Here is a 72089-nt window from a genome sequence, read left to right as displayed (position 1 = left end):
TGATAGATGCTTTTTAAGTAAAGATTGTGATCCATGGTTATGGCATAAGAGAATTGCTCATATTAACATGGATAATCTAAATAGGTTAATTTCAAAAGATCTAGTTATTGGATTGCCTAAATTAAAATTTGAAAAAGATAAGTTATGTGATGCATGCCAAAAAGGTAAACAAACAAGAGTATCCTTTAAATCTAAAAATATTGTTTCCACCACTCAACCATTGCAATTATTACACATGGATTTGTTTTGACCATCTAGGGTCATGAGCTTTGGTGGAAGTTACTATGCATTAGTAATTGTTGATGATTATTCTAGATATACTTGGACTTTATTTCTTACTCATAAAAATGATGCATTTCATGCATTTAGAAAACTTTCCAAAGTAATTCAAAACAAAAAGAATCTCAAAATTATCTCCATCAGAAGTGATCATGGAGGTGAATTTGAAAACAATGATTTTGAAATGTTTTGTGATGAGTATGGAATAGAACACAATTTTTCTGCACCTAGGACACCCCAACAAAATGGAGTAGTAGAAAGGAAAAATAGAGCCCTAGAAGAAATTGCTAGAACTCTTTTAAATGACACACCTCTTCCAAAATACTTTTGGGCAGAAGCGGTTAACACCGCATGTTATATTATGAATAGAGCCTTAATCAGACGCATTCTTAAGAAAACCCCATATGAACTTTTCAACAATAGAAAACCAAACATTGCACATTTACATGTTTTTGGATGTAAATGTTTTGTTCTAAACAATGGTAAAGAAAGCCTAGGAAAGTTTGATGCCAAGGAAGATGAGGGTATCTTCCTTGGATATTCCTTACATAGTAAAGCATTTAGAATATACAACAAGAGAACCATGACAATTGAGGAATCAATACATGTTACTTTTGATGAAACTAATATTACCTCCCCAAGAAAGGAGTTAGTTGATGATATTGCAGATGCTTTTGAAGACACTCAAAATGAAGAAAGAAATCTGAAAAGAAAGAGAGATGATGAAGACAAGGATGATCAAGATGACACAGCACAAGAAAATGATAATCTTCCCAAAGAATGGAAAACTTCAAGAAATCATCCTCTTGACAACATCATCGGTGATATCTCAAAAGGGGTAACAACTAGACACTCTCTTAAAGATTTATGCAATAATATGACATTTGTTTCATTAATAGAACCTAAAAAATTTAAAGAAGCTATTATAGATGATCATTGGATAATAGTTATGCAAGAAGAATTAAATCAATTTGAAAGAAATGATGTATGGGAATTAGTAGAAAAACCTTCAGATTATCCAATCATAGGAACTAAATGGGTGTTTAGAAATAAATTAGATGAAAATGGTATAGTAATTAGGAATAAATCTAGACTTGTAGCGAAAGGATATAACCAAGAAGAAGGTATAGACTATGAAGAAACTTTTGCACCTGTAGCTAGATTAGAAGTCATTAGGATGTTATTAGCATATGCATCTATTATGAATTTTAAACTATATAAAATGGATGTCAAAAGTGCTTTCTTAAATGGTCTAATTCAGGAGGAGGTATATGTGGAACAACCTCCTGGGTTTGAAGATTCACAAAAACTAGACCATGTCTATAGATTAAAGAAAGCACTTTATGGCCTAAAACAAGCACCTAGGGCTTGGTATGAAAGATTAAGTAAATTTCTATTAGAAAAAAAATTTACTAGAGGGAAAGTAGATACCACCTTATTTATAAAAAGAAAGGATAATGATAATTTGTTAGTACAAATTTATGTTGATGATATAATTTTTGGATCTACTAATGAATCTTTGTGCAAGGAGTTTTCTATTGATATGCAAAGTGAGTTTGAGATGTCCATGATGGGTGAGTTAAATTACTTTCTTGGACTACAAATCAAACAAACAAATGATGGGATCTTTGTCAATCAAGCAAAGTATTGCAAAGAACTCATTAAGAGATTTGGAATGGAAAACTCAAAACACTTGGCTACTCCTATGAATACAAATTGTTATCTTGACAAAGATGAATCTGGACAACCTGTTGATCCGAAGCAATACAGAGGTATGATTGGATCTCTACAAGTAGGCCAAATATTATGTTTAGTGTATGCATGTGTGCCAGATTTCAATCAAATCCAAAGTTTTCACATTTATTGGCAGTAAAAAGAATCATAAGATGTATATTAGGAACAGTTAGTTTAGGATTATGGTATCCTAAGAATTCTTTATGTAACCTAGTAGGATACTCAGATTCAGACTTTGCTGGATCAAAAACAGATAGGAAAAGTACTAGTGGTACATGTCAATTCATAGGGTCTGCACTTGTTTCTTGGAATAGCAAGAAACAAAATAGTGTAGCTTTATCCACAGCAAAAGTAGAATATATTTCTGCTGGTAGTTGTTGTGCACAAATTTTGTGGATGAAACAACAACTATCTGACTATGGCATAGTATTAGATCACATTCCCATAAAATGTGACAACACAAGTGCCATAAACATATCTAAGAATCCAGTTCTTCATTCTAGAACCAAGCATATAGAAATTAGGCATCATTTTATTAGAGATCATGTTTTAAAAGGTGATGTTGTTTTAGAATTTGTAGATACTAAAAAAGCAACTTGCAGACATCTTTACAAAACCACTAAGTAAAGATACCTTCTATAACATTAGAAGAGAATTAGGACTAATAGATGTTAGTGACTTATCAAAATAAATCTCTATATTATTATATTTGAACAATTTATTATTTCCTTATTTGCATGGTTTGGTTGAACAAGTATGTTATTTGACTATGTGGATTTTATAAGTTAATCTGTTTATGATTGTTGCTTCATGGTTTTTACTTCATGATGTGGTTAATATTTTTTATGAATGTTGTATGAATGTTTAAGATATATTTGCATACTTTAAGTTTGATACGCACTTTGGCTTTTTGTTGATGCCAAAGGGGGAGAGAAATAGGGATAAATCAAGAACTCACATGAGTAATCAATTTAATTTTAAGATAAGCATAAATTCAAAAACAAAGGGGGAGCATTTATAAGAGTGATCGACTAGGAAAAAGTGTGTGTATGTTTCTTGATTTCAGAAGTTGTCATCATAAAAAAGGGGGAGATTGTGGAAGCACAGCTTCATGATGAATAAAAAATGATTCAAAGGTGTTTTGATGATAACAATGATGACAACAAAAGATGATGACAAAGGTGATGAACAAAAAGCTCAAAGATCAAAGAACATCTCAAGTTAATCAAGCACAAGTCAAGAGTTCAAGAATCAAGAAGAATTCAAGACTCAAGAAGAAAGCCTACAATCAAGATTCAAGATCTCAAGAATCAAGATCAAGATTCAAGACTCAAAATTCAAGAATGAAGAAAAGACTCAATCAAGATAAGTATTAAAAAGTTTTTTCAAAACTTTGAATAGCACATGAGTTTTTGACAAAACCTTTACCAAAGAGTTTTTACTCTGGTAATCGATTACCATATTGTTGTAATCAATTATCAGTAGCAAAATGAGTTTGAAAAAGTTTTCAAACTAAATTTACAACGTTCCAAATATTTTCAAAAGGCTGTAATCGATTACAATGTTTTGGTAATCGATTACCAGTGTCCTTGAACGTTGAAATTCAAATTTAAATGTGAAGAGTCACATTGTTTCACTCAAAAGCTTTGTGTAATCGATTACACTTTTTTGGTAATCGATTACCAGTGTTTGTTTCTGAAAAATCTAAAGATGTAACTCTTCAAAAAGGTTTTGACTTTTTCAAATGGGTTTTAAGTTTTTCTAAAAGTTATAACTATTCTGAATGGCCTTCTTTACCAGACATGAAGAGTCTATAAAAGCAAGGCTTTGTTTTGCATTTTAAATCAATCTTTCCAACAACAATCTTGAACAATTATCCATACAATCCTTTATAAGCCTTGAATCTCTTTGAACTTCTTCTTCTTTGTACCAAAAGCTTTCTGAAGTTTTCTGGTTTTCTAAACCTTGAAAACTTGTGCTATTCATCTTTTCATTCTCTTCTCCCTTTGCCAAAAAGAATTCGCCAAGGACTAACCGCCTGAATTCTTTTTGTGTCTCTCTTCTCCCTTTTCCAAAAGAACAAAGGACTAACCGCTTGAATTCTTTTGTGTCTCCCTTCTCCCTTGTCAAAGAATTCAACACGACACAGTCTGAGAATTCTTTTGATTCTTCCCATTCCCTAATACAAAAGCGTTCAAAGGTTTAACCGCCTGAGAATTCTTTTGTATCCCCATTCACAAAGTATCAAAGGTTTAACAGCCTGAGATCTTTGTCTTAACACATTGGAGGGTACATCCTTTGTGGTACAAGTAAAGGGTACATCTACTTGGGTTTGACTGAGAACAAGAGAGGGTACATCTCTTGTGGATCAGTTTTGGTGGAGGGTACATCCACTAAGGTTTCAAAGAGAACAAGGGAGGGTACATCCCTTGTGGATCTTTGCTTGTAAAAAGATTTTTACAAGGTTGAAAGAAATCTCAAGGACCGCAGGTCGCTTGGGGACTAGAGGTAGGCACGGGTTGTTGCCGAACCAGTATAAAAACTCTTGTGTGTTTGTTTCCTTCTTTCCTACTCTTTTACTTTCCACTATGCATTTAATTTCCGTTTTTACTTTTTGTTAAGTTTCTCTTCTACTCCTCATTCTCTTAACAATTTAGTAAAAGCCATAAAAGAGTAATTTTTTAATTAGTAAAGGTTTAGGAATAATTAATTCAACCCCCCCTTCTTAATTATTCTGAGGCCACTCAATCCAACCCAACATACATAGGAAGGTTGAAAGTAAGCATAAGGCAATCAATATACCTTGCTTAAAAAATTCGAAGTCTTAAATTGCTGGTGCTGGTAGCTTGAACATACGAACTTGTGAAAATTACTGGGAATCGGTCACTACAATATTTAAGCTGAAATTTTTACTGAATTTTCTAGACATCTGGAAAAAATTAGGAAAAAAGAACCAAGTGATTTGGATAAAATGAAAAAATAATAAAAATCACACAAGTTGGCAGGAAAATCAATGTACAGGAAAAAAAGTGAAAGGGAAGTGTGCTTGTTGTTTTGGCTCAAAATTTGTTCTATAATTGGTGCATATTTGATGCCAATCTTAGTTCTTAAATTTCAATTGAAAAGTAGTGTGAAAAAAGTGCCAAAACTAGAGGTTTCTTTATGCTTTTTTTTTTTGTGTTTTTACTTTACTCTAGAGTCATTCTAGGTTTCTCTTTGAGTCCTAGCTTGCTTTTATATGCCTTTCATTGCTTTAATTGTTGAATAATCCTTGAAAATTTGTCTTGTTAAAACTCTATTGGTTTAGTTTTCATTTAATTTTTTGGTCTTTGGTTATTTCTTGTCTCTTTGTTTCCTTGTTTGTGAGTTGCCATATAGGGAATTGGAAAGGAGGATTGGTGTCGTCCCTTGAAGAATTTGAGTCAAGAAGCAATGGTCCAACCTCCTTAAGAGCTATTGGACTAAGAAACACTCCAAATTGAGTGAAACACCAAAGAGAGAATAACCACCAAAATTGAGGACTTTTTTTTTGTAATTTTGTAATTGACAATATGCTTTGCTATCAAATTTGGTAACAAAAAGGCCTTTCATTGGAAGTAAGTTGGGAGCCTCCAATAGGTCACCCTACTTCCATTTGTGTAATAATTTTAGGCAATTTTCCCTTAGGATAGTGAGTGTTTTGTTGGGAACCTTAAATAAGGTCATCCAAACACTCTTAGGATCCGCCTAGTTTACATTTCTTGTACTTTAATTTCTTGCTTACTTTCATAGTTATCTTCTTTACTAGTCACGACTAGTTTATCTTGTTATTGCATAATACTTTCTTCTTGCTTATCATGCTTATCTTGAGTTCTTTTGAATCCTAGATTTTACCTTTTTGCAAACCCCCAATAAGAAAGAACCACAACTTAGGAACCAACAAGAGTCATCATTCATGTAGTGTTAATGGTGAGGGTATTAGTCATAAGGACCATCTATCTAGAATCTTAGATGAGTTGAGTTCTCTCAAGTTATGGAAAGAAAAACTAGAAAGAAAAGAAAGAGGAAAAGAGAGGGTTGAAATAAATCAAGATGAGAGGGAACAAAAAAGGGAAGAAGAAAGAAGGAAAATACTAAAAGAGTTAAGAAAAGAAAAACATTCCTCCTATAGTAGTCATAACTCTTGCAAGAGCCTAAGTGATGAACTTCGTGACTATTATGAAGGAAGGCATAGGTCACATCTTAGACCTCACTCCCATAGGAGAGAAAAGGAAAGAAATCCTCAAGAGGCTAACATTAACCTCCCATACTTCCATGGGAAGGACAATGTAGAGGCTTACTTAAATTGGGAAATAAGGGTAGAGCAACAACTTAAAAAGAAAGTCTACTTCAAAATCTTATGGCTCTCACTCTTACCCAAAGAAAGATCAAGGTCAAGGAATCTTAAAGGCGGCATCTTCTAAGCCCAAAGATGATAAGGGGAAGACAATAGAAAAGCAACCCCATAAGGCTAGTATGCAAGAGAAGACTAGCTCTATAAACTCGCTTAGCGCACAAGGCACGCTTAGCGAGTTCTCTGATTAGCACCTATGTTCAGGGAAGTACTCGCTTAGCGTGGTAGGCGCGCTCAGCGAGTTCTTCAGGAAAATGCTTATATTTAACAAATATTGATGAACTCGCTTAGTGCGCTAAGCGAATTCATTGCATTTTCCAGAAAAAAATGCAGAAACAGTGGCGCGTTTTCTTCCATATTTTGGGCCTCTACCTGGTGGATTAAACATGCACAACCCTCAATATAGTTTTCAGACACAAAATGAACCTAGCGTTTTCAACTTTAAACTATTCTTAAAATAGCAAAACCCTAAAAGTTTAAACCTACTCTAGAGTTGTCTATCCTAAGGTTTGATAAAATAACAGAGAAAAAGATCAAGGAACTTATTAGTGCTGCGAATGATCGATGAGAACAAAAGGATGCAAAGCCAAAGAAACAAAACACACATAGAGCAGTTTGAGGGAGAGAGGGAGCAGAAAGGGCGCAAATTTTTGGAAAGTGGATGTAACTGACATTACACCTACTAAGAACATTTCATTCTTTTCGCTTAGTGGTGATGTTCGCTAAGCGAGAAGGCGAGACGTTTGGTTTCTCAAGTTTTTCCGCTCAGCGGCCCGCGCTTAGCCAAATTCAAAATTCATTTTTTTTTTTGCACAGAATTTGACTTAGCGTGAGGGTGTTGTCACTTAGTGAGATCTGCAGATCAGAAAACTTGCAACTTCCGCTAAGCCAAGCTCTAGTCCGCTTAGCTGAAATTATGCATTTTAAGTGCAGGGGAGCTGTCGCTGAGCGGTTAATAGCATCGCTTAGCGCGCATACTGCCGCAAGAGTTGAGCTCAGTGACCATGAATGGCACTAAGCTACATCAAATGCAGTTTAATCTGCAAGATAGTCCGCTTAGCCAGCAATTTACGTGCTTAGCCCCATGGCCCTCAATTCTAGCCGCAATGAATTGTTCTTGGTGACACTGGGTCTCGCTTAGCCAAGGTGAAGCCATCGCTCAACGATCAGCATGTCACTTAGTTGAATCCAACTCGAATTGATTTTGGCTTAGCTTAACCTTGGCTAGCTTAGCAGAAATAATCAGCCTCAGATGCCAGGGTTGTGCGCTAAGCACTTGAAACTCGTGGCTTAGCTCATGAACGATTATACATTTAGCGAGAAGCAGGCGCTTAGCGAAAGGATTGATTTTCAAAATAATTTTCTGAGTTTTAAACTTAGTCCTTTCCCAAGAAATTGAAACCCTTAATTTTACCATTCAAAGGGAGGCTGATATGCTCCAATGTTCAGATTATACAACAAGTTCCCAATGATCCAATGCATGAAAAAAACAAAAATAACACAAGTTGAAACTGGGTTGGCAGGGAGCGCTTCTTTAACGTCATTAGCTTGACGCTTTTACCTCATAAGGCGATCTTATGTTTTGGTTCTCACCTTTAGAACCTCTTGACCTTCTCCCATTACTTGCAAGCAAACATTGTATTCTGGAGCAGGCTTGTCTTCAACAAACAAGTCAAAATCAATTTTATGGTCTTCAAAACCTAACTCCAGCTTCCTCTTCCCCATGTCAACTATGCAGCTTGTTGTCAACATGAATGGCCTCCCCAAGATTACAGGGATGCCAGTATCTTCAGAGATATCCATGACCACAAAGTCTGCTAGGAAGATAAAATGCTTGACCCTGACCAATACATCTTCAATTACTCCGTAGGACCTGGTAATGGAGCGGTCAGCTAATTGTAGAGTCATTCGAGTGGGCATAATCTCCAACTCTCCAAATCTTCTGCACATGGAGAGTGGCATCAAATTAATGTTGGCTCCCAGATCAATAAGAGCCTTTCCCATATTGACTTCTCCTATTGAACAAGGAATGGTTACACTCCCAGGATCTTTATGCTTAGGTGGAAGAATCTTTTGGATCACAACACTACAATTTCCTTCCACTATGATGTTTTCCTGATGAATGTACTTGTGCCTCCTTGTCAACATATCTTTCAAAAATTTAGAGTAGAGTGGCATTTTGACATCCTGGAAATTTCTACCCGGAATTTTGTAAACGATGCATTTTGAATATATATATATATATATATATACTCCTGGTAGGAGTAGGTATATTGGGGAAAAGATACGCGGGTTAGGCTAATTAACGAAGAGAAATCCATAACTGGACAATTATAGATTAATTCTCAATTAATTAGTCTAAAAAAATAATCGTTTTGCGTGCAACTTAAAATTTAACAAAACCAACCTCTAAACCACGCTCGGGGTTTCATTCTAAGCGTTTTGATATATATATTGCTTACTTTCGAAAACGGGCTCCGACGGGTGCAGAGAAACGCGAGGGACTGGAACCATAGAAACGGCACACGAACCGAGGCAGGATTTTAGCATTTCAAAAGGTCAGATTTTTCTCTTCTTGTGGCTGAGTATGAGTCACATCAAGAGAAAAAGTGGGCCCCTTTTTGCTCCACTCAAAAGGATACATGTGGTACAGCTTTTAAAAATAGAGCCTTTTTAAAACACAAAGCCACGTTCTCTCTCTCTTCACTCACTCAGCCAAAAAGTTCAGAAGCTTTTCCCTCACTCTCACGTTGCTTTTTCCTCCCTTTCTCCTCCACCATTAAAGCCTCCATCAAAGCTCCAAACTTTACTCACCATTTCTACTCCAAATCGCAAAAGGAAGCCATTTTCGGAGTCGTGAAGCGCATCTCAACGTTGTGGGACTTCAAATTTCAGGTTTGGGTAGACTTCTTCTCACATGATTTTCGTGGGTATTGGGTGTTTGGGAGATATGATGGGTAGTTTTACTAGGTTTATGCCTTATGGTAGTTATTTGTGAAGGAATTTGTTGAAAGCATGCTAAAATTATCATGTTTGATGTGAGTCAAATTTACCCATTCTGTTTTAGGGTTTTATGATTATGCTTTGTGATGGTTGTGTGCTGAAATTGATGATAGAAAACTGATAGAGATGAAGGGTAGAGCTAACCGAGGGTTAAAAAGTGAGAATGGTAGTGATAGGAGTGGAAAAGTGTGAGGCTTTGAGGGTTTGAAAAGCTAAATCTGGATTTAGTGGTAATTGGAGGCTAAAGTGAGTTAATCCTAGTTTAAAATGTCATTTAGGACTTGTGGGAAAGCTTGGGCTGAGCAAATGAGGAAAATGAGTGACCAAAGTGAAAGCAAGAGCCATTTCTAGGGTAAATTGGGTGTTGAGGGGTCAAATTTTGATTCGGTGGAGTTTTCATCGTAAAACCAGTTTGAGCAAGTTTAGATTAATGTTATAGACTTGTTTGAGATGAGAGTTTGCTCCAAAATTACCCCATTCTCATTTTCACTTCTCAAACCTTGAAAATCCACTAAATTGAGGGGTTTTAGATACCTAGATTTTGAATTGCCTTGGTCTGAAGCTTGTTTTTGGTTTAGATATGATTTATATATGAATTAGGACTTGTAGGATCCAATTTGAGCAAAATTCGATGAAGGCAAGAGGGATTTCGAAAATCTGCACTATTATGCAGAAAATTGCTGTTGAAATGTGCAGCAGAATTTTGTGCTTGTGCAGAAAATGCTTATGCATTGCTGGTTATGGGAAAGGTAGTATATATTGGGTTCTGGACGTTTTCTAGCAGATCCCAACAGTCAAAATGTAGACTTATGTACTAGGGACCTCCAGTAAAATTTTGCGAGTCAATCCAACGGTTAACGAATCGGAACGAAGAGAATGTTACTGGGGTATTTGAGTAAGGAAAGCTGTGGTATTGGAATGTGTTTTTGGGCAGAGTTTTCTGCCCCTGCCCTGTTTTCTTGGTTTAGGGTAGTTCATGATGTTTGGATATTGAATTTCTTGGATATTGAGGAAGCTTGGAGGGGTTGATGGGGACCCGGTGCTAAGAGGAACGAGGATAAGGGCTACATGGGAGCATGTAAGCTCAGTTGAAGGTGGGCAACTGGGGATGGTGGGTTCATGTGTGATTTGTGGATGTGGGAGAGTTGATTTGCACCATCGCCCGATCTCCACCTAGTACCACATATGACGGGTACCATATAATCCTACAAGCTTGAAGTGAGAAAGTGTGGAAGAGTCAGTCTTCCTACTTTTATTTGTTGACCACAAAGTGGTACCTGGAGATATGTCGCGGGGGTCAGGAGACCTTGGGGACGTCAGGTGGGGTGCTATTTCCCAAAACCAAGCTTGACCAATCCCGACCCAACCCGGGCATAGTCAGTCAGTGAGAACCTGTGACGTACCTAAATAGGCGAGCTCCTGGCAGTCAACCAATAAAAGAACAAAGACCACATGTGGATGCCAGTCCTAGTGATAGAGGTGTCGTCATCTAAAGAAGACCCTGAGGAGGACCCAGAGGAGTTACCTCCCGAGCCTGTTGTGGATGCTCTTGACTTTCCAGAGGGTGATGAGGACCCACTCCCTGATGTGGATTCTCCAGAGGACGTCATGTCAGCATCTGAGGCAGACTCTACAGAGGAGAGCGGCCCTGGAGGGATAGCGACTAGTGGAAACTCTTCATCATAGTAGACAGCTCCTTAGACTAGGTTTACATACTTTTTGGGGGTGGGTGTATCTAGTACAGACTATTAGGTTTACTCTTTTGGTTTTTGGATGGGTAGACCTATTGTATAGGAATTTGATGATTGTATATATGTGGCTGAAGCCACCACAGTGGATACCTTTGCTCTGGATGTCACTATGTATTTTGCAAACTCCCATATTTTGGACAGTTTTAGATGATGAATGTACTTATGTTTAATCTTGTTATTTGAAAAGAAAGCGTTAACAAACTTTATTTGAAAGAGAGTTCACCGACCGCATTTTATTTTATTATTTTTCACATGACGACCTAAAGTAATGGCTGGCATACTTTTCTTTTTGAAAGAGCAAAATAGTTTAGAGGTTATGAGTGATCAGAAAGAAATGACTCCGAATAGAGTTGTGAACTGGCCATTCAGGACTCTATGGTGATAATTTTCCTTCTGAACTTAATTACTGTGAAAAAGAGAGAGAAATGAAAAAGAAAAAGAAAAAAAAATCCCATGGTTTTTGCTATTTAAATCATTACTATTAAACCAGTCATTATTTAGGGACGCCACAACATCTGCTGCAGAGCTTCGCCAAAGGGCATAGTTATTTCCAATTTCCTGAAAATATCAAAAAATCTTGCCAAATGACAATCTTTTTCTTTCTTGGAAGGTACCACAGGATATGGTACTTCCACACCTTTGTCCACAACCTTTCCACTTCCACTCTTCTTTGAAATATTTTTTTTTCTTCTTTTTCATTTTTCTCATTTTCTATTTCTTTTTCTCCTTCTTTTTCTTTTTCTTGGTTCTCCATCTCTTTATTCTGGACCATTATTTTCTTCCCCTTTTCCTGATTCTTTTTACCATTCACATCATTTTCCTTCACCTCAGCACCTGTCTTTTCACCCATTTTCTCCTTGTACCCCACACTCTCTTCATCCTCAGCTTCCACAAACTTTTTACTCCTAGTCATCACAGCCTTGCATTCCTCCTTAGGATTATTTTCCGTGTTTGCTCCAAAACTGTTGGATGACTTGTCAGCTATCTGCTTGGCCAGTTGTCCCACCTGGACCTCAAGGTTCTTTAGTGCTGACTCAATACTCTTATGATTTGACATCGTTACCTACATAAACTGAGTAAAGGTCTCTTCCAACTTAGTCGTCCTCTGAAAGATGTTAGGCCCTTGTTGAATTGGCATGTTTGAGGATCCATCCTGGTCTTTATTGAACTAGTTGTCAGGGTGTGTCCTCCACTGTCCTTGCTGATTATAAGGACCTTGCTGGAAGCCTGAAAATCCTCCTTGAGTATACCCTTGCCTCTGCTGATTCCCCATGAAATGAATTTCTTGAGTGTTTTATTCAGTGGAGATGCATTGGCCTGTCTCATGAGCTTCACCGCAAATGGTACAACCCGTGACCTGCAAAATAGAAGAATGTGTAGGTTGTCCAATCGACAATTTAGTTGGCAGCTTACCAAGTGTTTCCGTTAGGATCTCAAGTTTCTTAGATAGCAACTTGTTCTATGCCAACAAAGCATCATATGATGTTAGCTCCAACAGGCTCTTCTTTGTGGGTTGATGGGTTCTGCCCTTAGAATGGCATGATCACTGGCTAACATGTTCTCTATGAGCTCAGTTGCTTCTTCTGGGGTTTTCAACTTTATTTTCCCCCCAACAGAAGCATGTAGTAATTGCTTGGTTTGTGGTCTCAGCCCATCTATGAACATATTCAATTGGATTGGCTCGGAGAATCCATGGGTGAGAGTTCTTCTTAGTAAGTCTCTGAATCTCTCCAACGCCTCACTCAAGGATTCATCAGGGAATTGATTCAGCAGTCTTAGTTTCTGGGAAATACTTCTTTAGGAATTTTTCCACAACTTCTTCCCAGGTTTTAAGACTGTTACCTTTGAATGAGTGGAGCCACCTCTTGGCTTTTCCTGCCAGTGAAAATGAGAAAAGACTGAGTCTGATAGCTTCATCTGGTACACCGACAATCTTAACAGTGTTGCAAATCTCAATAAATGTTGCCAAGTGTGCATAGGGATCTTCATTAGGTAATCCTTGAAATAAATTCCCTTGTATCAGATGGATCAAAGAATATGGGTTGGTGATGTTGTGCGCTTGCACTTCAGGACATGCAATGCTAGTGAAAAATTGTGGTACCGAGCTACTTGAATAGTCTTCAATGGTAGTCCTCTGATCGTGCTCATCTACCATGGTAGCAGTTTTAGACAATTGATTAGTGGATTCCCTTGATGATGGTGAATTAGGTGATGATGAATCAGAAAAATGGGTCTCTTCCTCAAGAATGGATGCAACTGTTCTGCCTTGCAACAATTTCCTTCTCCTCTCAGCCCTGTTCCTTGTCAGTGTAGGTTCAATTTCTAAGTCCAAAGGAACTAAAGTGCATGTGGGAGATCTATGCTTAAACAGTACAAGCAGAACAATAGTTATCCAGTTCAATACGAAAATACAAATATAAATTAAAGAACAAATATTCATAGAAACAATCAAAGAATAAAAAATAAAGAATAGACACCTAAGAACGAGCTAACTTCCCAAATAAAAAGAAGTTCCCCGGCAACGACGCCAAAAACATGTTCGCGGCCGACAAGTGTACCGGATCGCAGAAGTAGTATAAAATGGTAAGAACCGAGTATCGAACTCTCGGGGAACTTGTGTTATCTGGCAAGCTATTTCGGTAAATAGGTGTCTGGTATGAAAAGATGATTGTGGTTATGAACAAGTATGTAAACTATCTATGCAAAAAGAAAGAAAATCACGCAAGAGAAATGTTGTGTAAAAAACAAGTAGAGAACGCGTTGGTCTTCCTAATAGGTTCTTGATGTTAAAATGGATGTTCTCTATCTAACAATGCTCATGTATTCCTATGTTGTCTCCTGGACTGCTAGACCCCGAGTCCTCTTGATAGCCTAGCCTAATCCTGATCAAGCCTCGTCCGCAGATTCCTCTTGTAATACTAAACTTAACCAGGACCACATTAAGACACACATACACAACTAAGTTCTTGTACCCCGATTCCTCGTGATAGTACAACAACTTAGCCCCGTACTATCAAGGACTTTAGAATCAAACCAGTTTCCACTATTGAATGACCCTAACAAAGCATGCATCTACGTGATCAAGGTAAAGGCATACTGGAATGAAAAGCATATAGCACAGAGAACACACTAAACATCATTACATAGATAGAAATATATTTATATCAGCTACCTATAGGGAAGATCCAACAGAGGATTTAGCTTTCCATAGTCCGGAAACCTCCTTTACAATAAAGAGAAGAACAAGATGAAAGATTGCAAAAATACAAGTGGTGAGGATGTCTCCTTCACCTCTAGGATCTCACAATCACTTATAAACTCATCTCAAGCTCTTAGAACAGCTTCCGCTTCGAGCTCTCGTCTCTGCAGATCTTTACACAGTAAAATCTCTCAGAACTCTTTGGAACTTGGACCTTTCTCTCTCTAGAACTTCCTACACATGCAAAAGCTTCAAGCCAACGCCAGACTCTCGTGCATGCAGAGGCTTCTCAAGAAAAAATGTCAAACTCCCCCCAAAAATCTGATTTCAAGCTTAAATAGGTGGGTTGGTTTGTGCTCGCACGCTTAGCACAAATCTAAATCGCTTAGTGCGCATAAGTGAATTTTGGCTTAGCGCGCTTCTCTCATTTAGCTCATCTTCTTCTGGATTCTTCCTTGCGCTTAGCCATTGAGTGTCACGCTTAGCAAATGCTCGCTAAGCCAGAAGATTGGCTTAGCAAGAAGGTGAAAACAACATTTTTGCCAATTTGCCTAATTAACCTGAAATTGAGAGAAATTGATTATTAAACACACAAAAAAGTATAAATTATCTATTACCTATATTCAACATAAAGTACTTATAATATTACAAAACAACTATAAATTGGAGAAGTTTGATACAAAATACACAAGTTTTATACACAAAAGTTAGTCGTATTCATCAACTAACACCAGTCCCCAAGCAACCATCGGTTCTTGAGATTTCCAATAACCTTGTAAAATCCTTTACAAACAAAGATCCACAAGGGATGTACGCTCCACTTGAACTGATCCACAAGGGATGTACGCTCCACTTAAATTGATCCACAAGGGATGTACCCTCTCTTGTTCTCAGTATTACAACCCAAGTAGATGTACGCTCTACTTGTACCACAAAGGATGTATGCTCTAATGTGTTAAGACAAAGAATTCTTAGGCGGTTAGTCCCTTGAATCTTTGTAATGGGAAACAAAAGATATCTCAGGCGGTTAGTCCTTTGAAATCTTTTGTTCAGAGGAAAGAGGAAGAATCAAAAGAATTCTCAGGCGGTTAGTCCTTTGAATCTTTTGGCAAGAGGGAGAAGGAAGAATCAAAAGAATTTTCAGGCGGTTAGTCCTTTGAATTCTTTTGGCAAGAGAGAGAAGGAAGAAAAGATAGCACACTTTTGTTTTCTATAAAATTTCCACTTGCAGAAAAACAAAGTTTTGAAACCGAAGTTTAGAAATCTTTTTGGCAAGAGTTTTTGCAAAGAAAGACAATGGGCAATGGTCAAAAAAGATTTGAAAGAGATATGTGTTTTTGATGCTTGTAAAATGTGTGCCAAGGTCTTGCTTTTATAGACTCTTCATGTCTGGTCAAAAACCATTGGAAGAGTTATGACTTTTGAGAAAATCATGTTAAGAGTTATAACTCTTAACTTTTTCTTCAAAACTATTCATTGGTAATCGATTACCACAATGGTGTAATCGATTACACAATGTATTTTATGAAAAGTTTTGACTCTTCACAATTGGATTTGAATTCCAACATTCAGATTCACTTATAATCAATTACTAATATAGTGTAATCGATTACACTATTTGAAAATCATTTTGGAACGTTACAAATCATTTGAAAATATTTTGAAAACCAATCTGGTCACTGGTAATCGATTACTGCTAACTGGTAATCGATTACCAGTGAGTAATCACTCTGATAACTTAGAAAATTTGAGAAAATTCTTTTGCAAAACAAAACTGTGCTATTTGGTTTTTGAAAAATTCTTTTAATACTTATCCTATATGAAGTCTTGACTTGTTGCTTCTTGATTTCTTTTCTTGAATCTTGAATCTTGCATTGGATTCTTGATGCTTGATCTTGAAGTCTTGAATCAATCACTTGGGCTTTTGGCATCATCAAAATTGCTTGGTTCATCATCATGATGCTTGCTTCTACAAAGGTTTGTCCCATATTTTTCTATACTTGTAGCACCACTCATTGAGTTGGTGTGGAACCATGTTCCTTCATGGGAAGATGCCCAGGAAAGGGGTTTTTAGACCTTACACTATTCTAACATACCCAACACGACTAATATATATGTTTTTGTTTTTATTACAGGTGTTGAGGGAAGAAGCCCAGAGTATCAAGAACCTCTGGGTTTGAGGTCAAATCCTTTCCAAGGGGGAAGGGATGATGCAATCCTACCCCCCCAAGGGTATTGGATAGAAGACACCAAGAGGATTGGGCTAGAGCGGCTAAAGAAGGCCGTAGGGTTCTCATGAACCTCAGGGTAGATTTATGAGCCCATGGGCCAAGGTTGGGTCCACTTTTCTTTGTAAATATTAGAATAGGTTTTCCTTTTTTTGGGCCTTTTATTTTGGCCATTCTAGTAGTATAGGGTTTTAGCCTTGTATTTCAAGGCATTTTGAGTAGTCTTTGTAGTAGGGACTTTTTTGTATTTTCATGTATTTTGGCCTAGGGTGAGCTTAGCTATTAGAGGGGGGTGTGTAGCTAAGTTCTAGCTTCTCAAGGAAGCTTCTCAAGGAAGCTTATGAAGAAAGCCTCTTAAGGAAGCTTCTCAAGGAGGTGAGCTTAGCTATTAGAGGGGGTGTGTATAGTTAAGCTCTAGCTTCTCAAGGAAGCTTTCATTTAATTAGTGACCTAGGCTATAAATAGAAACATGTGTAACACTTGTCATAACTTTGATGAATGAGAGTCTCGTGAGACATACTTCAAAGTTCAACTTCTCTCCCTCTTTTTCTCCTTCAATTTCGTGCCCCCCCTTCTCTCTCTCTCTCATTTTTTTCCTCCACTGAAGCTTCCTCTCTAAGCTTCTTATCCAAGGCACTCTCTTGGTGGTGAAGTTCCTCCTCCCATGGCTTATTCCCTAGTGGATAGCGCCTCCTCTCACCACTTCTCCTTTATCTTCCGCTGCATCTCCATGGTTGAAAATCACCATTGAAGGACCTCATTGAAGCTCAAAGATCCAGCCTCCATAGAAGCTTCTCAAGCAAGCTTCCATCAATTTGTATTGAATGCTTTTAGACTAGGCATGTGTGTGATATAGTCTAAGTCTTTTTCATGCTTAGTAGGGATCAAATGTGAAGTTTTCCTAAGTAAAAGCAATAGAACTTACTTCTACTTGAAAATTTATTGGAACCATCGAATTAGTTGATTGCCTAGCTTGGTAATCGAGTGTCAAAGCCAGTTTCAGAAGATGGAAGGATCTACAACTTAAGGATAATGGATTACCTTCCTTGATAATTAATTACCATGCTGTTGGAAACAATGAGAAACTCTATGTGTGATTCTATAATCGATTACCACAAGTGATGATCGATTACCCTAGAAAACAGAGAAACATTAGAAGTATTCAAACTAAAACAAATTAATTGATTACCCTTTATAATAATCAGTTATTTGGTTTTTGGAAATGTAGAACAAAGAAGATTTTGATGTGTTAATCGATCTCCTACGTTCATAATCTATTAGATTTGTTTTAACTATTAAAGTTTATAAACGCCATGTGTTCTCTTTATTAGAGTCTCCTAAAAGGATTGCACTACATTTACTCTGAAGACTGAAGTTGATCAAAGAATCATTCATTCATCCATCATGATTTGATTATCTTATGAAAAGAGCTTGAAGTTATTAAAGATCTACACTTTCATATGTATTCAATCCTTTTCTTAAATTTTTTTAGTTTGTGATTCTTGGTTAGGGTTACCAAGATGTTCAGAGAATTGATAGGGTTTTATTTCTAGATTTGGGTCTCTCTCTTGTAGGTTTCAAGGGAAAGATTAGAGTTTCTTTTAGGCAATTGTGTGTGCATAGTGTTTGTACTTAATTCTCTAATAGTGGAAGTTCTAAGAGGTTTTTGAACATCTGGATGTAAGTCCTCTATGGACTAAACCAGTATAAACTCTAGTATGATTCTCTTTCTCTTAAACTCTTAGTCTTGTGATTCATATTGGTATTGGAATTGATTTTCAAGGGCCATAAAAACCCTAATTTTCACATAATCTAGTTATAATAGTTTTATGGATTGTGATAATCTTTTTGAAACAATATTTTGAGAAAACTTTAGTTAATGCAAAAGAGGTCGCTTTAGTTGGATTAAAGAACGAATTGGTAAAGATTTCGAAAGAATCTATAAAACCCCAACCCCCTTCTAGATTCCCAACTAACCCAACAAACAAAACTAGTATAAAACCCCTATCTTGATTCTCTCTTTTATCTTGTTATTAAGTTCTTCTTGATATTGTGTTGTGTTGGTATTTGATCTTGTAATTGGATGTGCCATTAAAACTTTGTTTTTAGAACAAAAAGCGATTGTTTTCTCTAGCAATATTATCCTTGTATTAGAATATTTTGAGGAAAACCTTAATTGTTCAAAAGGGTATTCATATTTGAATTGATTTCATCAAGAAATTTTCAAAAGTTGTGGAATTTATTCACCCCCTCTTTTCTTGATTCCCGATCAAACTAACAAAACCTTGATTAAGGGACTTAAAAGTGTAAAACCCATTGTGCCAATGACTTTTAGTAGTAGCTTAAAGTTTATGATTGCACCTTAGGTATTACCTATTAAGTAAAATCCTCGATTTACTAGTTTTATAGTATTTTTATCTTTTTTAATTATATTTGAAAATAAAATTTAGAGAAAAATTAAGGCAAGAAGAATGACTATTTTTTTTATAATATTTCCTTTTTTTCGTGGGTTGACAATTACAACTCAATTTATTGTGTGCTTGTGTTATACTATTGTGTAACAATATTTTAAATAAGGATAATATTTGTGTGATTAAAAATGTGTTAGTCATGATAAAAATAATTAGTTTGAACTAAATTTAAGCATAAATTATGCTTAGTCAATTGTAGTCAAAGATTAGTCAACTAGTTAAACCTTTCTAAAAAGGGAATGAGGCTCATGTATGGCATTATGATGAACTTTTGAAATAAATGGAGAATTAACTTTCTAATGGCAGGATTGACTTATTATATAGTTGTAATAACTTTAATTAGTAAACTTGAGTGTTTCAAAGTGATTAATGATATAGGAATTTAGTTAAGGAAATTAAACCTAATTAAATTAATTTTCTATTAATTATGTTGGGAAGATTCAAGAAATTGTATTAATATAGAGAGATTCAGATGATAGAAGGAGAAGAGAGATATCATACAAAGTCTTTCATTTATTGCAAATAAAAATATTTACATGAAGGAGTTCAAAGCATTCTCTAGCTCTGTAAACCCAGGATACAAAGCTACTTATTAAGGAGACAACAACTAAATGAATAACTGAAAACAGTTACAACAGAAAAGTATAAAACAAATATAGTTACAATAATACCTATGTTAATGAACCACAAGAGTGGATGCTCCCTTCATGTTTGGACGCTCCACCAGATTACAGAAGAATTGGATGACCAAAACAGAAGAAAAAAGTACTAGACTAGATGACCAATGTTGTTGTCCACCCTATCTCTATTGTCCATCATCCAACAATAAAAAATCTCCACCTTGGTTCAATAGTATTTTTGAATTGCAAGTAAGTAAGTTCATCTCCAACAATCTATATTAAGTAAATCCAGACAGTGCATGAACTTGCTCCTTGGAACAGGCTTCATGAACATATCAGTTGGATTCTATCTCATATCAACTTTCTGGACACTGACCCTCTTCTCAGTACGAGTGAGATGATATATGATGTTAATGTTGTTAGTCCTCTCATGATGGACTTGATCCTAGGTTAAAAAGATTTCACTCAAACTGTCACAGAAAATTATAGCCTTTTTATGTGGAAACCCAAGATTGTAATCAGAGTCTTTAGCTAGATCCCATCCTTTGCTGCCTTTTTCAAAGCCTCTATAGAGGATAAAGTCATTATGGGCTGAAGTGTTGCCTTTTAACTGACAAGGGAGTTGGCAATCGTGAACACGTACCCAGTCACAAATCTCCTTCCATCAAATTTGTAGCATAGTCAAAATCTGGGTAACCAACGAAAGCACAAGACACTCCATGGTAGATGAGTCCAATATCAATAGCTCCACAAAATAATCTCACTTCGCATACTCTACTATTGTCCGTCTGCTCCCACAAATGAAGGTTCGTGATCATCACAGGTACCAACCATACAGTACAAAAATTGCAAGGGTGAATTTATTATATAAAAAATTAACACAAAAATCAGATAACCATGATTAGTAAGAAAACATTAACAAATACCATAATCATACACAAACATCCATTAGTCCAACATACACTCAACAAGTAGTCATCATTCATCCATAATTCCAATCAATCATGCTCAGTATGATGCAGGCACCTGACCTCAACTCTCAAATGCAATGTGGTACCATTTTTCAGGAAATAGCCTAAGCGTGTCCAGGCGATGTAACATCCCATTTTTTTCATAAATAAATTTAAAAAGTTTTTTAGTAAAAATAATAAAAATAAATAAATAGAGTAAATAATAGGTCATAAATGCCCCTAACTATAAATAGCAACATGCTAGGTTTTTCAGACTGACTCCTCAGCCTCCTCTGCCTCTCATTTTCGTTTTTCCCCTTCTCCTCTCAAAACCCTTTCTTTTTCCCGCAGCTCTCTAAACCTGTCTCAGAAAAACGACAATCTCGGACTCATTCACCGTTGGATTGTCGTAAAATTTAAACACCAGGTTCAAAACCAAATTCCAAGCATTCTCACCGTTGGGAATTTCAAAATCATGTCTGAGCTTATAGTAGAACCCTTTGCATTGTAGCCTTTTAATTTCCCGCAGAAACCCAAAACTGTTTCAATAAAACTATGATCCCGGTTTCATTAACGGTTGGATTTTCATGAAATTTGGATATGTTTTTCGAAATTCAATTGCACACACTTCCACCGTTGGGATTTGCGTGATAGTATTTGTGGAGGGAGAAAAAGGAATCGCATGAAGAGAGTACAAGTGAAGGTTTCAATCTCTTCTCCGTCTCTCTGACATTTGAGAATTCTATCGGAGCAATCGGAGGAATAACTGAAGGAATCTCAGGGAACCGCTAGAGATGCTGCTATCGCTGGCTGAAGACACGTGAGTCCGCTCAGAGGTAAGGGATGAGTTATTCACAATTGGGGATTAGTGAGAACATGTGTAGGGATCCTTAGAGATATCAACTGGAATGAGTTTTGGGGTATTTTTGCAATTTTCATTTTATCCTTATAATTATTACAGTGAAATATATATGTTTGACAGACTAATTGTTGTGAAATTGATACGCTATTGTGTTGAGTGTGAACCCTATAAATCGAGCATTTTTCTAATTAATATGAATTGATGAAATAAAGTAAGGAAAAAAATTAGAGAGAGATATTGATTTTGTATTTTCTCTTTTTCTTGTTTTTTTTTAGTTTTTTATATATAAATTAAAAAAATTAATATCATAACTGAAATTAACCAAAGTGTTGATATAATTATTTAGAATTTGTGCATTGAAAGCTTACTTTGATAATTGTGATTCAATATGATGTATGATAGCTTATATATATAGAGGTAGTTATTTATATTAATAATTTATGTAAATAATATTGTAGAGTGTTATAATATGATTCCAAAAATTATTAAGTGTTGGAGTTTGAGAATATTATGGTTAAATTTGATGAACATGTGTGTGTTGTACCTTATGAATATCATTAGGAATGTTATGAGATGGTTGATGTGATGTTATGAGATGTTAAAATGTGGACATGATATTCGATTGTGAATAAGTGGATGTGTTTAACACTTGATGTTACATTAATTATATTGTGAGTTATGAATTATACAATAACCCGACCAGTGTTTATGTGCAGTGTTAAAGAGAAAGTGTAGGTTCCTAGTTAGGAACCAGTGTTAAATTGTAGCGCAATTGTGTTAAACATGTTTGAAACATGAGTGTGAGGTCGTGGTATTGTATAATTCATGAGCAATGTTTATAAATGAAATATGTGATGAATTATGGAATAATATGTTGCCTTGAGATTATAATATTGTTATTGAGATTGAGTAAAAGTGTAAAGTAGAACATGTGTTGAATTGTGAGATACGTGAAAACATGTGATGGTGGATTGTGACATTATGAGATGTGAAATTTTGAATAAGTTTTGGTTGTGAATAAGTGTGTGATTAACTCTTGATGTGACATTATTTGTGTTGTAAGTTGTGAATTGTACAATAACCCGACCAGTGTTATCTTGAGAAAAGTGTAAATGCGCAGTGTTAAAGAGAAAGTGTAGGTTTCCTATTTAGGAACCAGTGTTAAAGAGAAAGTGTAGGTTTCCTATTTAGGAACCAGCGTTAAATTGTAGCGCAATATGTTGTACGTGTTTAACACACGAGTGTGAGGTCATGAGTATTGTATAATTCACGAGCAGTGTCTGTGTGCTAAAATGATTTTAGGGGTTGGACCTGAATCAGGAGGGAGAGGCCCTGACGGACTCTTCGAAGTGTAGGCCTTGGGGGTCACCGGGTTTGAGTGCTCCTTTAAGCCTATGCTGATCCCATATGGTTGGAGCATTCTCGCAAAACATCATGATCCTGACTGGTCTCCCTATGATCTTACTTAGTGAGAGTGACCTGACAAACCCATTGTGTGATGTGTCTTGTTATGTACTCTTAAGCGCCCCAGGGTGGTTTTTCACTGACATGGTACCACATTGCATATAGGCTTGAGTCTAAGCATAACTGTCTCATGCGCTTGCTAATTGTGTATTATGAAATTGATGTGTTATTATGTCTTGATCAGAGCGTGTGATTCTTGTGTAATGTGATTGATGATTGAAAAGTGAACTTTGAATGACAAAGTGGTGGAATTACGTGAATTACGTGTAACTAAGTTTTATTTGGTTTATATGATATGTATATCTAGTTGTCTTATTTCTCTATTAGTTAGGAATGTGATAACTCACTCCTCGTGTGTTATTTGTGTTTGGATCTGGTGATGATCTTGAACTTTGTGTTCGGGGGAGCAGATGACTAGGTGAATTGTTTTAAGGAACCATGTGCTGAAGGACGTCGGGACACAACGCTCTGATAGGATGTGGCATTGGGGTATAGGGTTTCATAGACGACCTTGTTTGAGCCGAAGTGAATTTATTATTTATTTAGAAAAGTTTTATGATGATGTTAGAAAGGTGAATGTGAGCCTGCTACCCTCTTGAAAGACTTATATTTAAATATGTTTTAAAAACTTGAATTAAGTTTAATTTTTTTAATTATTTCTTTTATTATTAGTACATATATGTGTGGGGTAGAGGGTGTTACAGGCAACACTCTCACTTAGAAAAACTAGGTAGCAACTGTTGAGATCACCTTATCATGCACAGGTAACTCCCCCCCCCCCCATGGTGATCAGCCTGAGTCTTAAGGGAGTTCCAAATTGAGTGACATGCCCCCAAGTACAAGTATTTCCCCTGTTGAGAAACTACAAGTACTTACTGACAAAGTTTATACTATTTCCATGTAATATGAAGTATGAAGCATGGACACCATCAATGCACTGACCGTGGATAATTAAAGATTCTAAGTCATCCCCCTCCAGAGATGCTTAAAACTCTTTAACCACTCTATTTCCCCCATCAGGGATATCCATCATGGTCACTGCAACCCCCATGTACATACACATCACACATCATCACAATGACATTTTCAACATCAACAACATCTCATCTCAATGTCATTATCAACATCAACATCATCTCATCTCAATGTCATTCTCAACATCAACATCATCTCATCTCAATGACATTATCAACAACAACAACATCATCTCATATCAACATAATCATCAAAAACAACATCATCTCATATCAATATTATCATAAACACCAACATCGTCTTGTATCAATTATTATTAATATCATCTTCAATAACAACATCATTCTCTATCAATATTATCATAAACATCGATGTCACCTCATGTGAATTAATATCATCAATAACAATATCATCAGTAAATCACATTCCGCATACATATACATATATAGTTCATGCCTGAGATTCACATTCCACAATAATGTCATTTATCAATAATAGACATATCACATTCCATTAGTCAAAAACATTGTTTTTTCTTGAAAAGCAGCATGTAACAGGGATAGGCATACATCCCCATAGTTAGGTTCCCTGACCCCAACTATGGAATCAAAAGTCATAAATTATAATAAACTCCCCTCACCTATCGTGAGCTCTCCATCAATTCCTCTTTGCGTTGTTCAAAGACCTCTCCCGTTCACGTTTGTCTGTACAAACACAACGTTCTATATACCAAATCGAAGGAATTTAGTATAGATTTCAAAAACAATGTTAATAACAACATTTGGAGTCAATTACCCCTGTCAAAACATAAAGGGTTAAGGGATGTTTCAGATTCTACTAAAAGGAGATGTCATTTTGAAATTCCAATCACGCCAATGTGACCGGGGATCAACAAAGGTCATGAAAATAACATCAATTTTATAAAAAAGATAACTTTTACAACATCTTATTTTCAAGGGTTTTTCATAGGAAGTGTAACAACACCCTATTACAGTACCCAAAACACACTAAGAGAAACTCAAACTAACTAAGAGAAAGACTTAGAAGTCAAGATTACCTCAGAGAAGCTACGAAAGAAAGGATTGAAGGATTTTTCTCCACCGAATCCTTGAGGTGGATTCAGAGGATTCTGCTCCGATTAAAACATCCTTCTTGGCGTGGTGGTTCAACAGCAAGCAACAGTGGCTCGTGGTGGCCACTGGTGGTCGTGGGTGGTGGAGGAGGAGGTGTTACGACATGGGTGGGTGTTTGGAGAGAAAAAAGGGTGAAAATCGTGTTTTTCACACTGAGGGACATATTTATAATCTGCAGATCTTGCTTAACGAGCTCATCTCGCTAAGTGAGAGTCCACTTTTGGTGCTAAGCATGACTTTTCACGCTTAGTGCAATTCCTCTCGGATTGGGATTTATGCTATGCGCAATTCCTCTTGCGCTAAGCGTGACAATTCACACTAGCGCAATTCCCTCTCGAGTTGGATTGTGCTTAGCGGAAGAACCCACGAGAGAGGTAAAAAAAATTTATTTTAAAAATTGAACGGTCAAACCGTGGGGCCATGCATTGGGAAGCTACAGACAAAATTTGAAGATGATCCAACGGTTAACGAATCCAGGATCATGGTGTTACCATAATAGGTTTAGGTAAAATTTGAAATCTCATAATTTCAACTCAGGTCAATAAAACTCTACATAACTCAACATCCACATCAAGAAAATCACATATATTCACACCATACCTCAACTCATTCAAGTCAATCATATAATCAAATAACACGATAAATACAATTGAACATCGATTTATAGTTAGCGAAATTTCAGGGCGTTACAACCTACAACACTTGCATAAGGAACACGTGACATGTACTCCTTCTCTGATTCTGACTAAGTAGTTTTGGGTTTAGATAGACGAATAAACATTGTTAGTGTAATACATATTGGTTTTGCGAATGTCATCCCAAAATGATTCAACACTTTTTGAATGTATTCCTTTTGACACAAAAAAAACTTCTTCCAGATTCGATTCCTCTTGATCTCCATGCCCAAAATCTTTTCGATAGATCCCATGTCCTTCATCTCAAATTCACTACTGAGTAGTGATTTCAGTTTCTGAATTGCCAATAATTTTGAGATGCTATTAGCATGTAAACACATGAGTCATAGGGACTTCTGATGTACACATGAGAGAAAATGAACTCATTGAATCTTTTGTAGCATTGCCTTGATGATTGCTTCAATCCCAAAATAGGCCTTTTCAATCTACAGACAAAATTTTTATTTTGTTCCACCTCAAAACTTGTATGTTGTTGAATGAGAATGTCTTCCTCTAATCTTTCATGGAGAAAGGAAATTTCAATATTGAGTTGCTCTAACTCCATGTCGAGAGTTGACACTAGGGCCAACAAAACACATATGGAGGTGTGTCGAACTACTGGAGAGTATAACTCGTAGTCCACTCCTTCATTCTAATTGTAGCCTTTAACTATTGTCAGGGAAATTGTGTATGGTCAAGTGAAACCACAAGCTTCGAAATAGTATTAGGACTGTCCAAGTTGTCTCCCAAAGGATTAGTGTTTATTCAAGTAATTCTAATAAAAAAACTAAGGTTTTATAAAAGTATTTTCTCAAAGGGTTGTTTCAAAAAATTAAAGACTAACGAACAGTAAAACAAGTAAATAAATAACTAATGCAAGAATGAGAGTAATATAAAATAGAGTAGCAAGAGAATGATCACAATATTTGTTGTGAGAGATGAGATGTTTGTACAGCCAGGGTTAGACATGGTTTCCCCATTTTTCAATATAATAAATGCAATTAGTCTAATTATTCGTGCAACTTATCCCTAATTCATAAATATATTCTAACTCTAATGTCTTAGGTGGAAGATCCTAAATTATTTAGATTAATTACCAATGTCTTGGAAAATTATTCTATATAATCAACATTGATGTTTATGAATTAACAAATCCTAATTGTTATTGACCTACATCTAGTGACAAACCCAATTAGATACTCTTCTCAGTTCAAGAACCAAAAGAGTGTTTGTCAACTAAACTGATAGTTCCTATGATTAAACAATAGGTGATCAGTCTAGAACAAGTATTAAGAGTAGAAGAATAATAATAAAAACATGAAAAATTGTATTAAAAGAATAATTACATGAAATTAGGTTCATTCATTCCAACCTCGATAGATGAGGAGATTAGTTGCTCATAATTTGAGTACAATGGATCTTAGAAATCATACAATGAAATCAATCTAAAATCCTAGGAATGATACTCTCTCTCGCACACACAAAACTACTGCTTCAATGCGTGCCAAGATAATTCTTCATTTGCACGCTAGGTTTTTATAAACCGCATTGGGCTTGATGTGACTCCCTTGCTTAAATGTGGGTATTGCCTCGCTTAAGCAAGGCTTTCTGATCCTAAATTGCCTAGCTACTATCTCTCTTGGCATATTCTTGGAATATTCCTTTTAGATTCACATGAAATGAAAATGAAATTCACAATTAATAGTGACCTAGGCTATAAATAGAAACATGTGAAACACTTGTCACAACTTTGATGAATGAGAAACTTGTGAAACACACTTCAAAGTTTAGCTTCTCTCCCTATTCTCCTTTGATTTCCACGTCTCTTTCTCTCATTCTCTTCCTCCATTGAAGCTTCCTCTCTAAGCTTCTTATCCAAGCCACTCTCTTGGTGGTGAAACTTCTCCTTCCATGGCTTATTCTCTAGTGGATGGCGCCTCCTCTCACCTATTCTCCTTTATCTTCCGCTGCAACTTTATGGCTGAAAATCACCATTGAAGGACCTTATTGAAGCTCAAAGATCCAGCCTCCATAGAAGCTTCTCAAGAAAGCTTTCATCTTTTGCTTACTGACTTAGCTTACTTAAGTGAGCTTTGAATTCATCAACAACTTCTAAGTCCTCTTGCTCATAATGCGTACCAAGTCACATTTCTCCTTACATTAAAATCTATAGGATATTCAAAATCTAATTAACCAACGAGAGCACTGCACGTGTCTCATAATAGATGAGTCCAATATCAGTTGTACCCTTAAGATACCTGCATATATGTTTCATAACTTGCCAATTTTCCTCCCCAGGATTACCCATATACCTACATACAACATTGATTGTTTGTGCTAGGTTTGATCCGGTGCATACCATAACATACATTAGACTACCTACAACACTTGCATAAGGAACACGAGATATGTATTTCTTCTTTGATTCTAATTAAGTAGAATTGAGTTCAGATAGACGAATGGGTGCTGTCAGGGGAGCACATACTTGATTTGTGGATGTCATTCCAAAACAATTCAGTACTTTTTGAGTGTATTCCTTTTGACATGTTATCGGTATGAAGGTCACAGTGTATGTATTCATTCCACTTTTAATGAAATTTGTTTTCATTTACTTTTATGCATTTCTTTGAACCTTTATCTCCTTCTAATATAGATTTCTTCTCTAGGCGTACTTTTACTGAATCTCCATTGTTTATTACTATCAAAATTCCTATTAGCATTATTCTCAAATGTACCATTAAATTTATCATCGAAATCATTATTATCGTAAATATAATTACCACAATTTCTATCATTATTAAAATACTACATAAATCTTTTATATGAAAAACTATTACAATGGATATTAGTATTGAAATTGTTATTACTTAGACAATTCTCTTAAATTGAAAATTATAGCTGCTTGTTTAACGAAAAAGGACTTACAATCAAAAGATTGATTTTATGTCTCACACTTATTTTTTCGTTAAATAGAATTTAGAATAAAAATATTCTAAAAAATTATTTATAATTCTCACAGTTAACATGCTGATAATCATATCAACCACATGCTTGCAATCTAGCTCAACTATGGCATTTTGTAGATTGAGCTCCCTAGTCAACAAAAGAGCACGGAAAAGGGGCTATAAATAAATCTTCTATTATATTTATACTGTAATTAATTATTTATTTTAATGACATTAAATAATATAATGATAATAAAAAAATCGAATCGATATCTATTATTTTATTATCATTTCAATGATTAACAAAAATGCTTTAATAAAATAATAGTAGTAATTTATATATATCATGACGATTATATATGTTTGGAACAAGATATAATATGTAATGTCATTAAATATTTAATTAATTTAAATGTGTTAAACTAATATCCATAATAATTAATTACTATAAATATGAAAAAAATAAAATAAAAATATAGTTAGAGATATATATAGGGTGTTTTGCGGGTAAAAATAACTCGCGAACTTGATATGACATGTTATTGAAATTATGCAAACATTAGTCATTTTATAAATAGTGGGAAAATTACATCTACGTGAAAAATTTTAGTTTCAAGATAATTTTTATGATTTGTTTTTTTTTTCCTTTTTTCCTTATTTTCACCACAGTTTTAGAAATTTCAAAATAAATTTAAATATTCAAAGTGGATTGATCCAATCAAAATCAATTTGTTTGTGACAAGTTTGGTTTGGTTGGATTTAATTTTTTTTTACATAAACTCATTCCAAACGATACAATTTTGATTTGGTTGCATCATGAATTTAATCCTATCCAAATGGACTCGTGAATACTCATACATAAAAATCAATAATTTCTTAAATTATTTATAAATTTAATTGGTTTTTTATTTCATTGATATTATCTTTATCTCTCTTATTTTTTTGTACAATAGAATCCAATATTCAAATGATATATAAATTAATTATTACATATAATTCTTAATTGATATCAATATTAAGATAAGGTTAATATATATGAATATATATATATATATATATATATATATATATATATATATATATATATATATATATATATATAGGTCTACTCTATTGGATGAATATAATCATGTATATATATTAATCTTTTCCTATGCGTGAACACCCGTATTATCGAACTAGTTTAAAGGAAAATAACATGAAAATTGATGACAGCATAATAAGCATTTTGTGATTAGGGAGATGCGAGAGGGAATTTACTATTGGCCACGAGTAAAGACGTACATTTAAAAAACCGCAAAGACATACAGAGAAAAAAACAACAGTTTTTACATGGAAATCTCCATTTGACGTTGTTCTTGGCCAAAGGCCAGGCCAATCGCCTCCGTTGTATCGATAAACCACAAAAACAAACAAACAAAATTCAAATTAAACCATCCTTCGCCATCCCTTCCCAGACCATACAGAAGCATCTCATTCAACAAATGCATCAAATAAATTAGCGGATCAGTTGTTAGATTATGTTGACGTTAACTTCTTTGTATTTTTTTCTCTTACAGGGTCACATTTCGTGTCCTTTTAATAAAGAGTTCTTGATTTGCCTTTAAAAAACGAAAAAAATTAGCGCATTAGATTCAACAGTTTTTTTTTTCCTGATTTGGATCAGAGCAAAAACAATGGACCCACCGTCATCATCAACAATGGTACCGATAAAGTCATCGTCGTCGATCGTGGAGTCGTTGCGGGGATGCGGCATTTCAGGTGGCACTCGTGTGGATAAGGAGGAGCTGAGGAAAAAGCTAACAATGCCAAAATACCTTCGCTTTGCAATGCGCGATTCTATCAGGTTCAAGGACCCAGCCGCCGGTGAGAGCCGCTGCATTCATAGCAAAGACGACCACAACGCGGTGGCACCGTCCACGCCTATGGTTGTTTTCATCAACCCTCGCAGCGGCGGTCGCCACGGCCCCTTCCTCAAGGAGAGGCTTCAACATCTAATGAGTGAAGAGCAGGTCATTATCTCTATCTTTCTTTGCATAATAATGAAACACATGCATGATTACAATGTTTTGTTTCTGAAATTATAATTTTAACTCAACATTACCCTCTTCTTCCATTTTTTATCATTCCATGTTTGAAATTAATAATATCAATAAAAAAAATAATTAAATGATATATACAAATTTTTTATAATATCACTTATCATAGTCCTCTTTATTTGGAAGATTTTTTTTTTTACATAAATACTAATAAAAAATACAAACAAACCAGAAAATAAATTTAATTAAAGTAAGATTCTTTTATAAACAAAATCAATTTATGTATTTGAACTTTTAAAATTGTTAAAGGAGAATGTCTATGAAAGTGTAGAATAAGTTGATTTTAGCTTACAAAATATGTGTAGTTATTTTCTCTATAAGCACTTATTATAAGTTTGTTAATTTTTTAATAATAACTATGTATGTAATTGCTAATTAATTATCCGTGTAAAAAACTAATGTTAGCCAATTCAACTCACATCCAAGAACCAAGTTTCTAGTTTATTCATTTTGTTTCTATTTTTTTATTCTATTATTCGGTTAAAGTATTTATTGGTTTTGTCATTCGCCTCAAAAGTTTAGTTAAGTATTTTTAATGAGATATCTCATTTCAATCACATGTTGAATGTACAAAATTTGAATTTGATACAACTTAGATCCACCGAACCAAAAATATGTTGGTTTACTCATTTTCTCTTAATTATTTTTTGCTTGGGTCTTTAATTTAGAATCTGACAAAGTGAATGCTCTTTACAATTTGTTTACAATTTTGATTGTTCTTATTATTGCAAGTTACTAACTAAATGCGTGATCACAATCTGTGATTGCTGCTTTTTTTTTTTTATGCATTAATGTTATTATGGTTGATGTGAAGTTCACCGCAGGTGTTAGATATGTTAGATGTGAAGCCTCATGAGTTTCTCCGATATGGGTTAGGTTGTCTGGAGATGTTGGCCAGTCTTGGAGATTATTGTGCCAAAGAAACTCGTGAAAGAATACGGATTATGGTATGTTCTATTTCACAATTGTGCTTCAATATGGTTCTTTTTCACATGATAAATGCACAATTCTTGGGTTTACTGAACCTCACATGTTAACTAATTACTTTATAATATAAAATCTCATAGTTTGGTCTTCCCTCACAATGCATACATACTTAGTTCTAATACAAAGTTAAAGTTTAGTTATTACATTCTTTTTTCTTAGTGGGTAGAATCAAATTCATCTCTAGAAAATTTTGTTCACACACACATCACTAAGAACGTAAAATCTAAATTTGATCTCTCCCAATTACAAAGGCTAGCTAAGAAGGTACATACATGTGTGAGAACTATTAAGACAAACTTCAGAGGTTCTTTTAGATAAGGATAGGGGTTTTTCAATCCCACAAAAGAAATGTGTTTGTCAGCAAATTTCTTATTGATGAATTTCGGACTTTACATTAATTTATATTAATAGGTATATGTGTATGTATCTCATATACGGTGAGCTGATGATATTTAGACATTGCATCCCTATATTTTTAAATATTCAATGGACATTTTTTACTTTTCTCTATTTATCATCTCCTATCATATCATATCATTTGTCATATTTATATATTTTTCTTTTTTTTTCCCTCTCTTGTAAGGTATAGAATAGGAATTTATGTCCAAGTACATTTATCCATACATGGAGTATGAATCTATGTATTGATTTGATAGGTAGCCGGAGGGGATGGTAGTGTTGGCTGGGTATTAGGATGTCTCACAGAACTTCACGCACAAGGACGAGAACCTATTCCTCCAGTAGGGATCGTACCACTTGGTACAGGCAATGACTTGTCTAGGAGTCTTGGTTGGGTAAATTCTTATTCTTGGAAATTGTGTGTTAAATGAATGTTGATTACAATTTCAAATAGTATTTACTTTTAATATATTTGGTATTACCAGGGTGGTTCATTTCCTTTCTCATGGAAGACAGCCATTAAGAGAAGTCTTTACAAGGCTAGTATTGGTCCAATTTGTCATTTGGATAGGTATATATTATCTTTTTGCATGTTGAAGTATGGTAGACTACTTTAAGTTGGCCTTTACAAATTCATATTTTATTTTAAACTTTAGCTCGGTTGATTAGCGAATGGGTAGGACTATATAAATGTTGTGGCATAACTATGAAGAAATTATAATATAATGATTTGTTCTAGAGATCTTCTTATTCTATTATAAATCGTGAATTGACTACAGTAACATTAGATGATAATTTCTAACCTCTTCGATTACCATTTACATATTTGAGTAAATCTTCAATTTAGTAACTAAATTTATATCGTGGTATTATTTTAATATTTAAAACTAAAAAATTTTAAATATTCTTTGACCATAAATCAAAGACTAATTCATCAAAATATTGAAATCTATTTAGGGGCTTTATCTCTTTCAATATATATATTTTTTCATAAATATACAGACTAAGGGTTAAATCTTGAACCACATACTAAAGAGTTTGGGATATTTTTCAACCATGTCACTCTATGTTGGTTTTAGGATTTCATTAAGTCCCTAAAATTAATCTTTTTTTCTCCTCATATTAGTTCCTAAACTTTTCTATTATTAATATTATCACTAAAGTCCCAAACTAGGGATCATATTAAAAAAAAGATTAATTCAAGGGACTTAAATTAAACCCTAACAAATTATAGATATATATTCATTTGGATTTTTCTTAATTTCATGAACTATGACGAGATACAAATTCAATGATCTAAATTCACCATTTACTCATCATCATATTTTCTTATAACCTACAAATTTTGGTGTTTTAAATTCTAGTACTCGAAGAATGAAATGAACGCACTAAATAGAGAATGAGATACTTATATGCTTAGCTAATAGAATTTATTATTTTATAAAAAGATTAATATGTATTTCATAATATTTAGTTTAAAATAATTATATATATATATATATATATATATATATATAGAGAGAGAGAGAGAGAGAGAGATAGAGATAGAGATAGAGATAGAGAGAGAGGGAGAGAGGCAGAAGAGACTATAAGATACTCATAATAGTTCCCTACTTCAAATCTATCAAGCCGCTATAGGATTTGATGTTAGCAAATTAAACTTTTTAGAAAATTTTCCAAATTTTGATGATTCATTTCTAGTTTATATGCTCCAAAATTGATTTAATTTGTTTTAGTGGGAGAAGGAACCATTTATTTTATGTGTGTGTTTGACATATTGCTTTGCATGTTTCGAGTGGTAAGCATGATTGCAATAAATTAAAATTTCATAACACATATTTTTGTTAACATGAATGACTTTATTAATGTTTTATTTCCATAATATTATATATATATATATATATATATATATATATATATATATTAATGTTTTCTTTCCAATGATGTCTCCAATGTTATGATTCTGATTTTATATTACAGTTTGCAACCTAATTATATTTGTAATATGATGGTTTTGGTGGTCTTCACAACATAAACTTATATTTTTTTTTTTATTTTTACTGCATCAACCTAAATTTCTAGTAATTGCTCATATTATTTTTATAATTATAAAAGCAACTATAATTGTGACCTCAACAAGAACTACAATTTAAAACCATGATTGTATTTCACAAATCAACCAGGCATAACTTTTCTGCTTTTAAATTTCTTTTATGCAGTTGGCGACTTTCACTTTCAATGCCAGAAGGCACAATAATAGAACCACCACATTCTTTGAAGCATACAACAGAGTTCACACTTGATGAGGTTTTGACCTATTTTTTTGTCATTTTTATTTTAACTAGTCATATTATTAATTAGGTAGGCTTCTTTTCTAATTATTGTATGTGGCAAGTAGCAACATTGAATGGTTTTTGGAAATGTTGCAACACTGAATGCATATGATTTTGGAAATGTTGGGTCAAAAAAGAAGAAAAAATATATTTTGGCAATGCATTTTGTTTAATTGAGATTAAACTATGATTAAATAGTTTTTTATCAACAAATATTAAATGTTAATTGTTAGTTTTTTTAATGGAGATTCAAATCTAGGAGTTTTCTCTTTTCCTTCTCCCTTAATCACCAAACCAAACCTAAGACTCTTGATTAAAATGGTAAAAATCTACCTTTCTCTCTCTATATATATATATGAGAGAGATATAAACCCCTATAATTTGACCCTGGTGCGCTTTATTTCTTATACATAAATAATACAAAACATAATTATTAAATAAAATAAAAACTAATGAAAAAATACGCGCTATAAAAAAAATTATAACAAGTCTAATTAATAAAAAAAAATATAAGCTATACATATTATTAGCAATTAGAAATATTAGTTAAAAATAAATATAGTTTAGTATGATTAGTGATAGTACCCATCACACAAAAATTTGTTTGAGAAATAATTTAACTAGAAAAGTTATTTTAAGAGCCATTTATGTTAAGTTTAAGATAATTGTTACAAATGTTAAACGAACCGATCCATCTTGGAATTGATTCTAGCATTGATAAATACTTTGTCAATGAATTAATATAGAACAATTTTTTTTATGAAACTAGACATAACTTCATCACCTTAATATCATTTATTCTAACTAGGGGTGGGAATAGGCCAGGCCGGCCTACAGGGGCCTACGACCTGACCTACATAAAGCCTGGCCTGGATTGGCCTATTTAATTAAAAGGCTAGGCTCAGGCTTTTTTAAAAGCCTATTTAATTAAATAGGCCAGGCTTAGGCTTATTAAAAAGCCTTATAAGCCTGATAGGCCGGCCTATATATATATTTATATTATTTTTTGGGTATAATTAATATTTTTTTTAAACTAGCAGATTTCATTCCTATAATTAAGTAAAACTTTAATTACAAGGTGTATTCTAGAGCAAATAAAAATCATATCCTATCATATCCTATTATCATATTACGTTCTTATACAAATCATATCTTATCATATCCAATTATGTTCTTATACAAAAATTATATCCTATCATATTTACGTTCCTATGCAAAAATCATATCATTTTTCTATCAGGTTTCCTTTTTTTTAATTCTCCTATTACGTTCCTAAATAAAAGATTAATTGTAAAAAGGCTTTTAAAAAGGCTATCAGGCCAGACCAGGCTTTTAAAAAGGTCAGGCCGAGGCAAAATAAAAGCCTTTGATAGGCTATAGGCCAGGCTTAGGCCTGAAAGATTCATCGTAGGCTAGGCTCAGGCCTTTCAAAGCCTGGCCTGGCCTGGCCTATTCCCACCCCTAATTCCAACTATGGTGGCACTAATGAGCTTAAGGATCCTATGAAGCACACCTCCTATGCTGGCACTAATGAGCTTAAGGATCCTATGAAGCACACCTCCTAGAAATTTATTGATGGAAAAAGGAAAAAACAATACAAGAATGCAACTTGTGAGGGGACCAAACGAAACTCATATAGAACCAAATCTATATATAGTTAGGGAGAGCAAATTTTTCTCTAAAGAAAAACTCTTTAATACTAGCTAGATGGTAAATTATCTCACAAAATAAAACCCACCTCATGAATATCCAAATTAGCTAATTCATCTCCACAACTATTCCTCTCTCTAAACATGAGACTTCACAAAATTGAATGAAGTTGTATAAGATAAACAATTCATTCAACTTAAATGGAACTTGACACCACACTTTAATCTAAAATTTTAAAATTTGGATTTATGGTTTTTCTTCTCACTTAAATGGTATTCAATTTTTTCACTTCTAGTCGATGTGAGACTTTACCTCATAATTGTACTTCAACAACAACTTTAAATCTTTAAGTATGTGATGCATTTGAAAGGTGCCTTTCTGAAAGCGAGCATGATTTCTACTGATCCATAGATACCAAGATGTATGAATTACTACCACAATGATCACATCCTTGACTTGAGAGCTGGAAGCACTTTTGCAACTATTTAGAAGGGCTAGAGGAGAGTCCATCTTCAACTGATTTTGCAGCATCAAGCTTAATCAATGCCAATACTGTTGTGCAAAGGGACAAAAAAAAAAAGAGATGCTTTGCTGTTTCGTTGCTACTGCCACATATGGAAACAAAAGTGGATCCCTTTTTAATTAAGACATAATCTGTGGGGAGTTTATTTTCAAGGAGCCGCCAGAAAAAGAATGAACGCGTGGGAGGAGTTTATTCTTGCCGCAAGACTTATATGACGTCGGCCTCAGGCCCCATCACTTTCAAAAACTGCTTCCATATTAATACATCAGGCTCAGGAATAATGGGGATGACTGTGGCAAGAATAGCGGCTGAGATCTACGGGTAATAAAGCTGAAAGTTAGTGGGGATGCACCATTCATCATCTTTAATAAAATCCGAAACTTTGGCTTTCAGTAATAAACTAACATCTTCAGGAATTTGAGCAAGATCAATGATGGCTTGGTCAAGCCAGACATGAGTCCAGAAATTTATGGACCCTATCGATCACCATGTTTCAGCAAGAATTTTGATTAATCGAGTCTAACTAGGGTCTCACCCCTGGTCAAATGAATGAGCGAACATGGTAGGAAATAGTCTTGCCATTTCTAAAAAATCTGTCCCTAATAAGACTTGCCCAAGGAGCATTAATCATATTCCAGGAAAGCTTGAGCATAGAAGCTTTGCTTATCAGCTTTAAAGGTCTCAACCCCAAGCCACAAACTTTGTGCCAAGCTAAAGAAACTAATTTCCTTTTAGTAGTATATGCTGTCTACGAAGAACTGAATTGAAATCACCTATGATGTTCCGCCAAAGACCTGGGTGAGCTTGTTGAAGAGAAGAGAGCTATGCCCATAGAGTTCTTCTTGCAATATAATTCGTTGCTGCATAAATTCTAGAGAAAAATCGTTGTGACGGTTAGGAAGTTCCACATTAGCTGCCTCAAGTCTCGGAATTTAATTTATATATATGTTGAACAACTTTATTTAGTACCAACTTATTTTAAATTGAAATCTAATATAATATTAGAGTTTATAACCCATCTTGATTCTCATCTATTCTAATATGATATTTTTTTTAGAATTTTTTTTTTCATTCAAATTTTCTCAACTCAATATCTTAGTATATTTTTTTATGTCTAACGTATAAAGTTTCTTGTGATTGAAGGGCTTAGAAGTTGAGAGAGAATTATCTGAGAATGTTATATGTTACGAAGGCGTGTTCTACAATTACTTCAGTATAGGTACTTTTGGCTTTTATGTTCATAGTATGTTGTTGCCTAAAATGGATTTTTTAAAACATGTTAGTGACTTCTTTACATAGTTGGTATTAATAATTGAGACTTATATGTTGTTATACAAGAATATATCTCTAGGTAACATTAATATAATGCTAGATTTATCTCTTCTTGATGTTCACATAAAGGGTAATTTAAGAATGTATTTTTCAATTGTTATCAAATGCTACATTAATTTTGAAGTCCAAACCTTTCCTTTAAGACCTATAATGATTTAAAATTATGGTCTTAGAAGCTCAAGCAAATTACTAAGGTTCTTGAAGTCCATCTATTCTTGGTTTTATAGCCTATATTTATTATAGTTCTCACATAAAATGAAAAATGCTATTTGAAGTGGATGAGAGACTTACAAGTAGGGGGTTGAATAGTTACCCTTGATTTTTAAGCCTTCCTTTGATATTGATTGCTCATGATGCTTCTTGGTTATTAAAAATTGATTAGGAGTAAGAAAAAATCATTCTCACACTTGAATAATCTTAAGAAGCACTATTAAAAATCGGCTAAGGGTTAAGAAGTTGGCCTTTCAAAACTATTTGTTAAAAATGTTGCTTCTCCTGGTTAACAAATGTTGATTTTATTGATACGACATACTTAAAGGCTACTTTTGAAATATGAAATCAATTTTGCTTGACTTGAAAATTTCCAATTAAATTAAATACTTTAAACAAAATTCATTTCAATAATAAAAATCTAGTTTTCCTTGATAAATACTTGGTTTTCAAAATAAAAAGTAGTTCAAAAGCTACAAATAGTAAGGCAAATGTAGACAACTAAGAAGCAAGGTAAGGATATTGCATACAAGGTTTGTGTACTAATTTACCCTTCAATCCTTGGGATATATCTAGTCCCTACCTCAATAGGATTTTATCATAGTAGTGACAGTTGATTACAAAGATATTCTTTCTCATCAAGTCTCCTCTAGGTTCCTAACTATGATTAAAACTAATTTCTTTTTGGTTATGTGTTGTAACCAAAATTAACTAGCTAACTCAACACTTAATTAAAACTAATCATAAAAATATTTTTAATGAATAATAGATGAAAAACATCTTTTACAAACAAAATTCCAAAATGTCTGCAAACAAACTCATGAATTCTTCGCTTTGGTGTTGATTAAGGATGTCATGGATACTATTTTTAGGTACCTTATATGAATTTCTAATTTTTATTTTAGAACATTAATTGTAGTTTTATTTTTCATTTTATAGGAATGGATGCCCAAGTGGCTTATGGTTTTCATCATTTACGGAATGAAAAACCTTACCTTGCACAAGGTCCAATTGCAAATAAGGTATTGATTGACTATTAACTCATGATGGTGAATGTGTTTTCCAAACAAAGTTCATTCCCATTGCTTAATTTTAGAAGATGAAAAAAAAGAGACATGCCATGAAATCCATATGTTTAAATAGCATAGCAAAGACAATATATATGATTTATAGAAGGGATAATTATCTTTTTAGTCCCTTAAATTATTTTCGACCTTACTTTTTGTCCTTTTTTAAAGACTAAAAGTTGAAGTGAATCCGCTGGTTACTGGAAGGAGGGTTGAATAGCGACATCAACATTGATCAAGCTAATTTTTTCACAAGCTAATTGTTTTATAAAAAACTTTTGATTAAAAATTAGAGTATACTTTTTAAAATATAAGTTTTCAAAAACAAACCTTAACTATATAGCAACAAGGATAAAAAAAGCAGTAAAGAAGGAAACAACACACTAAGGAATTATATTGGTTCGCCCCAACAACGGCTACATTTAGTACCTACACCTGTAGGTTTTCCACTAAGACCAATTGTGATATTCTTTCTTTCTTGAAGCCTCCACAAGCTCCTTTCAACTAGTAATCTCAAAGCCCATTTACTCCAAGTATTCTTCCGCAAAGCCTCTTCAAGCTTCCTCCAAGTATTGTTGCAAAAAGTCTTTTCAAGCTTCACCCAGTATTCTCTAAGCTTTTGCATGCTCTACTCAAGTTTTCATTCAAAAAGCCTTCATGCTTCACACTCTCGGTAGCAACTGCTATTGGATTCACACAACACTTATTGTGTTCCTGCTGACCTTCAGAAGCACCTGTCCCTTGACTACCCTTTTGAGTTATTTCCCTCTAAACCTAGGGTGTGCACTCACAATTTTTCAGATTTGGCATTACTGACTCCACCTAAAGTGTTATGACTAAGGAATCTCCAAAGGGGTTTGTCAACCTGACATTTACCCTATCTTTTGGCAACACTTCCTTGCAAGTTACTCCATTGAATTTGCTCAATGCATAGAGTGAGCTTGGAGCTAGTCATTATTGTGGTTGCTGGAGGTTGAATTCAACTTTTGAATGTTGCATGAGTTGTCCAAGTTCTTATAGCTAGCCATTCTTCACATCTTCAACCTCTATCATACAACTCATTTGACTTGTCATCTTCATCTCTACCCTTGCTTCATTATCATCCATCTTGCACTCTTGTCATCTTCATGTCTAACTCATAGTTGTTTTTGCAAGGATGAGTTAGACATGTGAAACATAAAAGAATCAAATAAAGAATAAGGCAAGTTGGACTTTAAGGATGGCTTGGACGAGATCCAACGTAATGTGAACCAATTCTTGTTCAATATGACGACAGTGGGTGAGGCATAATGATGTAAGCTCCATCGGAGCTTGTAGGCCTATGATCTTCTTCATCAATGGATTCCTTTGCTTCTTGAAAGATGAATGACAGCGGAATGGAGAAGGAAGAGAGAGAGGAGACGCCACTTCAAGGAGAAGATGAGTCTAGAAAAAGCTCACCACCATAGGAGGCCATGGATAAGAGCTTGGAGGAAGAAGGAGATGAATGAAGGGAGAGGAAGAGAAGAGCATGAAATTTTATGGTCTAAAAGAGCTCTGAAATCTGAAGTTTAATTTTCAAATGATCAAAGTTGAAAAAATGCACACACATGACATTTATTTATAGCCTAAGTGTCACACAAAATTGGAGGGAAATTTGAATTTCTATTCAAATTTCACTTGAATTTGTGGAGCCAAATTTTGGAGCCAAAATTTCACTAATTATGATTAGTGAATTTTAGCTATGGTTCAGCCCACTAATACAAGATCAAGTCCAAGATTCTTCACTAAGTGTGCTTAGGTGTCATGAGGCATGTAAAACATAAAGCACATGCACAAAGTGTGACTATATGATGTGACAATGGGGTGTAGCAAGCAAATGCTCACCTCCCCCTCTAAAATTTAATTGGATTGGGCTTCTCCCAATTCAATTAAATTTATTTCTCAACACACATATCAAATATTCACTTAATGCATCTGAAATTACAAAAATACCCCTAATACAAAAACTAGTCTAGGTGCCCAAAAATACAAGGGTTGAAAAATCCTACATTTCTAGGGCATCCTACCTATATTATGGAGCCCTAAATACAAGGCCCAAAATTAATGAAACCTTAATCTAATATGTACAAAGATAAGTGGGCTCATACTTAGCCCATGAGTCTGAAATCTACCCTAAGACTCATGAGAACCCTAGAGTCTTCTCTTGCATCTTTGGCCCAATCTTCTTGGAGTCTTCTATCCAATGCCCTTGGGGGGTAGGATTGCATCACATAACTTGGTGGCCATGAACCGAACCACAACTTGAAAATAGTTCAAAACTTGATTTGATAATCAACTCGTTGAATTTGGTTTATAAACCAAATGAGCTGAACTTGGGCTAAAAATTTAGCCCATTAAATAAATGAGCTGAAATTGAGCTACCCATAGTTTGACTCGTTTGGTTCATGAATCAACTCATTTGGGATAAGATCCATTTATACTAGGTGTAAATTTAAAAACTTACACCAGATATTAATCATTGATAAAATTCAATCAAACAATTATAATGTTTCAATTTAAAAATATTACAAAGAGGTCACTTGATCTATTTTTCCTATATTCTTACCGTTAAATTTCCCAATTGCATCGCTGTATTCTTCCACTTTTTTGTTGCAGTAGGTAATTCCTTAATTGAATCGAATATCTCATAAGTGACATTAATATTGTTCAAATATAGTTAGTGGCTTCTTTTAGAAGGCTCAGGAATGATAGGTCCATGCAATGGGGATTAATCCACTGAGAATGCAACCTTTCTTTTAAACTGTTGGCTACCTCCTTTGAATCTCCAATGACCTTTCTTCTTCATCAATCTATTGGCAAACTTCTTTCGTTTCTTGTAATTCCACCAATAGAATGGACTTGAGAGAATAATGCAGCTCCATTGACTTTGTTGACCTTTGTCCGTTGCAACAAGAACTTAGTCCCTAACAATAGACAATCGACTTGAATAGTGGTGGACACTTATGACAGAGATTATGGACAAGCCTAAAGAGTGTATCCATTTTGATTTTTTATTATTTTATATATGCAGAGTGAGGTAGTTTTTATTTATGCAAACTTTGGTTGTAATTTTTTGTCATACCTCGTGGCCCTACAAAGCTAATAGAATAAGTTAAGTTGTGCCTTTTTTAAAAAAATTAAACAATCATTTCATCTAAAATATATTGATAAATTAAAATTTGAATTGTATAGGATTTAAAAAGATAATGACTTTTGGTTAATGTGATTCAAGCTAATGAGTTGAATCAAGCTGTTCACGAGCTTGAATCGAGTTGAGTTCGAATTGAGAAAAAGGTTCATGTTGAGTTTGAGTTGAGCGTCAAGCTAAGCTAAATATTAATGAACCGAGTCAAGCTAAACCGAGCTTGGCTCAGATCGAATCATTTCCAGCCCTAGGCATAACCAATGTTTATAAAACCAGACTAGTTACCGAACAATGAAGATATAGGTTGAAGATTCAATGTTTGAATTGTGATTGAACTAGTAATACTTAAATAGAACATTTTTCAAATTTTCATAATATGTTAATTAAAAATAAATAAAAAAATCACTTAATATATAACAACTTCCTCAAAACAAAACAAGTTGTTCACTTTAATTCTTTTTTTTTGTACAATCTAGCCCACTTCACAATCCTCTTGAGACACCCTCTACCCCATACATATATGTACTAATAAAAGGAAAAAAATCATAATTAATTAAAAGTTTTTAAAATACATTTAAATAAAATTCTTTCAACAGGATAAATGGCTCACATTCACTTTCTTTTACATCATATTCAAACTTGTCCAAATAAATAATAAAGTCATCTTGGTTCAAACAAGGCTGCCTAAGACTTCATACAATTAATATAGAAACCTATACCCCAATGTCACATCCTATCAGAGCATTGTGTCTCGACATCCTTCATCACAAGGTTCCTTAAAGCAATTCACCTAGTCATCTACTTCTCCGAACACAAAGTTCAAGACCATCAGAGGATCCAAACACAAACAACACACAGGGAGTGGGTTATCACATTCTTAACTAATAGAGAAACAAGACAACTAGATATACATATCATATAAATGAGATACAACTTACTCAAACATAACTCACGTAATTCCACCACTTTGTCATTTAAAATTCACTTTTCAATCATCAATCACATTACACATGAATCACACACTCCGATCAAGACATAATAACACATCAATTTCATAATAAACAATTAGCAAGCATATGCAACAGTTATGCTAAGACTCAAGCCTATATGCAATGTGGTGCCATGTTAGTGAAAAACCACCCTGGGGCACTTAGGAGTACATAACAAGACACACCACAACATGGGTATGTCAGGTTACTCTCACTAAGTAAAATCATAGGGAGACCAGTTAGGGTCACGCTGTTTTATGATAATGCTCCAACCATGTGGGATCGGCACAGGCTTAAAGGAGCACTCAAATCGGGTGTATTTACCCCCAAGACCTACACTCCGAAGAGTCCGTCAGGGCCTCTCCCTCCTGATTCAGGTCCAATCCCTAAAATAATTTTTTTTGCATGCAGACACTGCTCATGAATTATACAATACCCACGACCTCACACTCGTGTTTTAAACATGTTTAACACATTGCGCTACAATTTAACACTGGTTCCTAAATAGGAAACCTATACTTTCTCTTTAACACTGGTTCCTAAATAGGAAACCTACATTTTTTCTTTAACACTGCGCATAAACACTTTTCTCAAGATAACACTGGTCGGGTTATTGTATAATTCACAGCTCACAACACAAGTAATGTCACATCAAGTCTTAACCACACACTTATTCACAACTAAAACTTGTTCACAATTTCACATCTCATAATGTCGCAATCCACCATCACATGTTTACATGTATATCACAGATCAACACATATTCAACTTTGCACTTATACTCAATCTCAATAACAATATTATAATCTCAAAGAAACATGTTATTCCACAATTCATCACAAATTCAATTTATAGACACTGCTCATGAATTATACAATACCCACGACCTCACACTCGTGTTTTAAACACGTTCAACACATTGCGCTACAATTTAACATTGGTTCCTAAATAGAAAACCTACACTTTCTCTTAAACACTGCACATAAACATTTTCTCAATATCAATACTAGTCGAGTTATTGTATAATTAACAACTCACAACATAAATATTGTCACATAAGTGTTAAACACACACACTTATTCACAACCAAATATCATGCCCATAATTTAACATCTCATAATGTCACAATCAATCATCTCATGTTTACATGTATCTCGCAAATTGACACATTCCACTTTGTACTACTCAATCTCCATAATAATATTATAATATCATTATAATAATTTATTACACCTTAATACTCATATATACATCACATAGTAATCATATTTGCATGACACAAAACATATATATATATATATATATAGTAAATCAAGCTACATTATTTTAGTATTACAATAAATATATACACATAACATGTTAATCATCATCATGGAAAAAAATTAGAACAAGATAATAATTTGTATAAAATAAGTCATTGCATAATATTATTTAGAATATAATTCACGTTAATAAAAAGAGCTCAATTTTTTTAAGGGTTCACATTCAACACAAGAACACATCAATTTCATAACAATTTCTCATTGGGACATCAACTGGTTCATCAAAAATATATAATTCATAGTTATAATTATAAGGATAAAATAAAAAATTACGAAAACACCCAAAAACTTATTCCAATTGATACTCTAAGGATCCCTACACATGTTATCACTAATCCCCAATTGTGAATAACTCATCCCTTACCTCGATGTAGTCAATCAGGCATTCTTCGTTATCAATTGTGGCATTTTTGGTATTCTCTAGAACTCCTCCTCCGGTTGCTTTGTTAGGATTCCAAAACATTAGAGAGAAGGAGAAGGGATTGAAGCCTCCATTCCATGATCCTACGTGCGATGCCTCTTTCTCCGTTCACAGGAAGTTTTTCATAAATCCCAACGGTGAAGGTGTGCGGAATTAAATCTTGAATCACATATTAAAATTTAACAACAATCCAACGGTTATCAAGTTTGAGATCGTAATTTTACCGAGACAGTTCTGGGTTTCTACGGAAAAGAAAAAGTTACAATGCGAAGGGTATTTCTATCAGTTCCGACATCTTTTCCTAATTACCAATGGTGAGAAGGCTCTTAATTGAGATTCAAACCTAGTGCTTAAATTTCACGATGATCCAACGGTTAATGAGTCCGAGATCGTCATTTTTCTGAAATAAGTTTGGTGGTATACGGGAAAAAGAGAGGGTTTTGGGAGGAGGAGAGGGAAAAACAAAATTGAGAGTAAGAGGAGGCATCGTTGGTGTGAAAACTAACCTAGCACGTCTCTATTTATAGCTAGAGTACTTACAACTTTTTATTTACTCTATTTATTTATTTTTATTATTTTATAAAAAAGAACTCTATTTTATTCCCTATTAAATGAATAAATAAAATACTTTTTTTCTCAAACCATTATTTTAATTAATAAAATTATTTCTCCTTATTTATTTAATTACAAAAGCCTCATTATTTTTTTTAACTCTATTTATTTTAAATAAAAAACCTTTTTAATTTAATTCACGAAAAATGGGATGTTACACCTTTGACATCCAAATCTAATTATTTCAACATACAACACTCTAATTACCCTAAAAGCCATAAGAAATCTTAAGATGGTGGAACTTAGTTGTCCTCAATTATGGACTACAATCCTAACTTTTTGTTTTCAAAATGCAACACCTTTTACATTGTTTTGCTGTTTTAGATGCCAAGAAACTTAATTGAAATACATCACATGGTGGCTTATAAAGGTGAGACTTGCAAAGGATATGAGGAGACACTCTTGAGCGAGGAAATAATTTTTTGTTTCAAAGTCTTTGTCATTGTTATGCCACTAATAATCACAAGAGTTTGTATCTTTGGCACAAGAATTAAAGGGGTAAATCTCCCTGACATTTTTTTTTCTCCTAGGCATAACTCATCTTCTTGAACTATTTATTTTACGCAAAGTTGTTCTGGTGAATTTTAGAACTGTTGAAAATTCATAAACTACAAATTTTGTTCGATTTTTAGTGTTTTAAATTGGTTCAATGGTTTTTACTTAGTTTTAATGTAGTTCACTTTTAAGGGCTATTTGGATCGGATGATAGGTCGGTTCCTGATTTGACAAATCAAATTGATCTGTCGAATTCAATTTTTACAACAATGACATAGCCTTACAAACTATTAATGGTTTCCTACAAACCATATAAGAATTAACAAAAGGGTCAAGGCAAATTGGACTTTAAGGATGGCTTGGATGGGATTAATGTAATGTGTACTAAATCATGTTCAATACGAGAAAGTGTGTGAAGCCAAAATTCGATGATAGTTGGTGAAGCATTCTAGAGTCAAACCATAGAAAGGCAACACCATTAAAAAGGTAGTGTGTCACTCTAGTTCCTTTATTAATGACTCTACTAAGGTTATTAAATGAATTCCCATGTGATATGGAGGAGAAAATATGTTTTATATGTGGCAAATTTGATGATGTTGTATTTTCAACATTAATCATAACTACCTAGCTAGAGTTCATCTTATACGTGCAAAGTTGGCCTCATTAGTGAAATCATCATGTATTGTCCATTGTACTGAAATTTGATATCTAAAATCTATTTGCCATTGTTGTTTCCAACTAACTTATTAGTGGAGAGAGGGAGCACTAACAAAATTGGTTAAAAAAAGAGACTTGATCTTTGATGTGTTTAAGGAATTAATCACATCCAACCTTGGGTTAGAATACATGGAGAAGAAAATAGTGTCACTAGCTTTGAAGGGCTTTATATGAAGGAACCTCAAACACATATTGGATGAAAGAGAGAATGTTAAGGGAGAGAGACTTGAGCAAGACATAATGGACAACAATTATTGATATGAAATGACAATGCATAATAATAGGTTATACGAATGTTGAACATGCATATATGTATGGTTTGTTCAACCTATAACCATTTGGAATGGGAAATACAAAAGCTTCAAGCCAAATAAAGAAATAAAACATTAGATGATGAAAAACATCAAGTTATTGAAAGGATGAACACCTAAAATTGGAGTAAAAAATGTTTTTCTTAAATTTTCATTTGTGCATGGCCAATACTGGGCATCCAAAAATCATGGCTACCTCTTTTTAGGTTCTATCAGGGTTCCGATGACAAATTTAATAATTCATTTTTCCATTATCTAGTGCATCTTTGTAAAAGTCCAATTCAATCTATCCAATTGTTAAAAAAAATTCTTGATTGGATTGAAATAATTAAATGGATGCATAATTATCCATCTTCTTTAATTTTCATATCCAACGGACCATCTAATTAACACGTAATGACTCGTCGTCAATCTACCATATTTTTTCATATTAAAATTGTTCTTAATTTATTAAAAGTTTTACTTCCATTTTTCCATTAATAGGTATGTTTCACAAGTCAGTTTGGTTTTAAAGAATACAATTTGACCTAATTAAATTTGTTTGTTTTGATTTAGTTTAGTTTCATTAATAAGAGTGAAATTACTTGTTGGGGGCTGATATTTTGGTTGAGACTGAGTTGAGGATACTCTGGTTAAGGCCTAATTGAAGTTACTCTAGTTGAAATTGTGTAAAGGATGCTCTAACTAAGGCCAAGCAGAAGGTGTGTTGGTCTAGGCTGAGCAGACAAAAGATGTATTAACCAACACCAAGCCTAAAATGTGTTGGTTAAGGCCAAGCCAAAGATGTCCTAGTCAACACTAAGACAAATATGCACTGAATGAGGTTGACTGTAACACTTTGAAAAAAAAATTACAACTCAGGTTGACAGGCAAAACTTCGTGTTGTGTCATCTGTGCATGTATATATTTAATTGAAACAATTATATGTTTTTAATTATTATTTTCATGCTTATCATATGTATATATAAGTATGTAATTATTTTAGTGAAGCTTGATAGAGAAATAGAAATTGTCTAAGCTAGATTTCCATGTGCCCAAGAATTACGTTGTGTATTGAGTCACAGTGTAATTTGTCTTTGTGTGAGGTTTACTCTAAGAACACATATCCCTCGGGAGATTAGCACAATCCATGAAGTTAGCACCTTAATCTAGACGTTTAAGATAAGATTTACCAGTTTTGTCAAAAAAGTGTTTTTACCATTTCTAGTTAAAATTTCAAAAGCAATAACACCCATAAATGGCACCCTTTTGCACGTTAATCTTGGCCATCATAGGGGTCATTCATGCTTGTCAATTGAGCTTATCACTAGCCTTAGGCCATAAACTCATCATTTCATTCACAAATCAAAAACTTGGGAACCTTATTCTTCTTCCTCTTGCATGAGACCTTCAAGGGAGGAGAGGATACCATTTTATTCTTCTTCCGAGCTCCATATTAGTATTCTTGAGAATTCTTCTCTCAAAGCTTTGGTAAGAAGCTCTTAAACCTCTCTTTTCTTCTTATTTATCTATCATTTGCGTGCAAGGCTCTTATTTTTTTGTTCCAAAATTTAATTTTCATTCTTAGAAGTCTAAGACATCAAGAACCTATGCTCCTTGTTCATCTAAGTCATTTTGTGTAACTTCATTCAAGGTAAGGAGGTCTTTCCACTTCTTGAACCCTACCTTGTTGTCTTTGGAAGCTAGGATTCGTTGCATGTTGTTTTGATGTTTAAATATTCGTATCTACTGCCTTGGGTTTAACTAGAGCATATGTCATTTTTATGGAAATTTTAAGGTTAAAAATGTGTTCTTTAGGTGTTGAAACTTAGGGTTAGTCTTAAATTTCACTTAAATAAGAGTTTTCTAGTAAAAGTTATGAATAAAACAAGTTTAAGGACATTTTGTAGAATAGAAATCTGTCACAAAATTGAACTAAATGTTCTAGATGTATGGATTTATTTTCTTAAAGTTTTTACCTAAAAATGAGTTTGTTAAATGTGAAATGTAAGGTAGCATATAAGATTTATGAAAAACCGATTCCCGAAACATGTAGAACATTGAAAATAAGTTAGGAGTAGAACTTTGTAAAACTGAGCAATAGAGTAGTTTTAGATAGTAGATAGCTTAACATTGTGACCCATGCCTCTAAATAAGTTACTTTAGAATTATTTATTTTCTGGAACTGTTGATTTAACTACTATATTATTGTTGAGATAAACTGCATGATCTGATGACTAATGTCTGTTCTAAAAATTGTGATGATTCTCTGTTGATAAAATTTCTGAGATGCATGCAAGTATAATTATTATCATTATTATTGGTGAATGGTAAGATCAAAAGAGTGTGAACTCCGACAAATTATATTTGTGACTTATGAATTTACATTCTGTTATATATGTATGTATATATATACATACACACACACACACACACACATTAGTTTATTGTTATTTTATCTGTATGCATTGTGGTTTAAATCCGGAGAGAACAATTGAGAAAAGAAGAGAGAAGAGAGAAAAGAGAAAGCTCAGTCACTAACTAACTAACTAACACCAATATATAGAGTGTTAGTAACTAACTAAACTAATTACACAAAACAAAATCCCAAACTCGCAACCCAATTTGTGAATGTATGTATACATGATTTTGATGATGCCAAAGAAGAATCAAACAAGGCTGCTTCAAAGGATAAGCATTGCTTCAAGATTAATACAAGATTGCTTCAACAAACAAAGCCTTGCTTCAAGATTACTTTAAGATCAAGCCTTGCCTCAAAACAAAGTGATTCCAAGACATGAAAGGCTCTGGTAATCGATTACTAGATAGTGTAATCGATTACCAGAAGACAAGTTTGAGAAATAGTTGTTAAAAAGGGTTTTGAATTTGAATTTTTAACATGTAATCAGTTACCAATAACGAAACTCTTGAAATTCAAATTCAAAATTCATGACCCTTCAAATAATAATTGTGTAATCGATTACCAGAAACCTGTAATCGATTACCAGTGAAGAATTTCAGAAAAAGCTTTTTGAAAGACACATCTCTTCAAACCATTTTGAAAAGGCATGAAGGGCCTATATATATGTGTGTGTCTGACTTCAAAAAGTAAGAGAGAGATTTTCCAAGAGAACTTCATTGCCAAATGCTTTCTCAACAACTCTTGGACAAACACTTGCAAATCGATTAAGAGTTCATCCATGAACTTCAATTGTAATATCCTTCTCTTAAAGAGAGAATTCTTCTTCTTCTTATTCAAAGAGATTAATTAAGGGACCGAGGGTCTCTTAAGTTGTAAGAATTCTTGAACACAAGGGAAGGGTTGTCCTTGTGTGGTTCAGACTTTGTAAAAGGATTTTTACAAAGAGAGTGGAAAATCTCAAGTGGATTGCTTGAGGACTGGACATAGGCACAGGGCGTGGCCGAACCAGTATAAATCGAGTTTGCATTTCTCTCTTCCCTTATCTCATTTATTATTGCAATCAATTTTGTCTTGTATGTTTAAATAACATTATTAAATTGATTGTTGCTTCTTCTTCTGCACTCTGAGCCTATCATTTAGAAGGGGTTTAAAAGTTTGTTAGTGAAAATTAATTCACCCTTTTTAAGATAACTGAGGCCATTTGTCTAACACAATTCTTCAAGTGCAGAGGTTCTGATTTCCAATCTCAATCTGACCCTCGAAATGACAGAATTTGCCAAACCTTAGTTGTAACAAAATTGAAGATCTTTTTCTTACCTTTCTAGGAACTACTCACATGTTCCATTTGGAGTTCTGTAATGTCCTCTAGGCCTTGCACAAGGCAGATAGGTCAAGTAAGCACAATCTAAAATTTAGCTACAATTCTCAATTAAGCTCAATCATGTGCCTTAGACCAAAACTGAGTTAAGGTGAGAAAATAAGACTCGAAGAGATTTCAATTGAGCTAAGAAGAATAGAAAAATATTAAACTACAAATGCCCAATCAAGGAGTGAAGGAATCACCCCTACAACCAACAAGTCTCAAGTTCAGGAGATGTTGAGGGAGTTGTGCCCTCTACGAGATTGACGTAGTAGGATGACAAAAAGAGCGTGGCCGTGTCAAGATACACACACGTCAATTTACACATTTCATACTTTGGTGCACATTGTGCCGGTAGATAGACTACATGTCACGCCTATCACCATCTATCACTTTCACAATAGCTAGATTCCTTGGGGATTTATGTCTCGTAGGCAAATGGAGTTGTTTGAAGACATCAATTTTTATTTAGGCATGGAAAGGCCTCACGATGCTCAAGAATTTGTAGTGATCCACATGAGGTTTAATGCGAGAGGTAATGTCATGAGTTTGGAGATTCGAGTTAGTATGTCCCATGCAAGTCGCTGAGGACTAGGGAGATCATGTCGACATGATGCCTGAGGAAGAGGAAGAGTATTGCGAGCTTCTACGAGATTTAGAGCCTTCATTTGATAAGGAGGATAGATTATTTTCCTGTGCCTATACCTTAGGCATAGTTCAGTACTTTTAGTCAGGTGGTGATCTGCTATGATCCTAGATCCTTTTTGATATTTTGATGTATTTTGAGGGGCGAGATCTTCATTGAAAATATTTTTTCATGTAGCAGATGCATATCGATCGTTTCACTACCTTAACACTTTTGGCTGTATCCAAATTTCTTCCACCGTAACACTATTTATTTGCTTTATTTACATAAAAAGGCTTTGTATTATAAATTGGCGCTCATATATTTACTAATTTAATTGTGATGTGAAAACTTAACGCTTTCCAAGAAGCATGCTTATTTTACTTTATTTTATTTCATCTTATTTATAAAAAGAAAATTGATAAGATATTTTGCCAACTTAGAAATAGAAATTAAAAGTTAATGACACATATTCCACAATATTTATTATTTAAAATAGTTTTGAAGCAAAGTTTTAGAAAAATAATTTAAGGTGTTACATTGACTAGAAGATACCTTGACTGAGATAAAATTTGTTTCTTTGAATAGTCAAATGGAGGCTCCGTTCTATAGAGTTAATGCACTAACTACAAGAGTCTTATATTTCCAAACTATGATAATCACAAAATTTAGTTTCTCTATTTACATTATTTTTGTCTATTTATATTATTTTCCAATAGAATCATTAATTTCACAGTGTCATTTTTTGGATCTATATATTTGTCTTTTTTGTCAACATTATTCTTATATCATTTTATTAAGTATTTTGAAAAAAGTGATGTCATAGATTCAATTGTACCAATAAATATAGGATTGTGATCAATATGTTTTTTATTTTGGTTGTAGATTATATACTCTGGTTACTCCTGTACTCAAGGATGGTTCTTCACACCATGCACTAGTGATCCAGGATTAAGGTAAGATATATCTCAACTAAAGTAGTCCTTCCTTAGGATAAATTAGGAAAAATAAGAAGTTCTAGTTATGTTTTTGCTTCTTATTTTAGATCACATTGTGAAACACATTTTCTTTAATAAGAAAAATATTATATGACTTGTGCAACAAAAAAATTTCCTCCCATTTCTTTTATTATTATAAGAGAATCATAACACAAGTTTACAAAATTTATCATTTGCAAAAATTCTAACATTTTGGGAGACTTTTTTTTTTCATTTATTTGTACAGAGAAAAATTTTGTGCTATGATCATTTCTTGTTTTAATTTCAGGTTAAACTATTTTACTTGATTTTTATAGTTGTCTCCATAGTAAGTTTTAGTCTCTATACGTGAAGTATAATATTTTTTCCCGATTTATGATAATATGTGGCTTATGTTTGTGGATTACTAAATGGCCTAATAACTATTTATTTAGTTCCATGTGACTAAACTATTCAATGAAAAAATCTTGCGATAGGGGACTTAAGAATATTTTGCGGATGCATGTCAAAAAGATCAATTGCTCAGAATGGGAGCAGGTTCTAGTTCCTACAAGGTATATCTCATCAAATAAATTTCACAAGTATGTATTAACATGTATACTAAGTAGTGTTTCAAAATTGACATCATTACCTTTAGGATTTTACCATATTCTAGTTTTCAACAATGGATATGTGTTTCTTCCACATTCAAAGTTCAAACTCTTTTTTTTTTTTCGGAGTTCAAAGTTCTTATAGCTTACATTAGTGTGATAAAATTTGTTCTTATGGTCTCATTAGAGGTTTGTCTCATTTTAAATAAGGTTATGTCATTTGTTTTCAGTGTAAGAGCAATAGTTGCTCTAAATCTTCATAGTTATGGAAGTGGAAGAAATCCATGGGGTAATTTGACACCTGAGTATTTAGAGAAGGTATACTCTTTCCTTTGATAATTCTATGAGATCTAATGGTTGAAAGTATTCTATATTACAATGATAGGGGAAAAATACACAAGAGAAGGGAGCTTGGTTTAGTATGTGAGATATAAATGTAGTATTCTATATTTGGATTTTATATCACTATTATGCTACTATAGTTTGTGTTATTTACATCAAAAGTGAAAAAGATTTATTGTGATAATTGAATCCAAAATATCATAAATAAGGGTATGTGTAACATTTCTAAATCAGTTAGGGATGTCAAAATTGATACATTGAAAATGGAATATATTGTAATCCAAAATTTTCCAAAAGGCTAGTCCCATATAACAAATATCACCATTAGATATCGAGATCTAATTCATTTTTTTAATTTAATTTGTATATGCTTTTCTTTTCACTCTCTTATTTGCTTGATGATTATATTGTTTGTAGACCATGTAACTCATGGAATTACCCATTCATCCATTGATTTATGATAATTTTAAAATGAATGTGAATTGTGCTTGATAAATTTGATTTTTGTTTTTGTCAATTTTGAACTATCTATAAGTGAGACTCTTTTTAATGTGCTTCTAGAGAGGCTTCATTGAAGCACAATTTGATGATGGACTTTTAGAGATATTTGGTCTAAAACAAGGATGGCATGCAACATTTGTCATGAGTGAACTAATTTCTGCAAAGCATATAGCCCAGGTACCGTATTAATTTGACATCTTTTATTGTTTGTGATTTGGGTTGTAATTTTTACTCAAAAATTGAAAAATGTATGAACTCAAAATTTCCTTAATGCTTTTTTGAATTTTGAAATATAATGATTTCGAGTGGATAGATTCTAAATAGCAGTAAAATTGTTCTAGTTCTCTTTTGCTTTGAGCTAATTGTTTCTTTTTTAGATATGTATTTTAGTTTATTGCCTTCACTTTCCATATATGGAATATATAAGTTGTGTACATAAATTTGCAATTTTTTACTTTTTCACATAAGCTAGACAATCCTTAATATATCCTAGGGCCATGACTACTATATGGAGTAATTAAAGCACTATTCTTGCATAGGAAAAACCTTGGTTATTGGAAATATGACCTATATAGATATTCCTAAAGTTCTGAATTTACTACCTAATATTTCATTTAGCTAGTTTGAATATGACAAATGGAAACCAACCTTTTTGCTCGTTTGCTAACATGAATCAGTTTTCTTTGATTTTGTTCTAATTGGTAACTCATTAGCATCTTTTGGTATGTGTAAAATTGACTATAGAGGTCTAATTTTAGGCAACAGCTATTCGATTGGAAGTTAGAGGTGGGGAATGGAAAGATGCATTTATGCAAATGGATGGAGAACCCTGGAAACAACCTATGAGCAAGGACTTCTCCACTTTTGTGGAAATAAAAAGGGAACCTTTCCAATCAATCATGATTAATGGAGAATAATTCTATCTTCAAAGGTTAATTATTCCATAGTTCGCTATTCATGCAATGTATGCATATTACACGTAATGTAAATTTTTCACTTACTTTTTTATACCCTCGTTGCACTTTGTATATTTTTTTTATTTCTCTCATTTTTTCACATTACATATTATATTTATCTTCCCCTCTATCTTATATTTCTTCCTTTCTTTCCTATAAGTGTACACACCCTTTTCTGTATTGTTGATGTGTTTGGCAAGTGTACCAAATCGCTCTAAGTAGTATTTCTCGGAAGTCCGAGTATCATTTCCACAAGGATTTTATTGCACTTTATTGAATACTCTTCAATTTGTAAGTAAGAAGTAAATAGTAAAAACGGGAATAGGCGCAAGAATAGATTGCTACTACTAGATCAAATAGTTTAGACAAATAATTGATAGAAATGCCAAGACTAGACAAACCCAATTGGCCTACGATGCATGTAAATATGATATTCATTACCAATGCAATTGTATTAGTTCTACCCACATCTATTAATTTTACTTGCCCCTGATGTCTCACGATGGCAAGCCTATTTTAACTACCTATCTCCCAAATGCCTTTGCGAAGATTCAATAATTAAAATGCATTAAGGTTAAATTCTAGATGTTGCTAAATTCGTGGGCATTGAGTTATCATTCTATGCCTAGCAATACTAACCCGATGATCCTTTTCTTAAGATGCTCTATTAGGTGTTACCCTTTCCCAAGCGTATAACCCCTAAAACTGATGCATGCATTACTTCTTAAACCCTTATTAGGAAATACCCTCTCCCGAGCGAATAAAACCCAAAAGAAAATCAAGAAATAAATGCAAGATTAAAAGAAAAGAATTAGAACATAAAAACCTGGATTGAATCCTCTTTGCATTGATAACTCTTGAAGTACACCATACATCGTTGGCTTTTTAGGCCTGCCAGGCCCTAGCTAGGGGATTAGCCACTCATGGCCATTGAGGGCTTTACAACTGGGGGTGAAAGAAAGAATGAGGGTAATAAAAACAAAGAATATAGAGAGAAAAGGGAGAGCTCAGGCTTGGAATGCTGAGAGAAGTGCTCTGAGGCGAGGTGTGTTGTTTCCCTTGGACTGGTTCTCTATTTATAGCTGCTGAAGTGGGCTTTGGGCCTTCGTAAGCGCGCTTCAGGCTTAGCGTGTGTTTCTGTTGGATCGCGCACTTAGCGCATGGCTCGCGCTTAGCGCGCGTGTTGGGCTGGGCCTGCTTCAAACTTCTTCTTTTTCTTCACTTCCTGTTACCTTTTTGCTTAATGTAACCTCAGTTTTCGTAACCAAAAATTCAATTTAATTAATTTTGTAACTTTTAATCACAAATAACTACTAAATAATTAATTTCAGGCCAAATTTTGACTAATTTTCTACTATTAATTCACAATTATTTAGTAGTTATCATTTATGAAAAAAAATATTTTCCAATTATTAGTGATTAATGTCACTAGAATTATTTATAAAAATGTGACACATTTTCAATCCATGAAGTCTATTATTATTTTTTTATACCATGTTAAGGAACACATTTAATTGGTCACTCAAATAAGAAATTTTTGTGGAGTTAAGCATGTCTCATATTCAAGATAGTTTGCATGTGTATTATTTTATGTGCCTACCTATCTTGCAATGATTAACTGTGTGGAATTGGTATATAATATTGATAATAATTGTGATTGAATGAATCCTTTAACTATGATTATTTCATAATCCAGTGTGTATATGTTTATTTTTTTTATTGTTGTAGTAATTTTACTCTTACATGCTGGTGTATGACCTCTTTTATAATTAACTGGTGATGATAGTGTGTAGGTTTGGGAAGGATACTATAGTATCTGTCCCCATACTTGTACTTGTCTCCATACTTGTGTGAGTAACAACTTTAATCCTCATCCATGTACCCATTGGATACCTATAAATTTATACTCACACCCACTACCTGAACATTGCTTATGTGTGAAGTTGATAATCAATAAAAATATTAATTAAAAAATTGCTACAACTAAATTAACAAAAAAAATTCTTAAATCATTCAAACAAACATCATAATTAAACATTCGAAACATAACCATTTTTAATGATCAATATTCTAATTCTTAAACTTCAATAATTAGTATTATATTTTAGTAGTTAAATTAATAAATAATAAATACAAATATAAATTTAAATATATATATATATATATATATATATCTGTGTGTGTGTGTGTGTGTGTATGTATGTATGTATCTACATATATTTAAGATGTTTTAATTAAATTATTGCATATATAATAAGTGCAAGAATGGGACAAGTTGGGTATTATAGCACCCAGACCATTCTCATTAAATTTTGTGGGTAAATACTTGTCCCTAGATCCATCCTCAAAGAGTGAGCACTTATTCTACCTATTGTGGATATTTTTGCGCCTAAGAATAATTTTCATCTCTAATTGTAACACCATCATTTTATTTTATTGAATGCTTCATTGTTTTTTATGTATTTACTTTTGGACAATTGAATGAAAAATTTAAAATTGAGAAGGAACTTGTGATATTGGAAATTGATGAATGATGTGTAATTGATGAATTGTGTACATCCATACATAACATTCATGTGAGTAGACACGTAAGTTGTGGGTGCTCAATGGGTTCTCAACTTAGTTTTGGGATTTTTTGTGGTGACTAATGGGAATGGGCCTATAGGTTAGATGAATGGGTGAATCCCTATAGATGTAAGGTATTACAAGCCTTATAGAGATAAGTCAAAATCCACACTTGTCTGTTTTTTATACAATCACACTTCCTTCAAAAGGTCTTTCCTAAATGGTCACAGAGTGCGACTATTGTAGATTATGTATTTATGTTGATCGCTCGAAGGTGAGAAATCTCCAAGGAGTTGGATATACATGACATGATAGGATGCATGTGAAGTGATTCAGTTGGTATCTAAAATAGGGAAGCTTCTAATTATGACATAATTTTTGCACAAGCATCCTAGCTTCTAATTATGCTTCTCAAGCTTTTTGCTTGGAGAATCAAAAGACTAACAAGAATAACATGTTTCCTTTACAAGTACTTGGATAAATGAATACTTTCTAGCACTTAACAATCTTGCAATCTACTTCTTCAAAAATTACTCACAAAATTACATAATAAGTTAAACTGATAATTGTTGTTTTACTTGTCTTTCTTAGAGTAAGTGTTGCTTCTAAATAATAAAATCATTTTATAAAAACCTTTTTATCAAAGGTCAAAATTGATCTTTTCAAAAAATAGGTTTTTCTAAAACAGTTTTTAATCACACAACAACAAATTATAAATTAAAAGTAGTAAGGAAGGAAACAACACACCAAGGAATTATACTGATTCAACCTAACTTGGGCTATATGATAGAGCATACATTATAGTTTCATTTTGAATACCTTTGACATGTCTTATGATGGTTTTGAATCTTTTTAATTGAGTTTTGGAACACAATGCTATGATATGATGTGACATTGAGACATAGAGTTCTGTATTAATTGCATGAAGTTCTGGACATGTAGTTCTTATAATTTTGTTTCACATGTTAAGTCTTTAGTTCATTCTTTGGAGTTTTGGACGACCTTGTTTTAAGTCAAAGATATTTTTAATAAGTTTTATTTGGTAACAGTGAAGTGAATGTGACCATTTTACCCACATGAATTTGTTTAAGTGATTTGAATAAAGTTGATTTAATTAAATTCCATATTTTTTATGTTTTTCATAAGTATATGTATGTCAGAGTAGAGGGTGTCACAATTTCTCTATCATTTATCCTGTTATTGAGCTGTTCTTGATATTGTGTTGTGTTGGTCTTAGATCTTGTAATTGGATGTACCATTGTTAGACTATTGGCAAGCATACCAATGTCGTCGCAGGTTACGGATTTTATAAAAAAAAAAATCATCTCCCAGGGATTTGAATTACTCTATTTCTCCAAATAAAAGTAAACAGTTCAATAGTTATGTACAACAAATTTAATCGAAATCTCATTGGTTTAATTAAAATAATATAAATAAAGGAAATAACAGAATTAGTGTGTCAGAAACACAATTAGCAAAATTCCAAGGCGTCACAACTCTTCTTGTAATTATGCTAATACCACAAGTGTCACTTCCTCTTGTGAGAATTGTAAAGCATTGGAAACAAAGGTTGAGTATTTGCTGAAAAGTTAATCAAAATTGACAATGGGAGAAGATAACTTAGAGGCACTACTTGCTCAACAAAAATATGCTATTGAAAAGGCTGGTTTCGGTTACACTCGTAACAAAAAGCCGAAAACTTACAAAAACTTTTTCAACTTCACAAAAGCTTCTAGCTCACCCTTCACAGTATGCTACTATTGTATGAATAAGGGAAACTCTTCTTTTAATTGTATCATAAAAAAGTTTGGAGTTCCAAGTGGGAAATAGAAATGGGTTCTTAAGGGAACTAAAAAGGTTGCTAACCAAAAAAGGACCTTACATAATTTGGGCACCTAAATCTACCCTCTAAATTTGTTTTGTAGGTGTTCATAGCAGCGAAAAGACAACTATGGTACCTAGATAGTGACTGCTCAAGGCATATGACAGGAGACAAATCAAAATTTGTGTCTCTTAAAGCAAAAGAAGAAGGTTTTGTGACCTACGAAGAAAACAACCAAGGAATGGCTAAAACACTACTTATTAAACATAAGCCATGGAAGTGCTTAAACACAACTTATTAAGCATAAGTCAATTGTTTATTATATGTGGAAGGGCTTAAACATAACTTATTAAGCATAAGCCTATTGTGTGATAAAGTTTTTCAAATTGTTTATAATCAAGAGTGTTGCACTATAACATATCCGATTTCAAAAAACATTAAGTTTGTTGGTAATTGCATTGGCAATACCTACATGCTTAATGTAAATCATGAAGATTTTGATGATATAAAAAAGATTAAGCCTTGGATAATGAACGTCATCATCAAAAGGGGGGAGAATGTGGATCATGCATTGTTTTGATGATGTAAAAAAGAAATAACTTGATTGTCATCATCACAAAGGGGGAGAATGTGAATGTATGTATACATAATTTTGATGATGCCAAAGATAAGCGCTTCTCAAGTTTGATCCAAGTCAAGAATTCAGAAATTCAGAAAATAACTCTCAAGAGTCACAACTCTTAAAAAAATAACTCCTGAGAGTCACATCTGTTCAAGAGATTTTTGAATGGTCATCAAAGGCCTATAAATAGGCGACTTGGGACACAAAATGTATGAGAGAGATATTCCAAGAGAACTTCATTGCCAAATGCTCTCTCTGATGTGAATCTTACGGGACAGATCGTTTGATAAAGGCTACGGAGGTTTTGGATGACGCCACTTCCAGTGAAGGAAGATAAGTCAGGGTAGACGCCACTTCCGGTGAAGGAAGATAAGTCCGGGTAGACGCGACTTCCAGTGAAGGAAGATAAGTCAGGGTAGACGCCACAAGGATTACCTTGATAAGCCTGAGATTGGTTCAACAAGGAACCCAGAGAGAAACTCTCACCCAATTTTATGAAAATGCCAAAAGTCTTTTTTTATTCAAAACAAAAACCAATACTTATAGTGTATCTGAACAAAAAGATAAAAATAGACATGGGTCTTCTAAACAGGTTGGGCCAAAATTACAATAAATAAAAATTATAACTAAAAACATATTTAACTTGGGCCTTCAAATTAGTTTGGGCCTTCAGCAACAATTAATTGTCTTGATAGTGTCTCTGCCTCTGGGCCTTCATCCTTCTCCACTTAGGCCTTCATCCTTCTCCACTTGGGCCTTCATCCTTCTCCACTCGGGGGCTTTGTCCTTCTCCACTTAGGCCTTCGTCCTTCTCCACTTGGGCCTTTAGCCTGTATTTGGCCAGTTTCATGATTCTCATCATTCCCTCCTTCTTGGAAAACATTTGTCCTCAAATGTCCAAGATCATCACCGGGTTCAAGTACCACTTCCTTCCTTTTCTTGTGGACTTGCTTGGCATATCTTTCATTCTTCTTTGCAATTTGCACCTTCACTTGGTCATACAACTTTTTTACATACTCAACTTTGGTCTGTGCATGCTTATGCTGAGTCTCTTGGGGCTTGCTATTGTAAGTTGGCCTGTTAGGCAATGAAGCTTCTGGAAGGAGATCAACTTGATGTTCTATGCCTCTTGAAGGTGGCAGTTCATGAGGAATCTCCTTAGGAAAGACATTTTTAAATTCCTGCAATCAGGGTTGAACACTAGGAGAAATAGAAATAGTAAACTCATTAGAATTATCAGTAGAAATTTTACTGTCTTTGCAATACTGTAGATTGAGTGGTTCATGAGCAGGTAACATTTTCCTCACTTCACTCGCCTCTGTAAAATAATTAAATTTTCTCTCATATGTATCACTCTCTCTCTTATGTGTATCACTCTTTTCCTCGGGTGTATCACTCTTCTTTTTCATATTCCTTTGTGGTGCCTCACTATTTTCTTTCTCTTGTTCTCTCTTTTCTCTCATTCTGATTTGGTCATCACACACTTCTCTAGGGGATAGAGGTTTAAGAGTAAACGAGGAAGATTTGGCTATTCGTTTGTAGGGCTCTTCTTTGTTACGGTTCAACAAGCGTTGCATTTGTGTAGTCCATGCGTCCAGAAATAAGTGCTGAGATCCATCCAGTTGATGATATATACCACCATTGTCACCAGCTCTTGCCATGATTAAGGAACAAAGAATTTTGCAGTAAATTAAAAAAAAAAAATCAGGATCTCACCACACTCTACTCATGTGTTTCTCTCTTTGATGGTAGTTCACTCGTGTTTGATGCTCTCAATATAGGCTTTTGTGTAATGTATTCCCTCTTGCCTTTTACCACTCGTGTTTCCTCTTAAGTTCCTAGATGGACCGAATTAGACACACAAGGTAATATAAAATAAAAGGAAAGACAATATAATTATCAGAGTAACCAATTTGATTTGGGATAACAACTTGGACTTGATTTGGATAATAATATATTAGATTGGATTTGGATAACGGATGAGTTTTAATTTGGGTAACAGATATGATAACAAATAAGATATTAGGTAGGATAACAGATAAGATATTAGGTAGGATAATAGATAAGATATTAGGTAGGATAACAAATAAGATATTAGATTGGATAACAGATAAGATATTAGGTAGGATAACAAATAAGATATTAGATAGTGATGTGAACCTGAGTAGGAGCGGATCGTTTGATACAGGCTACGGCAGGTTCACATCAGATAGGATAACAGATAAGATAACATATATGACCAGTAAACTTCAAATGCTCATAACTTTTGCTACGGTTGTCCGTTTGAGGCCCACTATATATCAAAACGCTCAGAATTCAAAGGAGAATCTAGATAAGGGGATTTGGTACACGATTTTCTGCCAAAAAAAATCCTCTAACTTCCTCAATTTCGTGTTCAAAGATCAAACACCCCACTTTCTTTTCTTTTCTTTTCTTTTCTTTTTTGTTTTCTTCTCTCTTTTTTTTCAAATTTCTGCAACTTTTTTTTTAACTTGAAATAAAACTCAAATAGATTTTTTTTTGACACAAAGTCTGAAAGATACAAGAAACAAGAACAAGAACAAAAACGTGACAAGAACAAGAATGAAACAAAGACACAAACAAGAACGCAACAAGACACAAACAAGAAAACAAATAACAGAACAAGGACAAAACACGAACCTGGACAAATTACAAAGGAAAATAATAGGATAGGATAGAACCTGTATCAAGAGCCGAAGCTCTGATACCAGATGATGTGAACCTGACTAGGAGCAGATCGCTTGATACAGGCTACGAAGATTTGGATGACGCCACTTCCAGTGAAGGAAGATAAGTCAAGGTAGACACCACTTCTGGTGAAGGAAGATAAGTCAGGGTAGACGCCACAAGGATTACCTTGATAAGTCTGATAATTGGTTCAACAAGGAACCTAGAGAGAAACTCTTAGCCAATTTTATGAAAAATGCCAAAAGTTTTTTTTATTCAAAACAAAAACCAATACTTATAGTGTATCTGAACAAAAAGATAAAAATAGACATGGGCCTTCTAAATAGGTTGGGCCAAAATTACAATAAATAAAAATTATAACTAAAAACATATTTAACTTGGGCTTTCAAATTAGTTTGGGCCTTCAGCAACAATTAATTGTCTTGATAGTGTCTCTGCCTCTGGGCCTTCATCCTTCTCCACTCGGGGGCTTTGTCCTTCTCCACTTAGGCCTTTGTCCTTCTCCACGTGGGCCTTTAGCCTGTATTTGGACAGTTTCATGATTCTCATCACTCTCAAAGAAACTCTTGGGCAAACACTTGCAAATCAATTAAGAGTTTCTTCATGGACTTCAATTGTAATATCCTTCTCTTCAAGAGAGAATTCTTCTTTCTTTCTTCTCATTCAAAGAGATTGATTAAGGGATTGAGGGTCTCTTAAGTTGTAAGGATTCCTGAACACAAGGGATGGGTTGTCCCTGTGTGGTTCAGACTTTGTAAATGGATTTTTACAAAGGGAGTGGAAAATCTCAAGTGGATTTCTTGGGTACTGGACACAGGCACGGACTTTGCTGAACCAGTATAAAAACTGTGTTTGCATTCTCTCTTCCCTTATCTCAATCATTTTATTGCAATCAATTTTGTCTTGCATGTTTAAAGAACATTATTAAATTGATTGCTGCTTCTTCTGCATTCTGAGCCTATCTCTTCTTTTAGAAGAGGGTTAAAAATTTGTTAGTGGGAAATTAATTCACCCCTTCTTAAGATTTTTGAGGCCACATGTCTAACACTTAATGTAGATTATGCAACTCACTCAAACATGGCTTGTTTGATAAGTAGTGATGATCTCTGTTGGCTTTAGCTTAGGAGAATAACTCATATTCACATGCAACATTTAAATAAGCTAGTCTCTATGGAGTTAATTATATGACTCCCAAAGCTCAAGTTTTTTAAGGATGGATTATGTAATGCATGTCAATAGGGAAAACAAACTAGAGCATCTTCTAAACAAAAAAAAATGTGATTTCTACCTCTAGACCGCTTGAACTTTTGCAATTAGATTTGTATGGTCCTTCTAGAACCATGAGCATTGAAGGGAATTAATATGTCTTGGTTATTGTAGATATACCTAGACTTTCTTCTTATCTACTAAGAGTATTGCATTCAAAGATTTTCAAAAATTGGCCAAGTTAATTAAAAATGAAAAAGATTTTAAAATCCAAGCTCGAGAAATGATGATCATGGAAGTGAATTTCAAAATGAGGATTCTAAATTGTTTTGTGAACAAAATGACATTAATGCTAACTTTTCAACTCCAAGAACTCCTTAGCAAGATGGAGCATTGGAGAGGAAAAATAGGTCTCTTGAGGAACTTGCAAGGACTTTGCTGATGCAATCCTACCCCGCAAGGGCATTGGATAGAAGACTCCAAGAAGATTGAGCCAGAGATGCAAGAGAAGGCCCTAGGGTTCTCATGAGCCTTAGGGTATATTTCGGGCTCATGGGCTAAGTATGAACCCACTTATCTTAGTACATATTACATTAAGGTTTCATTATTTTTGGGCCTTGTATTTAGGGCTCCATAATGTAGGTAAGGTACCCTAGAAATGTAGGATTTTTCAGCCCTTGTATTTTAGGGCACCTAGACTAGTTTTTGTATTAGGGGTAGTTTTGTAATTTCACATGCATTAAGTGAATATTTGATGTGTGTGTTGGAAAACAAATTTAATTGAATGATGTAAGCTCCATTGGAGCTTGTAGGCCTAGGATCTTCTTCATCAATGGATTCCTTTGCTTCTTGGAAGATAAATGGCAGCGGAATGAAGAAGGAAGAGAGAGAGGAGACGCCACTTCAAGGAGAAGATGAGTCTAGAAGAAGCTCACCACCATAGGAGGCCATGGATAAGAGCTTGAAGGTAGAACGAGATGAATGAAGGGAGAGGGAGAGAAGAGCACGAAATTTTGTGCTCTAAAAGAGCTCTAAAATCTGAAGTTAATATTCAAATGATCAAAGTTGAAAAAAATGCACACACAAGGCCTCTATTTATAGCCTAAGTGTCACACAAAATTGGAAGGAAATTTTAATTTCTATTCAAATTTCACTTGAATTTGAAATTGAATTTGTGGAGCCAAACTTTGGAGCCAAAATTTCACTAATTATGATTAGTGAATTTTAGCTATGGTTCAGCCCACTAAATTCAAGATCAAGTCCAAGATTCTCCACTAAGTATGCTTAGGTGGCATGAGGCATGTAAAGCATGAAGCACATGCACAAAGTGTGACTATATGATGTGGCAATGGGGTGTAGCAAGCAAATGCTCACCTCCCCCTCTAAAATTTAATTGGATTGGGCTTCTCCCAGTTCAATTAAATTTATTTTCCAACACACACATCAAATATTCACTTAATGCATGTGAAATTACAAAACTACCCCTAATACAAAAAGTAGTCTAGGTGCCCTAAAATACAAGGGCTGAAAAATCCTACATTTCTAGGGTACCTTACCTACATTATGGATCCCTAAATACAAGACCCAAAAATAATGAAACCTTAATCTAATATGTACTAAGATAAGTGGGCTCATACTTAGCACATGAGCCCGAAATCTACCCTAAGGCTCATGAGAACCCTAGGGTCTTCTCTTGTATCTCTGGCTAAATCTTCTTGGAGTCTTCTATCCAATGCCCTTACGGGGTAGGATTGCATCATTTGCTTAACCAAAATCATCTCCCTAAATATTCTTGGCCAGATGTTGATAGCTCTACTTACTACATACTCAATAGAGTGATTATAAGTCTTGTTTAGAAATTAAGACCTTATGAAATATACAAGTTTTTGGGTGTAAGTTCTTTGTTTTGAATAATGGGAAGGAGTTACTTGACAAGTTTGATGCAAGGCTGATGAAGGTCTATTCTTAGGCTATTCTACAAGTAACACGGCATAGAATCTTTAATAAACATACACTAAGAATCAATGCATGTAATTTTTTATTAATCTAACCCCCAATGGTTCGGAAAGGTGTTGTTTTTTATGTGATGATGATGATGGAGAAACTTCTCCTTCAAGCGAAGAGGTAGTGAACAATAACCTTCAAGAAGGACCCTCACCACAACACAACAATCTCCTAAATAACGGAGAACACCTAAGGACCTCTTTATTGAAAACATTGTTGGTGATATTTAAAAGGGAGTTTCTACTAGACACTAAATCTATTTTGTGAATTTCATGCCTTTGTGTCTAGGGTAGAGCCTTCAACTGTTGAAAAGACACTTGTTGATGAACATTGGGTAATATCCATACATGATGAACTAAATTAGTTTAAGAGAAATGAAGTTTAGGAACTTGTACCTAGGCCTAGTTAAATAAACATAACAGGTACTAAATGAGTATTAAAAAATAAGCTAGATGAACATGGCTTTATCACTAGGAACAAAGCATGGCTAGTAGCTAGATTAGAGGAAGTAAGATTGTTGCTTGCATTTGCTTGTGTTATGGACTTCAAACTATACCAAATGAATGTGAAAATTGTTTTCCTAAATGGTTACATTGATAAGGAAGTTTATGCTTCCCAACAACCTCTTGGTTTTGAGGATCACAAATATCCAAAACATGTGGAAGAGCTTAAGAAAGCACTTTATGGACTTAAGCAAACACCAAGACAATGGTATGAGAGACTTAGCAAGTTTGTCCTTGATCAAAAGTTTGAAATTGGATAAGTTGGTACGACACTTTTCATTAAGAAATCCTCTCATGACATCTTGCTTATGCAGGTTTATGTTGATGACATCATATTTGGTTCTACTAATAAATCTCTTTGTGAAGAATTTTCGCATAAGATGCAGGGGGGTTCGAAATGTCAATGATGGAGGAGCTAAATTACTTCCTTTGTCTCCAAGTGAACCAAATGGACCATGGAACATTTTTCCATCAAACAAAGTACTACAAGGAACTTCTTAAGAAGTTTTAAATGGATAAAAGCAAGGAAGCTACAATTCCTATGACTATAAATTGCTAACTAAGTGCAAATGAGAAAGGGAAGCCCATTGACCAAACAAAATACAGAGGTGTAATTGGGTCCATACTTTATTTGGCAACAAGTAGACCATGTATCATGTTCACCGTTTGCATGAGTGCCCCCAAGTTTGTGTCCTCCAAAAAGGTGAACCTAGACAAAGTCTCCAAAAAGAAAAAAACATAGTGCATTCTAAGCCTAAAGCAAAGACTTGTCATTATTGCATGAAAAAAGGACACACATCTTATAAATGCTATGTTAGGAGATTTGAAGTACCTAAAGGTAAATGTGTTTGGATTCCTAAAGATTTAATTGTGGAAATTAACCCCATTAGATCCAACCTCAATTGGGTATTGCCTCTCTCTAATTGATTTTGTCTTGTAAGTGTGCCTAAAAGCAAGGGACTCACTATGGTACTTAGATAGTGGTTGTTCTAGGCACATGACGAGTGACAAGTCCAGAGTTACTGACTTTGTGTCAAAGGAAGGAGGAAATGTCTCTTTTGTAGACAACAATAAGGGAAGGATTATGGGAGAAACAAATATTAAAAATCAGCATAAGACACAAATAAAAATGTTCTATATGTTAATGGACTTAAGCACAACCTCTTGAGCGTTAGTCAACTATATGACAAAGGCTTCAAAATTGAATTCAACAAGAATTGTTGTCTTATTTGTGAAGCTATTTCTAGTGAGGTTGTTCACATAGATAAAAGAATTGGTAATATCTACATGTTGAATATTGAACATGCATCTTTTCATGAACATAGCTGCTTGGTAAGTAAGATTGATGATTCTTAGTTATGGTATCGTAGGGCTTCACATATAAACATGTATCATCTCAATCATCTAGTTAAAAAGAACTTAGTAATTGGTATTCCATAACTCAAGTTTGAGAAAAATAAATTGTGTGAAGCATATCAAAAGGGAAACAAGTTAAAAACTCTTTTCAAAGTAAAAATGTTGTTTCTAATTCAAAACCCCTTAGACTACTTCATATAGATTTATTTGGACCCTCAAGAACTGAGTTTAGGTGGCAACTACTATGGCTTAGTAATTGTAGATGATTATTTAAGGTTCACTTGGATTTTGTTTTTGAAAACCAAAAAAGAAGCTTTTGATGCTTTTCACAAACTTGCCAATGTTATTCAGAATGAGAAAGGCCTTAATATTGTTTCAATTAGAAGTGATCATGGAGGTGAATTTCAAAATGAGTATTTTGAAAAGTTTTGTGGAGAAAATGGAATTCACCACAATTTTTTTGCCCCAAGAACAACTCAACAAAATGGTGTTGTGGAAAGGAAAAATAGATCCCTTGAAGGAGCTAGAACTCTTCAAAATGAAACAAAGCTACCGAAGTACTTTTGGGCTGATGTTGTGAGTACTATTTGCTATACTTTAAATAGGGTACTTATAAGACCTATTCTAAAGAAAACCCCTTATGAACTATACAAAGGAACAAAACAAAATATATTTCACTTACGGTCTTAGGTTGTAAATGTTTTGTTTTAAATAATGGTAAAGAATCTCTTGGCAAATTTGATGCAAAAGCTGACGAGACTATTTTTCTTGGTTACTCATTGCAAAGCAAAGCATATAGAGTGTTTAATAGGAGAGCTTTATGTGTGGAAGAATCTATACATGTTGTGTGTGATGAAACTAATTATATTGTTCAATAAAATTCTTTGGAAGATGAAGATATAGGTTTTCAGGATAAGGATATTGATCTTGAAGATGAAACCAAAGTTGAAGAGCTTGAACAAAACAAAGAAATCACTTCCACACCTCCTAAAGACCTCATAAGAGAATGGAGAACTCAAAAAAGACATTTCCTTGGACAACATTATTGGTGAAATATCAAAGGGAGTTTCTACCCGCTCTAAACTCAGGATTTTATGCAATAACATGGCTTTTGTTTCTCAGATTGAACCAAGAAACATAGATGAAGCTTTGTATGATGAGCATTGGTTGCTAGCTATGCATGAAGAGTTGAATCATTTTAAAAGGAATGAAGTGTGGGACTTAGTTCCTAATCTTACCTTTAACAAGTCAATCAGAACCAAATGGGTGTTTCAAAATAAACTTGATGAATTAGGCATCATAGTAAGGAACAAGGCTAGATTGGTTGGAAAAGGATACAACCAAGAGGAAGACATTGACTATGATGAAACCTATGCACCTGTTGCAAGGTTAGAAGCCATTAGGTTGCTGCTTGCTTTTGCATGTATTATGGATTTCAAGTTATTCCAAATGGATGTGAAGAGTGTTTTTTCCAATGGATACACTGAAAAAGAGATATATGTAGACCATCCTCTAGACTTAGAACATCCTAATCATGTTTACAAGCTAAAAAAGGCTCTGTATGGTTTGAAATAAGCACCTAGATGTTGGTATGAAAGATTGAACAATTTCTTAATTGAGTAATCTTTTGTAAGAGGTCAAGTTGACAAAACATTGTTTATAAAGAGATCAAACCATGAGTTGCCAATTGTGCAAATTTATGTTGATGATATAATTTTTTGTGCTACTAATGAAACTTTGTGTAAGAAATTTTCGTGTTCTATGCAGAAAGAATTTGAGATGTCTATGATGGGAGAGTTGAACTTCTTTCTTGGACTTCAAGTCAAGAAAATAAAGCATGGAACCTTCCTATGTCAAACAAAATATTGTATAGAACTAATTAAGAAATTCAGCATGGAAAAGTGCAAAGAAGCAACAACACTAATACAACATCAACTTATCTTGACTTAGATGAAAAAAGTAAATCAATGGATGAGTCAAGTTATAGAGGTATGATTGGTTCACTTCTTTACTTAACTGCAAGTAGACCAGATATTGTGCTTAGGGTTTTCTTGTGTTCAAGATATCAAGCTAATCCTAAGGAATCTCACTTAATAGTTGTTAAAAGGATGATTAAGTACCTTAAGGGGACAACAAATGTTGGTTTGTGGTATCCCAAATGTAATGCCCTAAAATTTTGCTAACTTAAAATTGATGTTTAATGTATTTCATGTATTATTTGATTATTTGATTGATTTGGATGAGTTGAGGTGTTGTGTGAATTAGCGATGTGTGATTGCTTGATGTGGATGTTAGGTTGTGCGGAGTTTGATTGACCTATGTTAAAATTGTGAGATTTCAAGTTTTACTCAAACCTGTTCTAGTAAAACTAAAATATCAAACTTGTTAACCATTGGATCACCTTCAAACTAGGACTGTAGGTTCGTAATCAAAGTCTTAACGCTTTGACCGTTGGAATTTGCAAAATTACACTTTTAGACATCTTGCATAGCCAGACAATCATGCTCATCATAATTCCAACCTGAGAGGAATTGTGCTCAGCGTGAATTGTCGCACTTAGGGCCAAAAGTTTAATTGCGCTTAGCGAGATGAGCTTGCTAAGAGAGATCTACAGATTATAAATACATTCTTCAACCTTAAAAAAACAAATTTTTGCTCTTCTTCTCTCCAAATGCCAACCCAAACCCTAATGCCTTCTTCTCCAACACCCACGACCATCGGTGGCCACCACAAATTGTTGTTGCTTGCTGTCGGACCACTGCACGGAGAGAAACATCTTAATCGGAGCGGAATCCTCAAAATCCACCTCAAGAAAAGCTCTCAATCCTTTCTTTCATAGTTGCTCTAAGGTAAACTTGATTTCTATGCCTTTCTCCTAGTTAGTTTGAGCTTCTCTTAGTATCTCTTGTGTTTTGGATACCGTAATAGGATGTTTTTACACTTCCTTTGAAAAATCCTTGAAAATGAGATGTTGTAAAAGTTACCTTTTTATAAAATTGATGTTGTTTTCGTGACCTTCACTGAACCCTAGTCACATTGGTGTAATCGAAATTTCAAAATGACGTCTCTTTGTAGTAGAACCCGAAACACCCCTTAGCCCATTTTATTTTGATAGGGGTATTTGACCTTTAATGTTGATATTAACCTTATTTTTTAAATCTATACTAAATTGTCTTCGATTTGGTATATAGAACTCTGTGTTTCGACCAATGAACGTGAACGTGAAAGACCTTTTAGCAATGCATAGAGGAGCTGACGGAGGGCTCCCGATAGGTGAGGCGAGTTTATTATAATTTATGGCTTTGATACCATAATTGGAAATGTATGTTTTTCCCTGTGCATGCTGGTTTTCAAGAAAAACAATGTATTTAACTAATATCTTAGTATGTTGTCTGAAGACTTGGGGAGTGTGAACCTCAGGCATGAAATTCATATGTATGTATGCATGGAATGTGATTACTGATGATGTTGTTATTGATTATAATAATTGATATGAGACGATTTTGGTGTCTATGATACCATTAATATGAGATGTTGTTGTTATTGATGATAATATTGATATGAGATGATGTTGTTATTGTTGATAATGTCATCGAGATGAGGTGTTGTTGATGTTGATAATGTCATTGTGATTATGTATGTTGTGTATGTACATGGGAGGTGCAAAGACCAAGTTGGATATCCTTGGTGGCGGAAATAGAGTGGTTAAAGTGTTTTAAGCATCTCTAGAATGAAGGGGTGGCTTAGAATCTGTAATCATCCACAGTCAATGCATTGATGGTGCCCATGTGTCATAGTTCATACTGCATGCAAATAATATAAACTTTGTCAATAAGTACCATTAGTTTTTCATGAGGGAAAATACTTGTACTTGGGGGTATGTCACTTGGTTTGGAACTCCCTTGTGACCCCAGTTGATCACCATGAGGGGGAGTTGTTTGTGCATGACAATGTGACCTCGACACTAGCTGCCTAGTTTTCCTAAGTCTGAGTGTCGTGTGGACAAGCTCAAGCTATTTCCTGACAAATGGTATGACATTGCATTTGAGAGTTAAGGTTAGGTGATCATACTAAGCATGCATTATTGGAATTATGGAAAAGTTGATGAATAGTTGTTAAGTGTATGTTGAATGGATGGATAATTGTGTATGATCATGGTACTTGTTATTGTTCCTCTTGCTAATTATGGTCTTTGATAATTGTTGGTTTCTTTCATAATAAACTCACCCTTATAATTTTGTACCGTTTGGTTGTCAC

The 72089-nt window shown here is 34.1% G+C and overlaps 1 protein-coding gene across 1 annotated transcript; it reads left to right on the top strand.

The window, feature by feature from the left end:
- Positions 1-30271: 30271 nt before the first annotated feature.
- On the top strand, positions 30272-55099 carry LOC114414331 (diacylglycerol kinase 3-like). The gene is made up of 12 exons (XM_028378602.1): positions 30272-30672; positions 31584-31706; positions 32403-32540; positions 32631-32716; positions 34365-34452; positions 37795-37870; positions 39133-39215; positions 52565-52635; positions 53133-53210; positions 53477-53564; positions 54150-54266; positions 54848-55099. The coding sequence occupies exons 1-12, from the start codon at positions 30337-30339 to the stop codon at positions 55004-55006; spliced, it is 1443 nt and encodes a 480-aa protein (XP_028234403.1). The 5' UTR covers positions 30272-30336; the 3' UTR covers positions 55007-55099.
- Positions 55100-72089: the final 16990 nt, after the last annotated feature.

The sequence above is a fragment of the Glycine soja genome, chromosome 6, assembly GCF_004193775.1.
Source record: "Glycine soja cultivar W05 chromosome 6, ASM419377v2, whole genome shotgun sequence".
In the NCBI taxonomy this organism is placed as follows: Eukaryota; Viridiplantae; Streptophyta; class Magnoliopsida; order Fabales; family Fabaceae; genus Glycine; species Glycine soja.
Note: the sequence above shows the minus strand (reverse complement) of the source record. Positions and strands in the feature narration are given on the sequence as shown.

Coding starts and splice junctions, on each gene's coding strand:
- LOC114414331 (XM_028378602.1), top strand. CDS start 30,337: ATGGACCCACCGTCATCATCAACAATGGTACCGATAAAGTCATCGTCG. Junction 53,211..53,476: donor CAGGTTCTAGTTCCTACAAG/GTATATCTCATC, acceptor ATTTGTTTTCAG/TGTAAGAGCAATAGTTGCTC. Junction 54,267..54,847: donor CTGCAAAGCATATAGCCCAG/GTACCGTATTAA, acceptor GTCTAATTTTAG/GCAACAGCTATTCGATTGGA.